At 41.5% G+C, this 72,089-nt stretch overlaps 1 protein-coding gene across 3 annotated transcripts; it reads left to right on the top strand.

The window, feature by feature from the left end:
• The first annotated feature begins 12,334 nt into the window (after positions 1 to 12,334).
• On the top strand, positions 12,335 to 53,811 carry TBCEL (tubulin folding cofactor E like). 3 transcript variants are annotated; one of them, XM_053452345.1, is made up of 8 exons: positions 12,335 to 12,452; positions 42,108 to 42,249; positions 43,298 to 43,437; positions 44,369 to 44,550; positions 45,045 to 45,301; positions 45,520 to 45,646; positions 47,177 to 47,293; positions 53,393 to 53,811. In XM_053452345.1, the coding sequence occupies exons 2-8, from the start codon at positions 42,117 to 42,119 to the stop codon at positions 53,709 to 53,711; spliced, it is 1,275 nt and encodes a 424-aa protein (XP_053308320.1). In that variant the 5' UTR covers positions 12,335 to 12,452; positions 42,108 to 42,116; the 3' UTR covers positions 53,712 to 53,811. The 3 variants fall into 3 exon arrangements, with proteins under 3 accessions (XP_053308320.1, XP_053308318.1, XP_053308319.1); XM_053452343.1 differs by lacking the exon at positions 12,335 to 12,452 and adding an exon at positions 17,848 to 18,005; XM_053452344.1 differs by lacking the exon at positions 12,335 to 12,452 and adding an exon at positions 39,832 to 39,852.
• The last annotated feature ends 18,278 nt before the right edge of the window (positions 53,812 to 72,089 follow it).

Raw genomic sequence — 72,089 nt, 5'->3', positions numbered from 1 at the left:
ATTACCTTCACTGACAAAGGAACTGTCACTCTCAACACTGCTCTTGCCCCTGAAGAAACCTGTATGCTTATGGCAGTAGTACATGATCCTGGTGCCGAAACCTGGGATAATCTATTTAATTCTTTGAATACCATGCTAGACCATCTTCCAGCTACCCTATGGGCCTCTGGACCTATGGACATTGGACGTCTCAATGTCCCACCGGTACAAGTTGTGCTTAAGGATCCTAATGTTCTTCCATACAAGGCCCAATATCCTTTATCAGTGGCCCAACTAGATGCAATATCTATTCAAGTAGCTGCACTCCTAGAATCCGGTGCAATAATACCTACTACTTCTCCTTGCAATACTCCGCTGTATCCAGTCAAAAAGAAGCAGATCAAAGGCCAACCTCCAGTGTACAGGATGGTACAAGATTTACGCGCTGTCAACGAAGCCACGGTTCTGGATACCCCTATTGTGCCAAATCCACATACTCTTCTATCCAGTATTCCACCTACGGCATCCTGGTTCACTGTAATTGATCTTGCTAATGCCTTTTTCTCCAAACCATTTCTCCATTCCATTACACCCTTCGTGTCAATATCTTTTTGCATTCACACATGCTGGTCGGCAATACACCTGGACGGTGATGCCACAAGGAGCTCAAAACAGCCCGTCCAGTTTCAGCAAAGCTATGTCTTCTGTGCTTTCTTCATGGCAAGACGCTCACCCGGAAGTTGAGCTCCTGCAATACGTGGATGACCTACTTCTTTGTGCTCCAGACCCATCCACGTGTCAAGAAACTACCCTGGACCTACTCTATTTTCTAGCTACAGCTGGCTGTAAGGTCTCCAAATCGAAACTACAGTTATGCCTTCAAAAAGTGATTTTTCTGGGACACTGTATTACCAAAGGCCGTAAACACCTTACAATGGCACGAAAAAAGGCCATCCTGGAGTTGGCTCCGCCAGAAACTCCACATCAGCTACAGACCTTTCTGGGTCTCATTTCATACTGTCGTCCCTGGATTCCCGACGTTTCTGTGCTAATGCAACCACTCTATGACTGTATACCTCGAGAACTACCAGCAATTTTTTATTTAACACCAGAGGCACTGGACTCATTCGACGCTCTACAACAAATGATTGCCTCATCTCCAGCTTTAGGAATTCCGAACTATTCTCTGCCGTTCCGTCTCTATGTTATGGAACGGCAAGGCCATGCCACAGGTGTTCTCACTCAGATGCACGGTGGTCGACATCGTCCCCTCGGATTCTACTCCAAACGATTGGACCCAGTTGCTCACGCGACACCTTCCTGTGTAAGGGCTATTCACGCTGCCAGCTGTCTTCTGGACATCACTTCAGATATTGTCCTCGGACATCCCTTGACAATTCTAGCTCCACATGACATCTCAGCTATTTTACAACAGACTCAACCCAGACATCTCACTGCTCAGCGTCATCTTCGTCTCCAAGGGAGTCTGTTGTTGCCCGACAATGTTACTATTCAACGATGCAATGTTCTCAATCCGGCTGCCCTCCTTCCACTTCCAAGGGGGGAGTATACTGATATTCCGTCTACGGATTTTATTGATCTAGCCACAGAAGAAGATCTTCAGGAACAGCTATTGTGGCATACACAGTCATCAAATGTCGATTTTCCAGATGTACCACCCGAGGACGATCCACATGATTGTCTGACCATGATGCAAGCGGAAGTCGGTTCGCCTCCGAATATACAGGATACCCCACTCTCAAACCCAGAATGGACCCTATTTGTGGACGGCTCCAGATATGCCGATGACAAGGGTCATTTCCATACGGGAATGGCGGTTACGACTGACACGACTGTACTCTGTGCAAAAGCTCTACGACCGGATCAGTCGGCTCAGGAGGCTGAACTAGCTGCCCTCACCGAGGCCTGCATTATGGCTAAAGATTCTACCGCGAATATCTATACGGATTCCAGGTACGCCTTTGGAGTTGTACATGATTTTGGAGTCATCTGGAAGGCAAGAGATTATATCACCGCAGCAGGGACTCCAATCAAGAACGGGAAAGCAGTTGAAGCTTTGATGACTGCGGCCCTACTCCCGAAACAAGTTGCAGTGATCAAAGTCAAGGCACACTCACGGGCTGACACTATGGAAGCAAAAGGAAATGCCTTAGCAGATAGTGCAGCCAAGCAAGCAGCTCTCGATGAAGACTCAGTGGTCCCTTTAATGACGGTGACCAAGAAAGCACCAATGGAATTAGACTGGGATATTTTAATTCAATTACAACAACAAGCTTCAACCAAGGAACAAAATCAATGGATACAAGAAGGAGCATCCGAGGATGAGCGGGGAGCCTGGGCCAGAGGCCAATATCTTTGTTTACCCCGGACTTTATATCCTTTAGTCGCATCACTAGCTCATGGACCGACGCATCAGTCTAAAACCATTATGAAGGAGATTATCGACAAAATCTGGATCGCACCAGGAATCACCCCAATGCTAGCACGAACCACCGAATCATGTTTAATCTGTGCTCAGTGCAATACCGGAAGGACAGAACCTACACCATCCAAATGTTTACCGAATGCTCAATACCCTTTCCAACGGATTCAAATTGACCATATTCAAATGCCGATGTGTCAGACATTTCAGTATGTACTGCATTTACGGCAAACGTCACTCAAGAAGTGTGGAAAATTATAGGTTCACATCTTGCTTTCCATACTCCCTACAGACCACAGAGTAGCGGGAAAGTGGAAAGATTAAATGGCATAATCAAATCAAAGATATTGAAAATGACACAAGAGACTGGTCTAAATTGGGTACAGTGCCTACCCATCGTACTTTTTGCTATCAGACATACGCCAAAGGCGTCACACAAACTGACCCCACACGAAATACTTTTTGGAAGTAGCCCTAGGTTAGGACAATACTTCCCACAACAGTTGCAAATGAATTATGAAACAATGGCAAAATATGTTATTGCTTTGACTACTCAATTATCTAATATATATACCCAAGTTTTCTCTTCTATTCCAGATCCCAATATCCTCGAAGGTACTCACTCTCTATTGCCTGGAGAGTGGGTGGTCGTGAAGAAACACGTCCGATCTACTTTGGAACCGAGATTCGAGGGCCCTTTTCAAGTGCTACTAACGACTCCTACCTCAATAAAAGTTGAAGGGAAACCCACGTGGATACACGCATCGCATTGCAAGAGAGTCAAAGGATACGATCCTCCAATCAATGACTCCTAGAATGCATATCCTTTGCAAAAGAGTGGGCATCCCACTATTATTATCATTCATTTTCCAACATACATGGGGAAAACCAGCCCAAGCTATCAGTCACCAGGGGGGTCGGGTAGCCATTACAAGAGATGCAAAACAAGCAGGTCCTCCCATTTTTTGGTACAACTCCAGTAGCACAACAGTAGCAACATACTCATTCCAATTTTGTCACATTATAGATTGTGTTTCTAAACGCTACACCAATGTATATACCGGGGTGATGACACAAGAAGGGGATACCACCGACAATTTTGACCCCGGGTATTGTGATGTTCAAATAGGAGAATGTGTTGGGTACATATGCTATGTTGGAGGGCAATGGGGGGACGACTGCAGGTATTGGGGCTCTGTTATAACTAATTCAGGAACCAAATGGGGATATAAGCCCCCTGAAGCCCTAGCCCTCAAAGATCAATATGGTAAATCATTGCTCTCACGAATGACTCTCATATCCACCGGAACTGGTGATAACCAACGATACACCCTTACTATAGAGAATCCCCGGCCAACTGATGCTCGAAAATATATTTTCGGGATTTACAAATATGGTTTCATGAGCGGCAAGGCCCCCTTCTATCTTAAAGATATGTACAATAGTTTAGAATGGGAAGAGCCACAAGGTAAACCATCAAACCAACCAGTTTCGAAACCACCGGAAATTCCATATGCTGTTCTGCGCGCCATTCAAAGTATGATAGCTATAGCGAATCCCACTTATGATGATACTTTAGCCATAGAAACTGGATATAATGATATTAATCTATGGCTCGAGTGGATGTAATATTCTGCTATTAAGCACAATAAGTCCAATTGCTATGTGTGTGGTAAAGCCCGTCCACATCTGGGTACAGTACCCCTACAGTTGCCCTATCAGTCACTACTATGTCTGTTGAGTCTTTATACCAATACCAGTAACAAATTCACCGAATGTGAGAAATGGAAAAGAGAATATCCTCTACTAATCGAGGCTCCCAAGCTCAACGGAGGAATTACTATATATTCTGGCACTTATATTTGTATTTCAAACACCAAAGGAACAGGCAAATTTCTTGGTAAATTCTCTAATGGTAATTGTGCTGAATACAGCAATTTGACCGGTCCCCCCACACAGAATCAAGTATATTCTCTGGGAGACATCTATTGGCTATGTGGAGATATGAAATTGCGCACCAGATTAGAAGGTAGTTGGACTGGTGAATGCGCACTGGCCAAAGTTATAATGCCGTTATTTATAATGTCGGAAGAGCCAGAAGCTGTTGAGGCCCAGTCTACCCTGTTCCGTAAAAAACGCAGTGTCTCAAAAGCCCCCGAAGGAAGCTTCGACCCCCATGTGTATATAGATGCAATAGGAGTTCCTAGGGGGGTCCCAGATGAGTATAAAGCCCGAGATCAAGTAGCCGCTGGTTTCGAATCCATTTTTCCCATTGTTACAATAAATAAAAATGTTGACTGGATTAACTATATCTATTATAATCAACAGAGATTTGTCAACTATACCCGAGAGGCACTCCAAGGACTTTCGGATCAATTGAAGGCTGCAACCCAGATAACTTTTCAGAATCGTATGGCATTAGATATAATCCTGGCAGAAAACGGCTTGCAGTAGGCGAGACTATCCCGTTAATGCTTATGTACGATGACACGATGCCAAGCTTAGCTTTGCATCTTCTTATGAAACACCATCTAGTTCGATAGTTCCCCCTGACAGTAATCCCCGCCCCGTGTAGGGACATATAGATCCGAGGGACATGTCCAAGACCTGAAACCGGGATTTTATCCAATAGGGATAATTTGTCGCCACTGCAGGTGAAGAGGATGCGGGATCATGTCCGGTAGGATCTGTCAGGATTAGGGACAGTCGGCCATCGTATATTCAAGGGGGGACTGTTATGGAACCACTATATATCAGCAAGAAACGCTTATTGCTTTAATGAATATAAGCTGGCCTCGACCAATAAAGGGTTACACCTCACGCAGATACGTGAGAGACACAAGTAGCAGTGTATTCAGTTATCTATATTTTACTAACCGCAAGCGCCATTCTGGCTATATCTAGTTGCAGGAAAGTATCTAATATTTGCTTCTAACGGTTTTCTGCCTTTCTGCCTATTTCCGCATAGTTTCAGGATTAACCAATTAATAAGCTTTACGTAACCTGACGTCCCTTTTTCTGGACACTATATAATCTATAATATAAACAAAATAAAGCAGAGTGATTTTGGACCTGACCCAGAGTGTGTCGTGTGTCTTATTTTTCTCTCCGTGCACGTACATTTATATTTATATAATTTGGAGCAGTTCAACAATTGAAGAAAGGCTTTATTGGAAAGCATCCAAAACACCACCAGCCTTTGTCAAACTTTATGGTAGTAATTTGTTTGCATTTGTTTTTTCACACACATTTTACTTCAGGTATGAATAAACAGGTTCTGGTATATGTCACTATCATAAAACACCCCAATATGTGTTCAGCAACATCTCCTGAGTACAGCGATACCTCACATGAATGATTTTGCCTGGCTGTTTGGGGGCAAAAGGGCCACATTTGGGGCATGCGCATTTTCAATGTTTAACTTTGGCGTTTGGCGATCCACTGCCCATGCCCTATTTGGTACATCTTTGAGCCGGGCCATTTCAGTATGCCCAATAAAGCCATATATTTTTGAAAACTAGACACCCCAGGGTATTTCAAATGCTAGTATTTTAACTCTTTCCATGCACCATATCTACCACCAGTATTTGTCAAACTTTGTGGTAGTCATTTTTTTGCATTTGTTTTGTCACACACATTTTACTTCAGGTATGAATAAACAGGTTCTGGTATATGTCACTATCATAAAACACCCCAATATGTGTTCAGCAACATCTCCTGAGTACAGCGATACCTCACATGATTGATTTTGCCTGGCTGTTTGGGGGCAAAAGGGCCACATTTGGGACATGCGCATTTTTCAATGTTGAACTTTGGCATTTGGGGATCCATTTGGTACATCTTTGAGCCGGGCCATTTCAGTGTGCCCAACAAAACCATATATTTTTGAAAACTAGACACACCAGGGTATTTTAAATGCTGGTATTTTAACTCTTTGCATGCACACATTTTACCACCAGAATTTTTTCAAAGTTTGCAGTAGTATTCTTTTGTGTGTATTTTTCCCCCACACACCTATGTTATGTATGAATTTACAGCTCCTGGTATGTGCCGCTGTCACACAACACCCCAAAATGTGTTCAGCAACATCTCCCGAGTACAGTGATACCCCATATGCATGGGTTTGTCATTTTTGGGGGGAACTAAAAGGCCACATTTGGTATGTGTGCATTTTTCTAATTGGAAATTAGATGTGTGGCCATCCTTCCCCCCGTGTTAATTGGGACCTTGTTGAACCCTGCCAATTCAATTTATCCCATCAAATCATACCTTTTTTAAAAGTAGACACCCCATGGGCATTTAATATGCCAGTATTTTAACTCTCTCCATGCGAGAATTGTTTTAAGCTAATGTGCTAATTTTAGGACTTGCTCACAAAAATATATTTTTTATATATATATTTTATTTTTTTTGCCTTTTTTAAAAAAAAATTTAAATTTTTTTCAACTTGAAGGGTCCCCCGTGACATCAGTGGGAAATTATTATTTATTTTTACATTTTACTGTTTTGTTTACTATTTTTTTCTAATTATTATTAATTTTATTTTTTAATTTATTTTTACTAATCACACTGTGATTAGAAAGCTGGGCTCCATTGACTTGTATGGTTGAATGCAGTACCTGTATTCAACCTGCAAGTGGAGCCAGAGTTCTCTAGAGGGTCTGGAGACCGTCTAGCCAACTTTTAGAACTTTATTATTCTTTTTCCCGGGCCGCCGCCATCTTGCGGATGGCGAAGACAGCGTGCAGCTGCGGCTGTGACCGCTCTCCGGAGCAGTCACAGTCCATCCAAAGGTAAGTGTTTGGTGTCGCTGGATGCCTCCTGATCGAGGCATTCCAGCGACACCATTTAAGTTTAGGAGGTGATCGTTGATCGCCTCCTAAACGCTTTTAAAACGGGCGTCCGCCGCCATACAATGTATGGCGGTTGTTGACGCTCCGGGGAGGGGCCAGACATGGCCCCTGGTGCCGATCGTGGCGTTGCTGAACGCCTCGAGGTCGAGGCATTACAGCAACGCCGTTTGGGTGCAGAAAGCGAACGTAGATCGCTTTCTGCACCCGTTTAAAGACGTGCCGGTTCTGGCACGTCATTTGTCATAATCGACTTTTTTTTCGTGCCGTGCCAGAACCGGCAATTGTCATTAAGGGGTTAAAGACCAATGATGTGCCTGACAATTACCATATTTGCTCGATTATAAGACGACCCTGCTTATAAGACGACCCCCCAAATCTGAATATTAATTTAGGAAAAAAAGAAAAAGCCTGAATATAAGACGACCCTATAGGAAAACATTTTTACCAGTAAATGTTAATTCATGTAAACTATTTATTTTAATAAAAGCTATGATTGAGAAAAATATTTTGGTTTTATTTCCTTCTATTTTCCAACCTGCCCCCCCAGTTATGCACATCTGCCCCAGAAATGCCTTATACCCCCTATATGCCACTGTGCCCCATGATATGCCTTTTAACCCTCTAAATGCCACTGTGCCCCATGATATGCCTTTTAACCCTATATGCCAATGTGCCCCATGATATGCCTTTTGACCCCCTATGTGCCACTCTGCCTCCAGAAATGCCTTATACCCCTATATGCCACTCTGGCATTAAGGGGGTTAAAAGGCATATTATGGGGCAGAGTGGCATATAGGGAGGTTTAAGGCATTTCAGGAGGCAGAGTGGCGTATAGAAAGTTAAAAAGGCATTTCTGGAGGCACAGTGGCATTAAGGGGGTTAAAAGGCATTTCATAGAACACTCTGTCTCCAGAAATGCCTTATGCCCCCCATTTAACACTCCCTCCCCCAAACTTACCGGTGCTTCTGACTCCCCTGTCATGTAGCCGGGGCAGCGTGTAGATGTCTAAGCGATTCGCGTACACAACTTACGCTGAAGCCGGAAGGAGGTGTGGCTAGCAGTGGGGGTTGTCTGCGTCCATTACGCAGACATTCCCCGACTGTCAGAGTGAATTCCCCGCACCGGTGCGGGAACTCTGATCTCTGACAGCCGGGGAAGGTCTGCGCGATGGACACAGACAACCCCCACTGCTAGCCACACCTCCTCCCGGCTGCAGCGTTAGTTGTTAACGCGAATCGCGTAGACATCTACACACTGCCCCGGCTTCACACCGGGGACTCAGAAGCACCGGTAAGTGGGGCGAGGGGGGGGGGAGACAGGAGGATCCAGTTCCTCTGCAGTTGCGGGGGATCTGGATCTTAGTCGTCTCATAGTCATTTGAGGTCTGATTATAAGACAACCCCGATTATAAGACGAGGGGTATTTTTCAAAGCATTTGCTCTGAAAAAAAACTTGTCTTATAATCGAGCAAATACGGTAATTAAATTTAATGAGCTTAATCAAAGAATGCTTTCTTTGCTCAGTGTTGCTGCAATTCATTCAGCCTCGTGCAATCACTCTCTGGAGAGCTCACAGATGCCATAATTAATATGGCCGCTGTCTGATTTAAAAGAGCTTAGCACATAGGGACAGGATAACCAGATGTAAAAAGTCCAATTTGAAAAATGTAATTGCGCATGTCCCAAATGTGGCCCTTTAGCCCCCAAACAACCCGACAAGGATGCATGGGTAGTATCCAGGGGAGGGCTGGCAGCCTAAGGCCTGGGGGGCAAGTCAAGTGAAGTGGCTCCGCCCCCTCGCACTCACCTTTCACCCCTCACGCTGCTCCCATCGCTATGCGGCCATCAGATTGTTGGAAATCGAATCGGTGCCACCGGCCAGAGCTACTTTAATCCTTTTTTTTATTTATTTAATATGCCGGATCCGCTTGCCATTTAAAAATAAATAAATAAAGTATTAAAGTTGCGCCGGCCGGCAGCATCAGCACCCAGCGGCCGTTTAGATTCGATTTCCAACAATCTGATGGCCGCATAGTGATGGGAACAGCGTGAGGGGTGAAAGGTGAGTGCGAGGGGGCGGAGCTTTCACCCCTCACGCTGCTCCCATCACTTGGCGGCCATCGCGTACGGCTGTTGATGCCGCCGGCCGGCGCTGCTTTAATACTATTTTTTTTTTTCATTTAATAACCGATCCGGCTTGCCATATTAAATTTAAAAAAAAAGTATTAAAGTAGCGCCGGCCGGCGGCATCAGCACCCAGCGGCCGTTTAGATTAGCCCCTGGTAGTATCACTGTATTAAGATGTTGCTGAACATATATTGGGGTGTTTTAGCCAGTGACACATGGGAACAGATTTAAATTCATACCTCAACTACAATGAGTGTGAAACAAGCATAAACAAATACTACTTCAAATGTTAAAAAAGGCTGGAGGTAGAATTAGTGCCTGGAAAGTGTTAATATACCAGTGTTTGAAATTTCCTGGGGTGTCTACTTTTGAAAAATATATGGTTTGATGGGAGTAATTTAACTGACCTGTGTGAAACATGTCCCAAATAGGACATGGGGACTGGATTACCAGATTTGATTTATAACAGGGGTTTCCAAACTTTTTTCGAAGAGTGCCAGATTTGATGAAGTGAACATGTGCAAGGGCCGACCATTTTGCCTGACATTCTTTGAACCATTAAAATTAAATGCAAATTAAACTATTTTATGTTTGATTGAAAACGGCATACTTTTCATTTTGTGACTTGGATGACAAATCTAAACAGGTGTTAAATCACTCTGCCTTTATTATAAAAAACCCAGGAAGCTGAAATATGTCAGGAACATTGTAAAGTACATTACACAAAGTTATAAAGGTTGTCTGTCAACTTTTAAGTTAAAGAAATGTGAACAGGAACATAACAAGTATACATGTGTTCAAATATATTTATAACTGATTTAGACCAACTGACATTAACAGAGATTTTACAATGTATTCATCTCAATTGAAAAAAAACTTGCCTGCACTAATGTGAAGGGTGAAACTGAGATCTGAACTGCAGCACATAGACTAGGTCATCAAATAATGGAATTGTAGCACAGTCACGGACAGTCAGTGGTTAACAAAGGGTATGACAGCTTGCTACCGCAGATTCCTATATGCTCCCTTGTCTGCTTTATACATGTATCCTGAGTGCACAGCCCTGTCTGTCTGTCAGTGTGTTGTCTGTGCAGTTACTGCTACTTGTCAAGGTGTTTGGTAGGCAGAAGTTTTTTTTCTTCTTCAGTAGCCCTTGATGGTCGCCCTTGTGGCTGTGTGTGGAGGCGCAGGGAGAAGGAAAGCCCAAATCTCGCGACGTCCGAGATCTCACAAGATTTGGGCTTTCCTTCTCCCTGCACCGGCTGATGACGTCAAGTCCCGCGGCGAGAGATCCCAGGAGTCCTGAGCGGCGCTCTGGGACTCACTGTGGGGGCCGTAAGATCTATATTTGGACAACTTATCGGTAGGGCCTTATCAGTCCAGAACACGGGCCGCAATTGGCCCGCGGGACGGACTTTGGACATGCCTGCCTTATAACTTGCCAAAAAAACATACAAACATTGGATATTTCTAAACTCACGACAAAAAAAGTGGAATCTTTTTTTCCAATTAGCTTTTGTAAATAAGCATTTTTTCAAATAAAAGGTGTTTTTTCCCAAGGTTTCGTTATTTTTTTGTTTTATAGGAACTCAGATATGATTACGAAATGGCATCTGAAGAAAGCCCTTCTTGTTCTTAAACAGTCCCGGTTGCGAAGGGTACAAAAAGAAAGGCAAAAAGGAGGCATTGAAAGTCATGTTTCTGTGTTTGCTGATGACACAAAACTAGGTAAAGTTATACAGGGCGAGCAGGATATTACTGTGCTGCAGAGGGATCTAGATAGACTGGGGGACTGCGCACTCAAATGGCAGATGAAATTCAATGTAGATAAATGTAAAGTTATGCACTTCGGGGTAGCAAATGCACAAGCAACCCACACCCTAAACGGTAGTGAATTAGGGGTAATGACAAATGAGAAGGATTTGGGAATTGTTATAGACGACAAACTAGGCAACAATGTGCAGTGTCAGTCTGCGGTTGCTAAGGCCAGTAAGGTATTGTCGTGTATTAAAAGGGGCATCAAGTCGCGGAATAAAGATATAATTTTGCCTCTGTATAAATCAATGGTAAGGCCGCACCTTGAGTATGCTGTGCAATTTTGGACACATTTTCTAAAGAAGGATATCATAGCACTAGAAAGGGTGCAGAGGCGGGCTACAAAATTAATAAAAGGAATGGAGCACTATAGTTATGAAGAAAGGTTAACTAATTTAAATCTGTTAGTTTAGAAAAACGTCGCCTCAGAGGGGATATGATAACGTTATATAAATATATTCGGGGCCAATACAAACCATTGTGTGGAAATCTGTTCATAAACAGGACTATGCATAGGACACGTGGTCATGCATTTAGACTGGAAGAAAGGAGATTTAGACTAAAGCAGAGGAAAGGGTTTTTTACAGTAAGGACAATAAGGATGTGGATTTCTCTGCCTGCAGATGTAGTTTTATCAGAGTCTGTACAGACGTTTAAACTGCAACTGGATGGATACCTGGAAAAACATAATATTCGGGGATATAATCTTTAATTATGGGGAAACAGCTTATTGATCCAAGGAGAAATCTGACTGCCATTTTGGGGTCAAGAAGGAATTTTTTTCCCTGGTTAGTGCAAAATTGGAAAGAGCGAAGCCGGGGTTTTTTGCCTTCTTTTGGATCAAACAGCAATAAATTAACAGATATAGGAAAGGCTGAACTTGATGGACGCATGTCTTTTTTCAGCCTATGTAACTAAAAAACACAGCCCAGTTCTTAAGCGGTTAAGGATCTTTAAGTGTAGCCCTTGCTTCGCAATTAAAGAGATATAGAGCGTTACGTTTATTAACTGCCCTAAATTCCATCTGTTACCTATATAAAGTTATTCAACGTATCCTGTAATGTCGAAGGAACAAACGGCACGACACCTCCGTTTCCGTGAAGGCAGTGATACGAAACAGGAAGTGACGGTATGGCCGTTACAGTATAGTGGCCGTTATGGCGGATAACGGTCTCTCTTCCTCGCGTTGGCGGTAACCTTTGCAGATTCCAGTGCAGAGGAAGCACTGAAGTGAGGTACGGCCGTTAGAAAGGCGGGCATAGCCTTAGTTAATGGGTAAAATCTGCTGCTAATGCCGTCTATTCATCTTATTCTTCTCATCTTAATATTTCGTCTGCGCCCAGTGCAACTTTTGCCCTTTCGCTTTGTTTCCACTGGCCCGGAATCCTGCCACCTACGTCCCTCTCTGCCCGAATCCATGCGCTTTATCCTGACCCGTCCTGGTTGTCGCCACTAAGACATTTACGGTTTCTTGCTAGCTGTTGTCGCTTTCAAGATGACGTGCACCTGCTGCACAAATGGCGCCTCGCATCCTCCTTATTTTCATAATGTCCTGTCCTCTTCTGCAAGATTCTACAAGTATATTTCCCTTTTTTATTATATCAAGATTTAGGTAAATCGTATTGATACCTGTAATAGTTAACTAGGCTTTAAAATGTACTTTCACTTTATCTGTAGCTTATTGAGTGAACTACATTATCTGGAATGATGACGTATAGAGTAAGATCTTTAGTATCTGTAGCTGATTTAGACCCCTCAAATTGCAACACAATCGTGAACTTGTCTTCTTATTCACTAAATTTGTTTAAAATGCTCCTGTAGTGTATTAATATGTTGTGTATGCTACAATCACGCCCTGGCCAGGTGCGTCCTAGTAGGGTCATAAATTTCCATTGGCTGAATTACTGACTGGAAAGAGAGGTATTGGTAAAACCTCATCTCAAAATATTATATTTGTAAATAAAACAACTTTATTTTATCAGAAATAAATATGCTTGCCAGAAAAAATACTGGGGGTGGGGGATAAGGGTGATATACCGTATTTGCTCGTTTTTAAGACGAGGTTTTTTTCAGAGCAAATGCACTGAAAAATACCCCTCGTCTTCTAATCGGGGTCGTCTTCTAATCAGACCTCAAATAGAGGTCTGATTAGGAGACTAAGATCCAGATCCCCTGCACCGCTGCAGGGGACCTGGATCCTCCTGTCTCACCCCCCCCCCATCATCATACACACACTTACCGGTGCTTCCTGCTGTATTGCCGGGGCAGCGGGTTGACGTCTACGCGATCTGCGTAGACAACGTCCGCTGCAGCGGGGGTTGTCTGCGTCCGTCGCGTAGATCTTCCCCGACTGTCAGAGATCAGAGTTCCCCGCACCGGTGCGGGGAACTCTGATCTCTGACAGCCGGGGAAAGTATACGCGACGGACGCATACAAACCCCCGCTGCCAACTCCACCTCCTTCCGGCTGCAGCGACGTCAACCCGCTGCCCCGGCTGGAAGCACCGGTGAGAGAGGGGGAAGGGGGGGAGAGAGAGAGTGTGTGTGTGTTAGTTAAATGGGGGTATAGGGTGTGTGTGTGTGTTAAATGGGGGCATAGGGCATTTCTGGAGTGGCGTTAAGGGGGCATTTAATAGAGCACTCTGCCTCCTGAAATGCCTTATACCTCCCTATATGCCACTCTGCCCCATAATATGCCTTTTAACCACCTAAATGCCAGAGTGGCATATAGGGGTATAAGGCATTTCTGGAGGCAGAGTGCTCTATACAATGCCTTTTAACTCCCTTAATGCCACTCTGCCTCCTGAAATGCCTTATACCTCCCTATATGCCACTCTGCCCCATAATATTCATTTTAACCCCCTAAATGCCAGAATGGGATATAGGGGTATAAGGCATTTCTGGAGGCAGAGTGGCACATAGGGGGTCAAAAGGCATACCATGGGGCACAGTGGCATATAGAGGGTTAAAAGGCATATCATGGGCCACAGTGCCATATTGGAGTGGCAAGCCTGGGGGCAGATGTGCGTAACTGGGGACAGGTTGGAAAATACAAGAAATAAAAACAAAAAAAATATTTTTCTCAATCATAGCTTTTATTAAAAAAAATAGTTTACATGAATTAACATTTACTGGTAAAACTTTTTTCCTTTGGGGTCGTCTTATATTCAGGCTTTTTCTTTTTTTCCTAAGTTAATATTCAGATTTTGGGGGGTCGTCTTATAATCAGGGTCGTCTTATAATCGAGCAAATACGGTATGTAAGGTGTTTGGCTTTTCTTCCTGGACCTGAAGTTCTGCAGGTGTTCTGTAAGAGCTCAGATATAATATGCACTAGTCACCCCTTTTCAAGATTCCTGAAATGGGGGTGAGGGGGATGATACAAGAATGCAAATGTTTATGATGCATTACAGCATTATCCCTTGTGAACCACTGTGCAGCTGCTAACCCCTTCAGTGACATAATCACAGCGTTGATTGGGGACAAAGTCGCAATCTGTGCTATGCTCCTATTGAATGAGTTCGAAAATAATGAAAATACAAATATTCAATAGCACTGACCTGAAAATAAAAAGTGCTTTGCAGCAGATGACCCTTCCTCCCATCAGTGTGAGCGGAGAGAGAGGTGTAAACTAGGTCATTGGGTAAAAAAAATAACAAAACATACACACGATAAATACCGTATTTGCTCGATTATAAGACGAGGTTTTTTCCAGAGCAAATGCTCTGAAAAATACCCCTCGTCTTATAATCAGGGTCGTCTTATAATCAGACCTCAAATAGGTCTGATTATGAGACTGAGATCCAGATCCCCCGCAGCGATGCAGAGGACCTGGATCCTCCTGTGTTAACCCCCCCCCCAACTTACCGGTGCTTCTGAGTCCCCGGTGCTTAGTCCGGGCTGCGTGTAGAGCTCTACGCGATACAATCGCGTAGAGCTCTACACGCTTCCCGGACTAAGCACTGGGGACCCAGATGCAGGGGACCTGGATCCTCCTGTGTTAACCCCCGACCCAACTTACCGGTGCATCTGAGTCCCCGGTGCTTAGTCCGGGCTGCGTGTAGAGCTCTACGCTATATAATCGCGTAGAGCTCTACACGATACAATCGCGTAGAGCTCTACACGCTGCCCGGACTAAGCACTGGGGACTCAGAAGCACCGGTAAGCTGGAGGGGGGGGGGATAACACAGGAGGATGCAGGGGACCTGCATCCTCTTGTGTTATGCCCCCTCCAACTTACCGGTGCTTCTGAGTCCCGGTGCTTAGTCCGGGCAGCGTGTAGAGCTCTATGCGATTGTATCGTGTAGAGCTCTACGCGATTGTATCGTGTAGAGCTCTACGCGATTGTATCGCGTAGAGCTCTACACGCAGCCCGGACTAAGCACCGGGGACTCAGATGCAGGAGACCTGGACCCTCCTGTGTTATGCGCCCCCCCCAACTCAGAAGCACCGGTAAGTTTGGAGGAGGGAGGGGGAGTGTTAAATGGGGGGTATAAGGCATTTCTGGAGGCAGAGTGCTCTGTGAAATGCCTTTTAACCCCACTGTGGCATTTAGAGGGTTAAAAGGCATATCATGGGGCACAGTGGCATATAGGGGGTATAAGGCACTTCTGGGGCAGATGTGCATAACTGGGGGGCAGGTTGGAAAATAGAAGGAAATAGAACCAAAATATTTTTCTCAAGCATACCTTTTATTAAAAAAAGTGTTTAAATGAATTAGCATTTACTGGTAAAACTTTTTTCCTATAGGGTCGTCTTATATTCAGGCTTTTTCTTTTTTTCCTAAATTAATATTAAGATTTGGGGGGTCGTCTTATAATCAGGGTCGTCTTATAATCGAGCAAATGCGGTAATTATTTTTAGTACATAACTGATTACTACCTGATCTCTGATTATTGATATTAGTCAGTGACTAATGTAAGTGACACGTTTAGGCCACTGAAAAGTGATCGGGTAGTGGTTAGATTTATTTTGCGATATTTTTAACAGCTATTAACCTATTAGGTTATTGGATCAATGACTGTTTAGGTCACTGCTCATTGATAAGTGTTACCCATCAGCCAGTGGTATGCTGGTAAAAAAATAAATACCGTATTGGCTCGAATATAGGCCGCACTTTTTCCCCCCCACTTTAAGTCTTTAAAGTGGGGGTGCGGCCTATATTCGGGGTCTAGCGCCCGACGCCCGGGACATGCAGTCCCGGGCGCCGGGCAGGCAGCGGGGTTAGGATACAGATCCCCCGCAGCGGTGCAGGGGACCTGCATCCTACTCCCCGATACGCTCAGACAGCCTCCCCTGCCAACACTTCCCACGGGGGGGGGGGTGCCGTTACGGGAGGTTGTCTAAGCGCATCGTGCGGACCGTCCGCACGATGCGTTTTACCTCTGCCCACCCCCGACTTACCGGAGCAGAATCCTGGGTGTCTTGCGGGGCCGGCGGGGGACATCTACGCAATACGCGTATACAACTTCCGGTGCCGGCACATCCAGTTCCCTCTCCAGAAATACTTCCAGCAAAATACCATAGGCTGCCTGCTTTTAAGTATATGCTTGTGGGGGTTTTTTTTGCTCATGGTTAGTTACAAACCCTGTATACCAGGGGTTCTCAAACTGCGGCCCTCCAGCTGCTGCAGGACTACATCTCCCATAATGCTCTTTCAGCTAAGGGGCTGGCTGAGGAGTATGGGAGATGTAGTCCTGCAGCAGCTGGAGGGCCGCAGTTTGAGAACCCCTGCTGTATACTATAGAAAACAATTCCTATCGAAAGGACAACGTCTATCTTCTAATATCTGCCAGCAATATATGGACATTCAATAATGAATTTGGGGTAATCCCAAAACCAGAACATTTTTTGTTTAATTTTTTTTATATTTAAACTAAATGTTGGACTGTTTATCAAAAGAAACCCTTGTTTAACCTTAGAATAAAAAATACTCTGCCCCCCCCCAGATATGCTTTATACCCCCAGATATGCCACTCTGACCTCCCAGATATGCTTTATGCCCACCTACTCCCCCAGATATGCTTTATGCCCTCTAGAAGTGCCAATCTGCTTACTAGAAGTGCCCCCCAACTTACCAATGCACCACAGACAACTTCTGCTGCCGGCACTTCTATGATGGAGACGAACCGGCTGAAGTGCCGACAGCAGAGGTTGTCTAAGTGTATCGCCGCAGCCGGTGAACATCTGCACGATATGCGTAGGCCACCTTCGCTGCCGCAACTTCTGTGGTGGAACACCGGAAGGTTATGTCACGCTGGTGCTCCACCATAGAAGTTCCGGCAGCAGAGGTTGTCCACGGCTGCCAGAGAAGAGGATCCAGGGACCCTGCTGCGCTGCGTGTATCTGGATCCTAATCCTGCTGCTTACCCGTAGCAGGGCTAAATGAAAAAAATACGAACTGCGCATCCCTGCGCTAAACCCCTAATATAGGCTGCACCCCCCCTTTAAAGACCTAAAGTGGGCGGGAAAGTGGGGCCTATATTCGGGCCAATACGGTATATAATTTTATGCAGGCAGCGGTACCCACTAGTTATTGGTGCTATTTAACAGGTTTCTGTGTCTCATCTCATAAACCCAAAAGAACATTGGGAACTTGACTATAAGTCAGCAGTGAGTTAATTCTGTGCTGATTGCACAAACAGAATGGACAAATCGGAGCAACACTTAATAGCAGCAACGGTCAACCACTGCTGTGTTTACACCCAGTACAAAGGTCAACATGGGACTGCTAGAGGCAAACGCCAGAGCTTTTACCTTGGAGAGGGCTTTTCAGGAGTTCAAGGCAACAGTAAGTATATAATGGCTACTTGCAGTGCATGTCAACTATTTGCAAGTTTGTTTCTAACTGTCTGAGTTTGACCCAAGGTCAACAGTCTGTGTCTATTTTTAGGTTGATGACAGTTTAAGTGCTTGTGTGAATCAGTGGCATTAAAATGGATTTCTGATTCCACTGGTGGTCACCTGTTGAGCTTGTCATTTCGCTGTCCTCTTGGTGTACGTCTAGTGTGAGATGTTCTGTTTCCCACGTACTAAGCACGGTTTGTCATTGACCTTGAACTGACCTTATCATTTCATAGAATTCACATTATTTTTTCTGACCTCAGCAGTGTTCCTCCTCTTACAATAGACAGTTACTTTAGGGCTTAACCTTAGAGGGAAAATGGACTGTATTGAGTTGTATTGTTAATGTACAGGGTTACCAATTTCTGTTTTATAAATCTTTACATTCTAGCACTCTTTCAGTGGCTGTGATTATCTCAAAATCTTTGATGGTACTATTGAGTTCTGAGTTTTGTTGCTTTGGAGACTTTAAGTACTTAACTAATGCAACTCAAGTTGTTTCTGTGAATAGACATTCATTGCTTTACTTTTCATAGCAATTGCCATAGGTTTTTTTAAGCCAATTTGAACTCTGGAGTTCACAGTTCAAGTCATTTGCTTTTGTAAGGCATCTGCTATGGCCTGAGATGCCAGGTCAACCTCAGGTGCAGAACAATCCTTGCAATATGCTTAGAGCCTTGATGGCAGGGACAAGTACTATGTTACTAGATCAACAGAGAGTGTCTAGGTCACAAGCCAGATGTTTAGTAACTTTTAATCAGTCACACAGGAAGAATAATATAATGCAAAACCCAGCCTGGAAGAAGAAATGTAATCGAGAAAATTGCTTGGTGATCAAAAATGCAAACTGCATTAATCTTGATTAATCTGATAATCTTGAGTGTTAAGAGTCATGTGGGACCTAAAGGGTAAACCCAGGGAACATTTTTGATTTTTGACTGGCCATGTATATGTGTAGTTAGTCTCCTCACCCATTGAACATCTCAGTCACCTCTCCTTCTCCCTGTAGAAACTTGCCCGTATTGGGCCTTCCTAACAAGTGAGGTGAATCCACAACTATGCTTCAAACTCTTCTGACATGTCTCCCTTGGCTAGAAACCTTATTGTCTTCATATTTATATGTACGTATGGAATTTCACTTATAGACCCAAGCATTGCAGTAGAGCCCTGTGCGGGACTTTTTTATTTTATTTTTTTTATCCCGCCTGCTCCCACTGAATTTCTGACCACTCCCGTCTGCTCCCGCAACATATGTGTCCAATCCCGCCTACCCCCTTACCTGAACTGCAGATTTCCCACGCACTCCCGCAAGGCTGCCTTTGCGTTGCTCGCACACAGCGTCTCTTCTCTTGTCCCGCCTAGGAACCCAGTGGAGTTACGTGAAGTGATGTAAATTCACGTGACTCTGCTGGGTTCCTGCGCAGAACAAGAGAAAAGACGCTGTGTGCGAGCAACGCAAAGGCAGCCTTTTGGGATTACTGGGACCCGCAGGTACGTTGTCTGACCCCCCCCCCGCCACACCTGAAAAAGTGCCTGCAAGGTTTTTGACGGGACCCACATCCCGATGCAGTACTCTACATTGCAGTTCTGGAACATCCCTAGAGAAGTGCTTTCTCATGTAAAGCGGAGAATGAAAAACATCTATTTGCTTTTCTCATTGATGCTCCTGATCATGCAACAAACTGCATTTAACTTTTTAACACCTTGCTGCTTGAGAACAGAGACCTATCATGTAAACTGACCTCCTATGACCCCTCCCACCAGATTAATTCATGTGAAGATGAATAAATAAAGCTGTATGATGCTATACATTTTCATAGTACAACTGATATTATGAAAATATGCTTGCAAAACCTTCTGTACATAATAAATCATATCAACCTTTGGCTCCTTTTCTTTTTTATTTTTTTATTTTATTGCTTTGTATTTAATAAATTACAAAAATGAAAGAAGCTGCTGATGGGACAATCTGCTATTACCTAATATCTCTTTATTTTTCTGGCAAGTGGCTGGCTGCAGATTTCTCTGCAAGGGCAGTAGCAGCAGGAGGTGCAAGTCCTCAGAGACTCTATTAGCTTAAGTATTATGTTAAAATTAAGCTGTTAAATGGGAACACCTGCAATGTGCCAGCAAGGAGGACATGGGTAAGGAAATATATTAAAGTCTGTGTGTATATATTCATTTATTTCACTTGTTCTGATTTTTCAGTAAAGGAGTGCCATTTGGCCAGAAGGCTCATGCTGCTCATAGCCCTGCACTGATCACACAATTAGGCATGAGTTCATGACAGTTTTGCATTCCCAAGAGAAAATATTGCAACAAAGATTTTGGATCCACTGTATAACCTTTTTTAAGTGTGGGGTATAACATGGCACAAAGGTATCATTCCAGGAACAGGGCATGGTGCTGACTCATTATGGAAAGTACCGTATTTGCTCGATTATAAGACGACCCCGATTATAAGACGACCCCCCAAAATCAAAATATTAATTTAGGAAAAAAACAAAAAGCCTGAATATAAGACTACCCTATAGGGAAAAAGTTTTACCAGTAAATATTAATTAATGTAAATTATTTTCATGTTTAATAAAAGCTATGATTGAGAAAAATATATTTTTTAAATTTCCTTTTATTTGCCAACCTGCCCCCCCCAGTTATGCCACTCTGCCCCCAGAAATGCTTTATACCCCCCTATTTGCCACTCTGCCCCATGATATGCCTTATACCCCTGTATGCCACTCTGGCATATAGGGGGTTAAAAGGCATATCATGCGGCTGAGTGGCATATAGGGGGGTATAAAGCATTTCTGGAGGTATATAGGCATATCTGGAGGTCCAGAAATGCATTTTAACCCCCTATATGCCACTCAGCCCCATGATATGCCTTTTAACCCAGCATGTACTGGCTGCCTTGGCTTGATAGGAGTGTGATTGCTGTTAGCAGTTTGATATATATATATATATATATATATATATATCAAACTGCTAACAGCAATCACACTCCTATCAAGCCAAGGCAGCCAGTACATGCTGGAACCTGGGGATGATAGCAGTGGGATTACAGCCTCCATATGCCATGCTACAACCCCCACCCCCCTTACACATCCATGCTATCACACACACACTCACACTCATTCACAAACATTTAAATACTCATTCATTCCCTTAATCACACACACTTCACACATACTCAAAAACCCTCCCCCACCCCCTCACCTGAACTGCAGATCTCCCACTCGCAGACTTCTGCAGGGGACCGGCTGTAGCAACTTCTCTGGCCCCGCCCTCAGAGGAGGGAGGGGGGAGATAGAGTTCTGTGAGGACGCTGCAAGCTTCCTGACCTGCTTCTAACAGAAGAGACGCTGCTCGCGACCGGTAAGCAGCATGGCGCCAGCATTTTTTTGGGGTCTGATTAGAAGACGACCCCGATTATAAGACGAGGGGTATTTTTCAGAGCATTTGCTCTGGAAAAAACCTCGTCTTATAATCGAGCAAATACGGTAGAATGCTGTTTTCATCTGAGTGAAACAAAGTGAAAGAACAGACCCTTGATGGTCACATCTTATGCGCTTGTCATTAACCAGGAACAGTAGCCTGACCTCTGGAGAAATACTGGGACATAACAAGAGCCCCAACTCAATAGTAAATCATTTTCAGATTAAAATAAAAGCACACACATATCTTTGTGTATTTGTTTAATTTAAAATAAATTGAGTTTTTTTTGTGGGTCGTAACCAGAACGAGGAGAGTCTTTAAAGGTGTAGTTCACAAAAGTAGATGGGGGGGGAAAAAAAGGTGGTATGTATTCCTAGATTTTGTTTCTTAGGAGTTGGGTATTAAACTTCCAATGCGGAGTGTCTAATGTATACAAATTTGAAGGCAAAACAGGAGTCTTCCTATTTTGCATATCTTCCTTTACTCTTACCGACAGCAGCAAAGAAAGAGTTAACATAACACTGGTAACAACCAATAAAAAAACAAGGTATAGCAGCATATAAACCCTAAGACACCCCTAATCTTCCTCTTTCTTTGCTGCTCACCGTAGCTACAGGTCAGATCATTTGTTTATGATTCTTTCTGCTTGGTATTTATTGTCTAATTATATACATGGTATATATGTGTGTGTGTGTGTATATAGATATATGTATATGTATACACAGATATATTTTTATACTTTTGCTTGTTATGCCTATTTTAGTGCTTATTTTCTTTCTATTTTATTTATAGTTTTTTATTGTTATACTTATATTCATTTATAATTCTTTGGTCTTTGGCCCGTTTTGGTTCTTGGACCCTTGGTCCGTTCCTCCCAGTGTCTTTTCTGTTTTCCGCTTTTCTGAGTGTGGTAGTTCTGTTACCTCTGCCACATGTGCTCTTTTTCCTGCAGCCATCTTGGTTTCTATATTTCATTAGTTTTTTACAGACTGCAATGTATACACTGAGAATTGTGTGTTACAGGTTTAATCCTGTCTTGATTGAGGCGAGTCCTCTATATTCCCTGTGCCCAGGGTGTCTGTCTATTGGGAGATTAGCCCCTCCGTATTGTAAAACATTCGCTGTTTCAGAGCAGCTTATTTATAAACTGTCATGGGCCAGCATGCATTGCATCCTTCATCAGTAATAATGGATGCCTATATCCAGGGTAAGCCCCTGTGTGTTATGGGGGTCTTTTAGGGTGAGCCCCTATTATATATAATTCTCCCAGCCTCCTTTTGTGTACTGTGTCTCAGGATGATACTCCCAACCAGGATACCTTTATGGCGTGGCTGGAGTCTAAGTTCTCCAGTTCTGTGGATACTTTTCTTTCTAAGATGTCTGCCTCTATACCGTAGTCTGTCCAGACTCTCCCTCCTGCACCTCTGGCCCCTGCCAGTATGGATTCTGACCCCGAGAAATCTGAGGAGGCAGGCCACACTAAGCGCCCTTGGAAGGGTAATAGTGCCTCTGCTGGTAAAGGCAAGGCCCCAGCAAAGCACCCGAAAACCTCTGCCACCTCCCTGCCCTCTGCATAGGAGGGTCCTTTTCAACTCCCACTGTCTATAGTGGATGAGTGGCAGGCAGACTCTGCGGACGAGTCAGAGGTTTCTGTTAACCTGGCTTCGTCCAGGACCATGGACTCACGCTTTGTCCGTGAGTGTCTGGTGGATGAGCCCCACCATGCCGAACCCCATTACTCTATGAGAGCATCCATCACCCCCCATTTGGCTTCTACCTCGACGGACCGTCCCGGTCCTTGACCCAACTGGCTCCTCTTTATGTGACCCCACCACGATTTGCCAACCCAGGGCCGCTGAGTGGGCTCCACCAGAGTATATTGCACTATACTTACACAAGTGGTTGCGCAGACCCTTTATTAAGGAGGCGCGCAACAAGCTTCGGGCTGAGTGTCCCCGCCCCTCACTTCCGGACAAGGTGGCTGTTGCCTCAGAGTTCGATCCTAATGTGGTTGCTCTCCTTTCTTTGATTAAGAGAGATCTTAGGAAGGGTCTGGAACAGGGTCTCAAGTCCGCTCAGGATAAGATCCTGGATTTAGTGGGTCTGGCCGCTCAAATCCTCTCCCTGGCTGACCGAGCGTTCCTGCAGGCCACTCCCTTGGATCCAAAATTTATCTGGGAGTGGGCCTTGCGTGTGATCTGCCTAATAGGCACCGCCAATGTAGCTGTGGCCACGGAACGGCATAAGACGGCCCTCCTACGGATGACCCCCGTCTGGCAAAGCTGGGTTCAATGGGTCTCGTTGCGGCAGCTAACGGTCTGCGGTTTGGGGGCGCTTTTGTGAAGAAGCTTAACAGGCATGTGTCCCTGATGACCTCATGGAACAAGGTGAGGTTCTCCATGAGAAAGGTGTTCCAGACTGGCCCTCATTTTTCCGGTGGGGCCGGGTTGCTAGCCGCTCATCCTATCAAAGCTCAAGGGCTTTCCAGCAGGCACAGCCAGCCTATCGTGGTTCCTTCCAGCACCACTCTTTCACACCTAAAGGAGGAAGTAGAGGCAGGGGTTCCACCGTTTTCCCTAGGGTCGCTCTGGATTCGGTAAGTCCAGATGTTTCTTGTCTTTTGTCCCCTCCACAGGTTGAGGGCAGGATCTCGCATTTTTTTTCCACAACTGTGATTGGATTACTTCAGACTCCTGGGTCCTCCAGACGGTGCGCGGGTATTGGATTGATTTAGTCTCCCTGCCGCTCCAGGTCCGGAAATGTTCCGGCGAGTTTTGCCCGGTCATCAACCTGCCGGCCATTCCGCTGGGGCAGACAAGTATGGCAACTCAACTTGCTCCCATTCGGTCTCAGTTCTGCCCCCTGGTGCTTCACAAAGCTCCTACAGGTGGTGATGGCTTTCTTCTGATCTCAAGGTATCTGATGTATTGTTTATCTCGACGATATCCTTTTTTCCAGCTGTCGGGACACCCTTAGGGGTCAGATGGTTTTCATGGTTCAGACGCTTCATCAATTGGGTTTTCATTGTCGACGCACTGCAATCTGAGCTAAACCCCAGCCGGTGCATCCTGTTGGGTTTCGAAATAGACTCCAGGGCAGCGATGTTGCAGCTTCCAAGGACAAAGATTGTTGCCATCCAGAAGGAGATCTGCGCCCTGCTCAAGGAGGACACCTACTCCCTCTGCTTACTCGCGCGTGTGGTGGTCTACTCGTGTCTTCCGTTTAGGCGATCTTCCCGGGTCCTCTACACTACCATGTACTTCACCGCCTTAAGGCTCGACATCTGCGCAGGTTGCCATTGTATGATCAGCCGGTCCACCTCACCCCAGAAGTACACTTGGAATGAGCGTGCAGTTTTCGGTTCCCATCCAGATTTCGTCCTGGAGTCCGGCGCCAGCATGTTCCCTTGACATAAATTGCTTGGAACTGATTGCAGGATCCTTCACAATCAGGAGCCTGGATAAGGACTGGTCCTATTGCTGTGTTCTCCTCCGGATGGACAAGGTCTCGCGGTTCGGTACATCAATCGCTTGGGGGGCACCCGCTCTCAGCGCCTCACAGAACTGACAAAGGACATTTTCAAGTTCTGTCTGGATCTCAACATCGCCCTGCAGGTGGACTATCTCCCGGGGGTGGAGAACCTCATGGTGCCCTAGTTTTCAAGGCACTGGAGGGAAATAAGTTACTGGAGGCTTCACAGACAGCCAAGGGTAATTCACTGCCTTCGGCGAGTTGGAGGGTCCCTGGTTCTAGTAACTTCACTGTGGCACGCACAGCCATGGTTCCTGGCGCTGCTTGGAATGTTGAACCAGGATCCCCAGGCTTTTCCTTTTTTCCCCGTCTATCCTTTCAGACCCAGACGGGCAGGCTCATCCCTGCATATTGGGGGGGGTTGATCGTTGCTGGTGGCTTGGATGATTTCGGGGGCCCCCGAGTGGACTCTGGTTTATCAGGAGACTCATTCCTTGCTCAGGGAGTCCTAGGCTCCAGGCACCAGGAAGTCTTACCAGTCAGCTTGGAGAAGCTGGTCTGCTTGGTGTGTGGCACAACAAGTGGATCACCATTTGGCCCCAGTAGCGCTCATCCTCCAATTTTTTGGGCGATCTTTTTAGAAAAGTCGTATCGAACCATTAACGTTTTCCGTTGGGCGATCTCTTTGGCCATTAAGGTTGCGCAGGTGAGTCGGTGCGGAAAGAGCTCCCTTGCTTTGTCAGTTGTTAAAGGACATCTGCCTGTCTCATCCTCTGGCTGCTCGCTATGATTCCTTGTGGGATGTCGCAGTGGTTCTGGACTTCTTCCAGTCTTGACCGGACGACGAGTCTTTGTCTTTCAAACAGCTGTCAACTAAACTTTCACTGCTGTTATGCCTTTTATCGTTTCACAGAGTCTCTGCTATGAGGACATTCGATGCTCCTGCTATCTTTTTCCCCGGAGGGGATTCTTTTCAGAGTCCATAGGAGGACTACGTCCCTTTCCAATTCTGCGTCCTATCCGTATTGTTTTGAGGATCTTAACCTATGTGTCGCCAGTTGTGTTCGCACTTTTGATCTCGTATGTCAAGCCTTTGCGGCAGTTTTCTGTTCCTACGTTAGCCAGGTGGATCCATTGGCTTCTTTCCTTGGCGAGCTCTTTTCGGGCTCATTCAGGGTGATATTTTGCTGGCGGCAGCTTCCACCTCTTGTACCCTCTATTTTCGCCTGTTGTCTTTGGCGTTAAAACTGCAAAATAGGAAGCCTCCTGTCTTGCCTTAAAATTCTAAATTATTCTAGCCTTGGAGCCTAAATAATTGTAATTTTAATAAAGACAGGAGACGAGTATTCCCCACCCCCTCCCTTCCCTTTTTGACTCTGGGCTTGGGGTGAGTATGGTTTTGGTATTATGTTCATCTATTTGTTGCCTGTTTGCTTTATGGCTATGGGATTGTTTCGGTTAATGTTTTTCCCTTAACATCTGTCTAGGGATACGGTCCTGTTATGTTATCTCTCTACTTTTCCAGCTTAATCACCAATCGTCTGGCTGCTGGTTTCCTGTTGGAGTGTTCTCTGGTTGCCACTCTTCGATGGTTGATGTTCCGGTCTAGTTCCCATTGGCTGGGCTGTTTCTCTGCGTTCCAGGAGCATGTTGGAAGTGTTCGGGTCCCGTTCTCAGCTACCGAAAGAGGAAGATTAGGGGTGTCTTAGGGTTTATATGCTGCTATACATTGTTTTTTATTGGTTGTTACCAGTGTTATGTTAACTCTTTCTTTGCTGCTATGGGTGAGAGTAAAGGAAGATATGCAAAATACTTGCCTCCTCCTGTCTTTATTAAAATTACAATTATTTAGGGACCAAGGCTAGAATAATTTAGAATTAGTCAACTACCTATATCTAAGGTGGACATAAACTTGTACATGCATACAGTGCTGTTTCAATGCCTTGCATTATTTCTACAGTTGTTATACTGGTTTGTAATGGTAGCCATAAACATGCAAAAAAAAGGATAACCCCCAAATTATATAGTTATGGAAAGAAAACAACGCAAGGCTTTTGGTAGGAACATTAAGGCTCTTGCTGTGGAGTAATTTGACCAATTGCTGTCAGTTAGCCATTATTAATGCTCTATTTTTCCAAAAAGAAACTTTTAGTTTGGGTAATATTTTTTTCGCAGGTTATGTACAAGTGCAACAAAACTGCAGTTGCACATGTACAGGTTATTGTATAGTTTTTTTGGGAGCATAGCAAACTGCATAACATTTGCGTCTCGCTACGTGATAGCACACAGCATAGAACAGGGTAAAACCATATAAAATAAAGCGTTAAAAGAGCCAATATACTGAATAAATACCATCTAGGTAAAAAAGGCACAGGAATGATTAGGGTCTGAGCCTTTACATCCTGAAAAATAGGCAGACTAGAAGGGCCGAACGGTTCTCATTTGTCAAATTTTCATACCTTTTTGCTCTTCTGCTGCACCTCTATGGCTGATGGCAATGGAGTTGCAGGCCACAAAATGTCATCTGTGAAATTGAATTCTGCCAGAAAATTTTGCCAATGTATTAGCCCACTGATCCAGCTATAGATGAGCTGGCAACCTGCTGACACACTTGTCAATAAGAAAAGTTGAGGGGAGCTTGGTGAAGTAAAGACCTCTGATAGAACTGTTTGTAGACTGTTCAGGAATGCGAAGCAAAATACCAGTATTACTGCTAATATCCTTCAGGATAGTTTAGGTGGCGCAACATTATTGATACATCAACAACTACTATGTAGTGTTGCCTGCATTAACGTGATCTGCAAGGAAGAAGTCAACATGTGATTGCAAAGTCCAGTAAAGTTAAGTTTGAACTCCAGCTACAATCACCAAACATTTGGATAAAAAAACAATTTGAAGAAAAAAGCAACCTTTTGTTATACGTAGTTATGATTTGGGGCAGCCCACTGCAAGCTTAAACATCAACAAATGTCATGCTGGATAGAAAAAGAACTGACACTGAAAAGAGGTTCCAAACATGAGATTTTGGAATGGTTTTCACAGTCCCCAGACTTAATATCATTCGTTTGTAGGTAGATCTAAAAGTTAATTTTAACAACGTATTTTTTGAACTAAAAGTTAATTAGAATAATTATTTGGATGCTGTAATTTCTAACAAATAAGGTTTTACAAAGAATTAAATGATAGGGTGCCCAATATTTGTATGAGCTATATTTTCTGTTTTTAGTCGCCAAATAAAAAATTAAAATATGGAATTTAAACCCTATTTTATAAATCTATTTTGTGTGATATGTTGTGAACTGTCTCTAATATCTCTTTGTCTTGTATTGGTTATCTGCAACTGTACTTCCTATAATATCAAGGGCTTTTAGGAAACATTTAATATCCATTAGTTTTTATTATTAGTCATGTGGGAAATAGTGGGGTTAACGGTACAACTCTTTTTTACTTATTCAATCCTCAAACAATTTGATGCCAATGATATACGGTATTTGCTCGATTATAAGACGACCCCCCAAAATCTGAATATTAACTTAGGGAAAAAAAGAAAAAGCCTGAATATAAGACGACCCCAAAGGAAAAAAGTTTTACCAGTAAATGTTAATTCATGTAAACTATTTTTTTTAATAAAAGCTATGATTGAGAAAAATATTTTTTTTTGTTTTTATTTCTTGTATTTTCCAACCTGTCCCCCAATTACGCACATCTGCCCCCAGGCTTGCCACACCAATATGGCACTGTGGCCCATGATATGCCTTTTAACCCTCTATATGCCACTGTGCCCCATGGTATGCCTTTTGACCCCCTATGTGCCACTCTGCCTCCAGAAATGCCTTATACCCCTATATCCCATTCTGGCATTTAGGGGGTTAAAATGCATATTATGGGGCAGAGTGGCATATAGGGAGGTATAAGGCATTTCAGGAGGCAGAGTGGCATTAAGGGAGTTAAAAGGCATTGTATAGAACACTCTGCCTCCAGAAATGCCTTATACCCCTATATGCCACTCTGGCATTTAGGGGGTTAAAAGGCATATTATGGGGCAGAGTGGCATATAGGGAGGTATAAGGCATTTCAGGAGGCAGAGTGCTCTATTAAATGCCCCCTTAACGCCACTCCAGAAATGCCCTATGCCCCCATTTAACACACACACACACCCTATACCCCCATTTAACTAACACACACACTCACTCTCTCTCTCTCTCCCCTCTCAGCCCTCTCTTACTGGTGCTTCCAGCCGGGGCAGCGGGTTGACGTCGCCTTCCGCTGCAGCCAGAAGCAGGTGGAGTTGGCAGCGGGGGTTTGTATGTGTCCGTCGCGTATACTTTCCCCGGCTGTCAGAGATCAGATCTCTGACAGTCGGGGAAGGTCTACGCGACAGACGCAGACAACCCCCGCTGCTAGCCACACCTCCTTCCGGCTGCAGCGGACGTTGTCTACGCGGATCGCGTAGACGTCAACCCGCTGCCCCGGCAATACAGCAGGAAGCCCCGGTAAGTGTGTGTATGACGGGGAGGGGGTGAGACAGGAGGATCCAGGTCCCCTGCAGCGGTGCGGGGGATCTGGATCTTAGTCTCCTAATCAGACCTTTAAAGACTAAAGTAAAGTACCCACTTGTTTAAACTACCCAACAAATTCAGATTGAAAGAAAGTGTTTTATGATGCGTTTTTTTTTTTTTTTTTTTTTTTATTGGGTTGGAATACATGAGCAAAGGTATAGAGGGAGCTCATAATATAGCCCTTAACAATCAGTCTGTGAGGGTGTCTGTCAGGGCTTATAGGGTATTTTAGAGGGGTAGGTGTTGTTACTGTAGAAGTGTGAAAGGAAAAAAAAATCCTGTAGAAGCGAATACAAAGCATTAAACTATGCTGAGATGCTTTAGTTCAACCCAGGTCAAACTTGTAAGGTTCCAACCACTTAAATGCAGGGGTCCCACTCCAGGGCAGAGGACAATCAGGACTAGATTAAGCACATGTATACGAAAGGGCAAAACCCCCTTCCTAAAGGAAACTCATCTCGCCATCAAGAAAAACTCATTTACATATAGTGCCAAACTCTGCTGCCTTTTCAGCCAGAGGGCCGCCAGAAAGATTAGGTAAACACCAAGAAACAAATAATCAGGTTTGCTACTAAGCCTGAAGTATTTCAGTCCCCAATATCAATCAGTTGGGCCTACATGCTTATAAGGGAGAGTTGTTAGCTGATTGTGTGCCCTGGGTAAGAATTTTCATGGCACATTTTATTTGGCTGTGTTTGTATGGGCCTTTTGTATGGGTTCTGAATCTACCTGTGAACCTCACCAAGGGCCAGCATCACTTGAAACATAGCAAATAAATTGTCCTAATTTAAGTAATTAAATCCCTCTACCCAAGCCCCATTCCCAGCTTGCACATCTTAAAGGGGAAGTCCCATGGCAATTTTGTTTTTCTTTTGACTATTAAATGTAGTGCTGTATACATTAATGTGATTTTATTTCATTCTGTTCCACTTAACTTACTTTACCTGCAGACCAGGAGTCTGCCATTGTAGGTAGGAATGTGATATTTTAAATTAATTTTTGATGACACAATGAAGTCTGTTCCTCCGTTGACTTTCATTAGCCAAAGTGCCCATCTTAGTGATTAACAATAAGCCATTCTGTTGTTTGAAATAGAATCTTATAACAAGTCAGGGTGTTTGTCTAGTAGATTGGGTTAATATAACTTAAGTTCATTTACAAATGACTATGTCAGGGTCCACGGCGAAAGAATCCTCGCCGCAGCAACTCACCTGAGTACCCGCCGATAGCAGGTACTGTCTCCCACGCCGCATCCTCCATCTTCACAATCAGCTCCTTCTGATTGTGTTAGGCGCGCGCGCCCCATCCTGCCTCTTCTAGTTTCCTGCACGACGTAGCCTGGGGAAGGCAGGTCAACGGCATCACGCAAGGAGGAGGGGCGACATCTAGTGGAGGATTTCAAAACTGGCACTGAGTTTCATTCAGTGCTCAGTTATTTTCCCTGACAGCTATTTAGTTTGCGCTCCCGATTTTGTGATTTCTGGTTTGACCCTTGGCTTGTACTTCGTTTGTCCCGATTTCTCCAACCCTGAATTTTGGCTCGTCTTTCGGACTTCGCTGATCTCTCCAACCCTGAATTTTGGTTCGTCTTTCGGACTTCGCTGATCTCTCCAACCCTGACCTTTGGACCGTCTCTGATTTGCCTTATCATCTAAACCTTCCCTCATCTCCTGGAAGGTAGCCTGCGTACTGGGTTCCTCTCCTCGCTTCCACCAGCCTGACATAATAACTGAGCCTAAATATGGAACCCGCAGGTTCAACCGACATGACTGCTGCCCTTACCCAGCAGTTGTCTTAATGTCCAGCACACGCTGCAAGAGATCCAGGCTGAACAACATCATCTGAGGCAACAGGTACACCACCTGCAAATGCAACTTAATGCTTCTACTGACCAAGCTCCTGCTGTTACACCTGCTGCCGTCCCACCTGTTATGGAAGGCGCTCCAGCTTTTGAACCTCAAGTTCCTTTACCTGAAAGTTTCGCTGGGGATCGGAGTCCGTATCGTACGTTTGTAACCTCCTGCGAGATCCTGTTTCGCCTGCGACCTCGTACCTATTCTACGGACTATGTGAAAGTGCACACAGTTATCTCCTTGCTCTCGGGAGAACCCCAACTCTGGGCACACCATTTATTGCATAGCAATAACAGCGTATTAGACTCTTGGAGATCCTTTCGGGAGGCATTAGACTCTCTCTACGAAGATCCCTACAGGGTCTCCTCTGCAGCAACCACCCTACGTACTCTAAAACAAGGTCGGCGTCCCGTGGAGGAATATGTCACGGAGTTGAGACGCCTGGCTCTGGAGTCTAATTGGAACGAGCCAGCCCTTCATGATCAATTTCGCTGGGGTCTGTCCGAAGCCGTCAAAGATGAACTATCGCGAACTTCTATTCCTTCATCTCTAGAGGAATTCATACGCCTAGTAACACAAATTGACCGGAGACTACGTGAAAGACGGTGTGAACGCCAGACTTCCAGTCCCAGCTGGACTCCAGCAAGTGAACCTCAAAGATCACCAGCTCCATCTCCCAATGAAGAACCTATGCAAATAGGTATTGTACGAGGCCCTCTCTCAACTGAAGAGAGACAGCGTCGTAGAACTTTAAATCTATGCATGTACTGTGGCAAGGCAGGCCACCGCTACCAGGACTGTAGAGCCCGTGCCCATTATAAACAGGGTAAGGATCCTACTCCTCTACTATATACACGTCCTGGAAGACGCCCCTGCTTATCTCCTCACCTATCTGTTTCTGTCTCATTACAGTGGACTAAAGATTCCACACACCTTTCAGCCATGGTAGACTCCGGAGCAAGCGGGAATTTCATTGATTTTGACACTCTGCACGCCCTGAGGATCCCCTCATGTCTTAAAAAGAACCCGTTGGCTATTCAACTGGTGGACGGAAGCCCCCTTAAGACAGGTCCTATTACAAGGGAGACCATTCCACTAACTCTCAAAAAAGGAGAGGGCCATATTGAAACCATCCGGTTTGATGTTGTTCCTTCTCCGGTATCACCTCTCATCCTAGGCCTACCATGGCTCAGAAAACATAATCCTTTCATCAACTGGGAGACAGGAGTGCTTCAATTTTCGTCTTCTTTCTGTACTATAAACTGCCTCAAGCTTGAATCCCTCTGTCTCGCTCAGACTGTCTCGCCGCAGGAGATTCCTCCTCCTTACCGTCAATTCAGAGACGTTTTAAAAAAAAAAAGAGTGCCGGCAAATTACCCCCTTCCAGACCTTATGATTGTCCTATTATCCGCTCTCCGAACCCGAACTTGCCACCCTCAAAGATTATATCGAAGAGAATCTGACGAAAGGATTCATTCGGCCTTCAACTTCTCCTGCTGGGGCCGGTATTTTCTTTGTGCATAAAAAAGATGGGGGGCTAAGGCCTTGTATTGATTACCGTGAACTGAATACTATTACAATAAAGAACCGTTACCACTTATCCCTGAGTTACTTGAACATGCTCGATCCGCCAAGATATTTACCAAACTTGACCTACGTGGCGCTTATAATCTGGTTCGGATCCGTAGTGGCCATGAGTGGAAAACAGCTTTTCGATGTCGGTATGGACACTTTGAATACCTCGTCATGCCATTTGGCTTATGTAATGCTCCAGCCACTTTTCAGCATTTTGTTAATGAGGTGTTTCATGATATCTTAGACCACTTCGTCATCGTATACCTGGATGATATTCTATTTTTTTCCTCAACCCTGGAAGATCATCGTGTGAATGTATGTCAAGTGCTAGAACGTCTAAGAAACAATAATCTGTACGTCAAGCTTGAAAAATGTTTATTTGAAGTACAAAGAGTAGAATTTCTAGGATATATCCTATCCCCAACCAGCATTGAAATGGATCCTAGGAAAGTGACAGCTATCCTCAACTGGCCCACACCTGTAGATCGTAAAGCAGTACAGCGATTCGTCGGTTTTGCTAATTTTTACCGTAAATTCATACGTGATTTCTCCAAAATAATTCAACCCATTACTAACCTCACCTCCAAGAAACAAAGATTCATGTGGACTGAGGCAGCCCAGAAGGCATTTAATTATCTCAAAAACAAATTTGCTTCCGCTCCCATCCTCCAACTTCCGGTTCCCCAAAAACCATATACTCTCGAGGTTGACGCATCGGATACGGCGGTAGGCGCGATCCTCTCACAGAGACAGGATTCTGATAATCAACGCCACCCTGTGGCCTTCTTCTCCAGAACCCTTACTGCTGCGGAGAGAAACTACTGCATAGGTGAACGAGAGCTATTGGCCATAAAATTAGCCCTTGAAGAATGGCGACACCTCCTGGAGGGCACCTTACATCCTACCACCGTTCTGACCGACCATAAAAACCTGGAATATTTACGTACTGCCAGACGACTACAACCCCGCTTGGAACGTTGGTCGCTATTTTTTTACCAGATTCCCGTTACACATCACTTACCGTCCTGGCTCCCGTAACTCCAAAGCTGATGCTCTGTCCCGTATGTACGAAGCAACCTCGTCGAACTCATCTGACCAGGATACGATCCTCTTACCTTCTCACTTCCTGGCGGGGACCATCTCGGTATGGGACTCAGTGCAGAGACATTCTAAAGAGACTTGCCCTCCTGACATCCCCGGGTTATGCTATCATAGCGGTTATTGTCACGGAGCTGGCTAGTCCGACCGACTACCTCCGCTGTCTTGTGCTCCCTTAGCCTGTTACACCACTCTCCCCGGTTCCCCAGTCACTAGCCGAGACTCAGTGTAGGGTAAAACCAAACGAAGACTGATTTATTTTGGACACGCAGAGCTGGATATATCCAGCACAACACACATTTACATAAAACAAGATATTGGGACACAAACCGCCCCCTTAATCTGCCTCCCAGAGACAACAGGGGCAGTAATGAGATTAACAATTCAATAGGTGGGGGGGGACTGATTTATACAACATTAAACTGAAACAATGGAGGCCTCTCCCTGGTGGCAGATTCTGGCTGTCTGCCGGAGATAATCCCCTCAGCCGGTGATGGGATGATACTGCTGGGGGTAGCCACAGAAACCTTTACAAACCCAGGGCCCATAGTCAATAGGGAGGAGGCTGGCAGTCAGGCTTTTCCAGTGGCCCCAGTGATGGAGGCTTCCGTCACAGTTATTATTACCATAACGACTTGATTTTTGTTCCACCAGAGGATCGCCTTCAGACTCTCCAATCCTTTCATGATACACCAGCTGCGGGTCATGGAGGGGTCAAACAAACACTTGAACTTATTCAACGTTCTTTCTGGTGGCCGGAGATGAAGAATGATGTGACAACTTTTGTGTCTTCATGTGTCACCTGTGCTCGCTCCAAGACTACTCACAGCAGACCAGCTGGGCTACTGCAACCCCTTCCGGTACGTGCTAAACCCTGGACTGACATTACGATGGATTTTATTACAGATTTACCTCCATCTCATAATCAATCTACTATAATGGTAGTGGTTGACCGCTTTACTAAGATGGCGCATTTTATTCCTATCAACCACCTTCCTTCCGCTCCCGAAACTGCTTCCCTGTTTATACGAGAGATATTTCGCCTACACGGACTCCAAGTTAACATAATCTCGGACCGCGGCTCTCAATTCACCTCCCGGTTTTGGAGGGCTTTCTGTACACAATTGCATGTTCAACGATCACTCTCCACGGCCTTTCACTCACAGAGTAATGGGCAGACAGGACGAATCAGACACCTACACTGCTTCACTAGATATCTACAGGATGACTGGGATAGCTACTTACCTTTGGCGGAATTCGCCTACAACGATCACCTCCATCAGTCCATTAATACGTCTCCTTTCTACGCCAACTATGGCTATCACCCCATTATGCTCCCAGGCTCCCCGGTTTCATGTGAAGTGCCATCAGTTTCTGAACACATCAGAGAACTGACTTCTACCTACAATATGTTACGAGAGACCCTCAGAAAGACCCAATTAAGACACAAGTTTTTTGCTGATAGACACCGTTCTGAAGCTCCCACGTTTAGACCCGGCAACAAGGTTTGGTTATCAACTAAACATCTTCGGTTGGATTGCCCCACCAAGAAATTGGGCCCAAAATTCTTAGGACCCTTTCCTATCTCCCGTCTCATTTCTCCCGTGGCAGTTGAGCTCCACCTACTTAACACCATGAAGATTCATCCAGTATTCCACATTTCCCTCCTTAAACCATGGTTTGCCAAACCTTATCCGGGTCGATCCCTTAATCCTCCAGCGCCCGTCCTAGTTAATGATGTCGAAGAATATGAAGTTGAGGACGTACTGGATTCCCGGCGTCACAGGGGCCGCTTACAATACCTCATTCGCTGGAAAGGTTACGGGCCGGAGGAGGATTCATGGGAACCTGCCACTGGCATTCATGCCCCTGGGTTAATATCAGACTTTCACCAACGCCATCCTGGTCGTCCCGATCTCGCTAGAGTCGGAAGGCCTCCCCTCAGGAGGGGGTACTGTCAGGGTCCACGGCGAAAGAATCCTCGCCGCAGCAAGTCACCTGAGTACCCGCCGATAGCAGGTACTGTCTCCCACGCCACATCCTCCATCTTCCCGGAACCAGCTCCTTCTGATTGTGTTAGGCGCGCGCGCCCTCCTGCCTCTTCTAGTTTCCTGCACGACGTAGCCTGGGGAAGGCACGTCAACGGCATCACGCAAGGAGGAGGGGCGACATCTAGTGGAGGATTTAAAAACTGGCACTGAGTTTCATTCAGTGCTCAGTTATTTTCCCTGACAGAGCTATATAGTTTGCGCTCCCGATTTTGTGATCTCTGGTTTGACCCTTGGCTTGTACTTCGTTTGTCCCGATCTCTCCAACCCTGAATTTTGGTTCGTCTTTCGGACTTCGCTGATCTCTCCAACCCTGACCTTTGGACCGTCTCTGATTTGCCTTATCACCTAAACCTTCCCTCATCTCCTGGAAGGTAGCCTGCGTACTGGGTTCCTCTCCTCGCTTCCACCAGCCTGACAGACTAATATGCAGTAGTCCGATGGTAAACAGAATAACCTCCAAATGTCTTCTAGCTACCATCGTAGGACAGCCATATTGCAGGAGATCTTACATTGCTTCAACATAGATGTGAGTGGGTACAAGCCCCTTTATGTTTGTAGGGCAAAATCAACTACATCCTGGCAGAAGACCACCAATAGCCTCTCAAAGTTCTAGCTCCTAGAGGCCCTTGCCCTCACCATAACCATCTTATTAAGCAAAAAGTTGTAGAAGTAGCAAATTACATCAGTTTTACAAAAGAAAACACCAGTTTACCTGCAGAGATTATGATATGGCCCAATCAGTCAAATCATTAAATAATGAATTAACAAAACACACATAGTAATTGTAATAAATATGTATTTTCTTTTAATCAAAAAAGTCATCAATTCACTACAACTCCAATGAAACTTAAACAAAATAAACATAATGAGGGACCTTAGAGATCAGTAACTAGCAAATCCCTCGATTGGAGTATCAGGCAGAGGACATGTCAGGGTTCTGTCTATTACCCTCATGCCTACCTGCAGCCACTCGTGACCACCCTTCCTCCTAATTATTCTAGGGAGCTGAGCCACTTTACCTGGATTTTGAGCTCTGGCCTGAAATACCTGCTCTGCCCTCCAGTCTGGGACTGCATTACAGTATTAGCAGCCTACTGCTGTGTTCTGAGAAAAAAAAAGAACTTTTAATGCATACGAAAAAGACTTATAATCATAGTCCCTCCGCCAGATATAAAGGACCTAACACACAAGAGCAAAGTGAATATTGCAAGATGAACTGATGACCATTAAGGCAATTAAAAAGCACCAACAAAAATCCTCTTTCCCTTACATAATAAAGCACATTCCAGTGCTGCAGGAGCATATAAGGGTAATCCTTGCTGCCCAGAAGCATATATCAAAAATATTTCTTAGACTAGCCATGCAGAAAAAGAGTATATCCGATAAGAGGCTAATATCTACCACCGGACATCTGCGATCTGCGCAAATGCTCTTGGTTGTGAAAGACCTTAAGAATGGTCAGTGAAAATTAGCCGCCAGCAAGACTAACGGTTTTGAGATGTAATCGTTTGCACAGTTAAAAAAGGGACTCTTATACTCAATATGTTTAATTGTCGATGTGTTCTATAGATTATTTTTTTTGGTATGGACAGGTTCTTTTATGAGTTTACCAAAGCTCTGAACAATAACAACATTGGGCTCAAATGATTTAATGTTTTTCAACCTATGTATCTTTGTTGAAACAGAAAGTAAAATACAAACCAATTTATATCAGAAGCTAACAAGCTGTCTTCTATCATGGTCAAGTAACCATCCGCCACAATTTAAATATAGCATTCCTTTTGGCCAATACTTAAGGGCCAGACTTTGGAATCCATTCAAAAAGAAGCTGATACTCTATGCTACATGTTTAAATTCACAGGCTAAAAAATGACCAAATGCCTTAAAGCGTAGTGCAGAGCATTGGATTAAAATCGGACTGAAAAAATCCTGACTCAAAAGCTGAGGATACCAAATGCAACTCAGTTCATCCATTTAAACATTTCATTGTGGCTGGGAGGTAGTAAAATCTATTTTGCAATGCTACTGGCCCATTCCACAGTCAGAACCACTGTTGGAAGGTCGCTTATGCCAGCTTACACTATATTGACAAAAGTATCTTGTGTATTTTTCTTGACATGTCTGTTCCTTTACAGCCAATCAGCTCAGTAACAGCTCAACTATTCAAGAAAACACAGGAACTAGGGTGCATAAAAAAATGGCAGCGGTGCTCTGGATTGATAAATCAAAATGTAAAACATTTGGATTTAGCAAAAGGCAGTTTGCCAGATGACAGGAGAGTAGTACAAGAATGAGTGTTTACATGGAACAGTGAAACATGGTGCAGGTTTCTTGCAAGTTTGGGGCTGCATTTCTGCAATTGGATTTGTAGATTTGTCTCCTCAATGCTGAGACATACAGACAGATACTTATCCATCAGGCATCTGATTGGCCCCAATCTTATTCTGCAGCATTAAAATGCCACCAAGCATACAGCCAAAAAACTAGCTTCAGTGTAAATAAGAACTTGGAGCCCTGGAAGTGATGGTATGACCGCCGCAGAGCTCATTGAGTCTGTCTGGGATTACATGAAGAGAGAGAAAAGCAACTGAGGCTGCCTAAATTCACAAAATAACTGATTAGTTCTCCAAGATGTTTGGAGCAACCTACCTGCGAAGTTCCCTAAAAAGCTGTGTAAAAGTATACCTAGAACACACAATGCTGTTTTGAAGGCAAAGGGTGGTTACACAACATTGATTTTATTTCTATTTTTCTTCTGTTCACTTACTTAGAATTTTGTTAAATGATAAAAAATATTAACGTCAATTTTTGGAAGCATTCTTTATAGCTTTTTTTTCCTACCTACCTACAACTTGTGCACAGTATTGTAGGGTGCAATCCTGAAATCTGTAAGAGTGCATTGGTAGTGTGTATCCATGCCTCCAAGGGACATGGACCTGATGGTTCTTTCTTCTGTTTTCTATCCTCTTCTTACTTTATAGCTCCCTGCAGAAATTGTAATACGTTATGCGAACAATCAGACCTCGATGCTGTTTCAGTACCATGAAATATCACAATATGAACAGTATAGTATTAAATATTGCCCTTTTTTTTCCAACAGCCCTTTTTATTGTCTCATTGTTTTAAAGTATGTGGCGTTAGGTTTCAAAGATATTGTCATGTTTCATCATTTATAGATGAAAAAATCTGTTGAAAGTAATTTGCTAACACAATGTTTTCATCAAATAGCCTATTCTTTGCAACTTGCAATTTATGTTTACTTGGCTTTTGTGTAACATATATATATATATATGTAACTTATCGTGTCCAAGGAAAGGTAAAATAGAATAGTTTGCTTATTAAGATGAAATTCATTTTATTTACTAAGCACTAAGCTGTGATGAGATGAAACATTTGCAACTCTGGTAAACATCTTCTTTGAGAAGAATCAACTTGACCCTTCTTAATGTATAGGAGAAAATATATTCTTTTTAATCTCACTTCAACTCAGTATTTAGTAAATAAAAACCTTTATTCAATTCACCTTACTAACTGAAGTTGATTAGTATGGGTAATTGTTCTTGAGATCACCATAGCAACGCCACTATTGTATCCCATTTTCCTGTTTTCTCCTAACGGTCAGTTTACAAATTTCCATGGAAACCTGGAAGCTGACATTTGTTTGTCCGTTAGATTAAATAAATGTCAACACCCAGAATGAAATAGAGTTGCTTACTATGTGGTCCTGGGATGAGGTTTTGTCTTGGAAGGAGGTGAGTTAAGTTTTTTAAATAAGTTTTTTTCCTTTTGATTTTCTTGAGTTTAAATTAATTTCAATTATTTTAGTGTTTTGTTTGGTAAAAACAAATGCTGCTAAAAATCTAGCAATTTCACTGTCCTCCCATGTATATAATCATAAAAATGGCTGTTCTCAGATTTTGTTTTAACTTAATTTTTTATTTTTTATTGAATAAAATAATCTGGAATGTTGCATAAAATAACCTGGAATGTGAAATATTATCAGCAGGAGTGAAAGAAAACATCATGTCGCAAATATATTGTTTTTTTATAGCCCAAAATCCATAAACCATATTCCATATCATAAGAACATGCAGTTTACTTATATTGTGAAATGCATAGTTCTATTTAACAACTGTGATTGTAAATGTAACGTTTTTATGTTTTGCCTACTTGATATTTTTTAAAATCGTTGGATGTCACAAAAAAACTGCGTTTATGTATCTCCAAAATGGTTTTCTAATGATGAATTAGCCTTTCTAAATTTAAACTTGAAAGATAAACTTGAAAGTTATTCCATTAAAATCAGCTGCTTCCAGCTACATTATTTATTTACAACAGTGTCTACACTCGATTTCTGATCCATTTGGAGAAAATGTGTTTTTCTTTTAAAAACAAGGACATGTCTAAGTGATTCAATGTATATTAGAACAGACTTTTAAGTTTTAAATAGGTATCACATGTTGATTGGCATTTTTAAGTAGATTTTAGGAAGCGTTTCAACAAGTTATGCACCTTAACCTCACCTACAAGAATCTTTCAATTTATATATATGTGTTTACACAGTGTATTCTAATGGTTATATTTTAAAATCTCCACTTAATTTTTTAGTTACTTTACTACTTAGATGTGCTTATTGGGGTGTTTTGGGGTGTTCTGTTGAATCATTTTATTTTCATTAATTTCTTTATTGTCCATTGCTAAATTTAACAATGATTGCTGCATCAACATCTTGCATTGTCATTAATTACGCTAGTTAATAATGCCAGCTCTCTGCCTGTTTAAAATTGGTTCTCAATTCACTCTTAATCCACCAGAGAGCACTATTGGTGTTAAATAAGGTAGTTACGGTTGTATGGTAACATTCGACTTGTGTCAAAGTTACACTGGTAGTTATGCTTTTGGTATATGTATATATTTACTAGGTGTTCAGCACCATACCCAGCTATATATTTCCATAACATTAATATGATTGTATGTAATATACATATTTATTTGATGCATAAGAGTCTGGTATGTACAACCAGGCAATTCATCTCATACTCATGGCACTTCCTACCTTGCTCCCTGAGTAAAAACATTAAGGAAAAAATGTTTTGTTTTTTTTTCTTTTCTTTTCTTATATTGTCTTAGGCGGTCATCTCATATGTGAGGAAGCATTATAAATTTCATATTTTTTTTTACAATTATTATTATTTTTCCCACGCACCATACTGTAACCAACTAAACTTGTTTACTAGCTCCACAGTTTGACTCTTTCACAACCATACATGTTTGTCAGTAACTATAGTTTTCCATTTGTATTTTGTATTGAGCAGATTTAAACAAAGGTCAGGCAAAAGACTAGCTACTGACAAGATTTAGCTTTTCAGTGTTAATAACACTGTTGTTTCCACAATATTACAAAAAAACGAGGTGAAAACAAAATGTAAAAAAAACAGACAGGAAAATAAAATATTTTTTAGTCATACATATGAACTGATTAAAAAAGTGCTAATATAAATGTAAGTGCTCTATACCAGAACTTTACTCTGTAATTCTCTTTAAAATATCATGTATTCCAGAAAATACATTCACTTCAAGCTAAGTACTAAACTCACACTTATTTGCACACAAGATGAAGATTTGGTATTATTTTGAAATATTTTAACCGAAACTCCTCTGATGATTCCTATTTTAATCTGTTCTTCTACTTTATCTTAGTTTATTAAATTTTTATATTTGTGTACAATTTAATGTTCCTTTCCCCCTAGTGCTATAAAAAACTCCTATAGCCACCCCACTCTCGTAGTTACTGAGACCATGTTATATTCCAATTCACCCATTTTCTACCTGGGATTGTGAGTAAAGAAAAATGTCATGTTAGCTATCATGTGTATTATTTATACACTTTAATAAGGACAAACCGTCTGTTTTTCCAACTAACATGACAAAGTGAATTTTAAAAGTCAACAAATATGAGATTAAAAACTCATTATAATATTACAATGTCTCTTGTTCCCTCTCCCAGGAAACGGCAATGGATTTACCATGTGGACGGAGCTTCATGCAGGTTCTTTGTGAAAAATACAGCCCAGAGAATTTTCCATACCGAAGAGGCCCGGGGGCTGGAGTACATGTTCCCCCAGGACCACATGTGTCTCCAATGAAAGGTATAAATAAATAAAATAAAGGCAGAAAATATTTATATACACAGTTTTCCAGGTATAGCCTTCATATTTGTTGAGTATGTCCAATGTCTAAGTTACATTGGTTAATAATTAATAGATATTATATCTAGTGGTGATATAAAAGAAACAATCGTCCATATTTGTTACCTAGTAATTCATAAACCAATCTTTATTAACATCTCAAGCTTTCTTCAATTGAAGAAGTTTGTTTACCATACCCTACTTCCTCTGGAAGTGTTCCAGCTAAAATTATGCTTTATGCATTTCTATGAGTTTAAAAAAGGGGCCTGCTTCTCCTAAACAAAATGACTTATAAGTTGTGAGGGTTTAACAAATATGGAAAAGTAGAATTATGGTTTAACAAAGATGGTAAAATGGAAAAAAATAAATTTGACCCTTAGGTTTTCAAAACCTGAAGAGGTTACCCAAACTTTACATCATGAGAAATTGAGATGGACAAAAGACAAAGATTCAAGTATATTTAGGATTCTCTGTTACATTTCTCCGGAAGTAAACTGCAGAAAGCCTGATGAAGTTGAAAATAATCCGTACCAGAAAATAAAAGATAAGAAACCATAACTTTTGACTGAAAGTTGGCTACAATATCAACGTAGCTAAATTATTATATAATTGCAGTATTGCAAGGGTTAACAGCAGTTACCTGGAAGTAAAAGATGCTTCCAGGTCAGTTGCTCAATGATGGGAAGAGGAGGGGTCATCTGCTGCAGAATATAACATATAACTCAGAGAGAGGGGTCATCCAGGGCATAATGTAAAAAAAAAATCCAAACACTGCTATGATTTATTATTATTATTATTACATTTTTATTACATAACATCACATTGTTTGATTTTTAGATATTTTTGTGACCCCCAGTTAAGGATGACTTGCTGCATTAACTAATATATTTAACTTCATCCAGTTTTTCCTACTTGAAACTAACACTTTTTTAATTTGCATAGGATGACAGTGTAGCTTCCTTTTCACAGCAAAGCAGTGAATATTTACCTCTATTTTCTGATCTTTCAGACCGACTTAATCTTCCCAGTGTCCTGGTCCTCAACAGCTGTGGTATTAGCTATGCTGGAGAAGAGAGTGAGATTGCTGCATTCTGCTCTCATGTATCAGAGCTGGATCTTTCTGATAATAAACTTGATGACTGGCAGGAGGTGAGAATGCCTAAAGGATTATTATTTACACCTTATATGTGTACAGTGGAAGCAATCATCTAAGATTATAGTTCTCAGGATCTGCATGAATATTGTGGTCTTTGTAAAGGTGTGGAGTAACAGGAAATTGATTTACATATGCTAGTTTTGCCTCTTTTGGGCACAAATCTAACCTTACATTGCAAGTAGTGAAATAGTTCCTTACTTTTAAACTAAATATCTTCAAAAAGGTAAAACAGAATGCTTAAAAACAAAATGTACACGCTAAATGCTGTTTTAATAAATTACATCATATGTGTTAACAGCTGTGAGGCTGGCAACCAAAATATTGTTATTTCACGCAAAAGTTAAAAAACAGACATAATGGCAAGTACATACATAAGTTTTGAGGAGTGGCTGTGGCTCTGTGTTGGGTCAGATGTAGGCTAGTGCCCATCCTAAATACATCACAGGCTTAATGCACATAGGGAAAACATTTGAAGAATTACATTTATTTGAAGTTATATGGGGTGGATCTTAGGTGTCCATGTCACGTTCTAGGTTTCTATGAATAAGGGAGTTTTTAGTAATAATCCAAATCATCTATTCTTGTGTTATCTTCTAATCTTCTATATTTTTTTAAAATCTTCTTGGCAATTAGGAGCAATTATTGCCCACTCTAGACCAGAATACAAAAATAGTTTAGTTCTAAGAAGATTTTTTACATTTAGTCATCGGCAATCAAATATGTAATCACTATTTAATGTATGTAAACAGTGGTTTGAGTTTGTGGAACACCTTTCATCTTTATTCCATTTAATATATTGATCATTGGAAGAGGTACTATTCATGCTATAAGCGGAAGTATGTTTTCATTTAGTATTACATTGAGCATGATAAGGTGGACCACACTTTTAACTAAGTCCCTTTTTATTTTGCTTATCAAAACCAGGTAAGCAAGATTGTGTCCAATGTTCCCCAGTTGCAGTTCCTGAATTTGAGCTCAAATCCTCTGCATCTGTCAGTTCTCGGCCGGGATAGTGCTGTAACATTCTCTGGTATCCGTAAGCTGGTCCTCAATAATTGCAAAGCATCATGGGAAACCGTACACACACTGCTGATGGAGATCCCAGAGTAAGCATACAATTATTGTGGGTAAGATGGGAATTTTAGTGTACCATGGGATGGCATATTCAATCACGCTGACAGACACAAACAAATCCATTGCAGGCATATTTTGGGAAAAGTAGGCAGAACACATATTCATATTTGCAGAACTTCTGTACGTGTTGTAAGTTAATTTTGCACAATTTTTAGTTTATTTATTGCACACCAACATGTTGATTACTGCATACAATCACTCATTTCATTATAAGCAGGAGAGAGTCTTGGCTGTTAAATGTGTACATCCAAAACAATAAAAAATGATTTACCTAAATGTCTACATGCACCATTTATTAAGCTTTGACTTATGGGGAAACTTGTCCGGGGTCTGTATCAGGGTATCCTACTTAAGAATGTTATCGTGATTGTACACTGTTAGGATTAGTAACCTAGTCAAGTCTTGTAATAAATTGTATATGTAAATAGACTGAGTAGACGAGTGAGACTTGTATTCTCTCTTTCAGATTGGAAGAACTGTTCTTGTGCCTTAATGATTATAAAACAGTGTTATGTTCGTCTGTTTGCTTCCGATCCCTAAAGCTGCTCCATATAACTGACAATAACCTCCAAGATTGGTCAGAGGTCCGCAAGTTGGGAATAATGTTTCCATGTCTGGATACCCTTGTTCTTGCAAATAACAACATCTCAGCCATCGATGATTCCGAAGACTCTCTACCACGACTCTTTCCAAACCTCCGATCAATAAGTCTCCATAAATCTGGTGAGCTATAGGTAGTGATAACTTGACACTAATATCTATAGCTGTTGCAACAGTAATGTTTCAGTCCCAGTCAGTATACAACTATTTATAAAGGGAATGTTTTTGTTTTGGTGCACATACTGCACCTAAAAATTTTTTGACTTTTGAATCTTTCGCTAGTCTTCTTCAAAATGTTGTTTATCTACATTACTGTGTTTTCTTTTTTTGCCTTTTCTTAGGTTTGCATTGTTGGGAAGACATTGAAAAATTAAACTTTCTACCAAAACTTGAAGAAATAAGGTTATTAGGTATTCCTTTGGTTGAGCCATATAGTACAGAGGAGCGCAGGAAATTAGTAATAGCAAGGTATGTTGTGCAAAACACACACATCAAAAATTAGATGTTTTTATCTGGTCCCTTCTACACTACACACCTTTTCACAAACAACAATAGGAACAAGACAAACTTTTTTCATTGACTTTAATATTAAGTTAAAAATAATATTTAAAATATTTAAAAATATTAAGGCTAATAAAGTGGTGGCATTGAAATGTCCCCAACTCTCCTTTTAATTATTCTTTTGAACAAGGTAAAACTAATAAATATGCCACTGGTTAACATTTCCATACTGTTTAAAATCAATTCCTATGAGATACATCTAGTGTTTCATCTTGCATCATGGAACCTCTTCTTTTTTCTGTAGTTATATCAAGCCAACCGCTGCAAAATATTTGAATATTTAACTAATACATATTTAGCAACCAAAGACCATGTGAAGTGCTTAAGATCACAATAGCATGCTGTACCTGGTGCCATGCTTCTTTCAGAGGTGGAACGCCGGGAGATAACATCTTAAATACATTTTTTGCACTATACACAGGTTTATGTGCATATTCTAACAGCTGGTTTCACTTTGATTTTAAATAAAATAAGGACTGTTGATCCTGCTGTGTCAGCATGATCTTGACTAAACCAATATTTTTTTTTATTATTTGTGAGTGTCCATAATGGCCAAGATTAGTTGCCTTAGAATAGTGCAGTATTTCCCCATTTTAGAAAAATTTGGGTGCGTCCTATACAGTGGTGGTAGATTTTTAATTTTTTGTTTTTACTAGAAAGGGGACCTGCTGCTTACCTGTTTTGCTCAGCAGCGTCTCTTGATCCGTCACGGCGAAACAGGAACCCAGTGGAGTCACGTGAATGCGCATCACATGACTCCGCTCAGTTCCTGTTCCTGCTTGAGCAACGCAGAGGGAAACAGCGGGCCCCCACGGAAGTCTGCTTTAAAATTAAGGTGCGTCTTATACTTGAGGAAATACGGTAATCATGGCTAAATATAGGTTTCTTAGCAGGTTAGTGTGACTGTACCTCGAACAAGACAATGGCTAATAGTCTTACTTGAGCATATTTGTCAAGTTAGTTAATCTTGGCCTGTGGTCAATATTCTGAGATACATTTATCCCCCAGTAATAATCTACATATTTCAATACAGGACTCAATTTGGTTACATGGAATAAAATTATCTCTGGAAATTAAATACCATTTCTCCCATGCAGCACAACAGAAAAATCTGAGCCAAAATACATTGATATAAGCCTATCAAATATTTATTGTGCATATTATTGTCAAACCTGTCTCTGCTAAGCAAAATTGATCATGTACAAATCATGAAAGTAAAGGCCGATTGATATACATTCTTCTTTAGCTCTTTCTAATTAGTGCCTGCCTTGGATAATATCAAAACATTTAAGCATTTTGGCAAAGAGAGGCAAAGAGATCTGAGAAAGAAAGCATATTGGTTTCATTAAAGACAGATAAGCACATTCTCTTCTCCTTCAGTTTTGTTGCAGTTTAACGATGGCCCAGCTAATCTTTTCCTCTCATGTGAACTCCTAGATTGCGGTCTGTTTCTAAACTGAATGGCAGTGTTGTCACAGAGGGTGAAAGAGAAGACTCAGAGAGATTCTTCCTGCGTTACTATATGAATCTCCCAAAGGAAGACGTTCCATTAAGGTGAGACCTTGAACAAAAGGCTAATGAAAGCGAGAGCGAATGATATCAGTAGAGACTGATGCCTAGACACAATTTACTTTCTTGGGTTGAGGGAATGCTCCATAGTGTATGGAAAAAAGATCTCATATTGGTCAGGTGGTATAATAGTGACTATTGTAGTCATTTCATATCTTCTCCTTCAGTCAGAGTGATCAAATCCAGGAAGCCTGTTAACTTATACCATTTAATTAGATGCATATTGATGAAAGATGTCAGTCTTGTTATGTATAGGTCTGGTTACTTAGTTGCTTCCTCTATATGGGATTGACAGCCATTGAACTGCTTAAAATTTTAATTTAGATAAAATAATACAATGTTTTTTCAGAATTAATCATAAGCACAATTTTAAGTGAAGGCAAAAGCTAGGTAATGCTTTCAATCAATAAAGATGAGCATAAGACAGAAATCATAGATGTTTTATAGTTGTAGCTTAATCACAGGTAAGACACATTTGTCACTAAGTAGAACTTACCTTTAAATGTCACAAAAAATGGATGTTGTCACTTGGTCCCAAAGACGATACATTGTGTTGCATTTTTGTGATACAGTTTAGTAGACAATGTTCAGAGCAAGATGAAAAGTTACACAATAATCAATTAACTGTTTTAAAGCATTTAAATCATCTGTATTCCAGTGAAAAATAAACGAGCTGGAATATGGTCTCTGTAAAATAGCCAAAAGCCAAGAAACGAGATATTTTTCGGATGTATGTAAAAGTAATTTTAATTGAAAAGCTCTAGTTTTTTGCATGTTGTATCCAGTGTGTTTCCCCTTTATAATCCTGAGGTTGTGAAGTTTAGCAAAACTTGTTTGGTATGCAACACGACAGCCATAGGGTATCCCTTCCAAATCCTGCATTTTACAGTTACAATAGGTAACCTAGGCATTGTTGTTTGCAAATTAAAATAAGAAATATACTTGTATTAGAACCCCGACATAAATGTATGCAATGGAAGCAGGTGGTTGGCTTTGACAAGAGGGTTTCAAAATACAAAACCAATTACTATGCACATTGTGTCATTTATATCTTAGTGTTTAAAGTAAAATAATCTTATTGTAAATCAAATATCTTCACAGGAATTAAAAGCTGGTACTTAACCCCTTCATTCCCCTATAGACGTACCGGGACGTCCAAAAAACGCCCACAAAGAAACCCCTATGGACGTCCCGGTACGTCCAGCCCTTCGTGCAGCGTCAGGGACACATCCCTGCCGCTGCACGGGAGACCAGGCTGTCGTTTGACAGCGTGGACTCCCCCCTGGCAGCAGAAGCCGGCATCGCCGGCTTTCTGCTGCCCGATCTCCCGTAACAGCTTCCGGCATGAAAGCCGGTAAGCTGTTACCGTTGAAAGTGCCTGATCGCGCAGTTGCAAACGCGCGATCGGGCATTCCCTTCTGGGTTGTGTCACTGCTGACGTAACCCGGCAGGTCATCAGAGGACAGGATATCCCCTGCGGGGATATCCTGCCCTCCGATGAGGCACAGAGACGCTGCGATCTCTATGCAGGTCTGTGAGGACCTGCATAGAGATCACAGTGTGATCGGTGCAGGGGGATCGCGGGGAGGGGAGTGAGAAACCATCTCTCTCACTCCCCCTCCCGTCCTGAAACAGAAAAGCAGAAAAAAAGAAAAGTTAATTCATTTAAAAAATAATATTAAATAAATCATTAAAATAATAATATAAATAATTATAATGTGAGCTGTGATGTCATTGTGACATCACTGGCTTGTTCAGGAGGTCCCTAGGAGGACCTCTAACCATTTCTGTGTAAAAATAATATATAACAAATAAAAAAAAAAGTAAAAAAATTAAAATTAAAAAAAAATTAAATATATATAAAAAAAGATAATAAAAAAATTATTAAAAAACCTTAATTACTCCTGAATTACCTGAATTAATAAACTTGGAGGGGATTTTCCATCACTTTACCTAATTTTGTGAGGATTCAGAGGGAAATGTAAAAAAAAAAATAGTTTATTTTTCTAATCTTCGCTAGTTTTTGCTAAATTTCTCATTCTAAATTTTCAGCTAATCATCCAACTATGGTATCAAACGAAAGCTCTATCTCTCCTTGAAAAAACAACATATAGTTTATATGGGTACACTATTCACAGGAAAAGAGAATCATCGCTAAACCGACATACCCCAAAAATGGCAAAATTGCACTGGGCTTTGAGGTACCAAAAACCCCTGGGATTGAAGGGGTTAATGTCTGTGCACAAAATAAATATTTGAAAAAAATAATTTGTTTATATATACACAGTACTGTTCAAAAGGTTTAGGCAGGTGTGAGAAATTCTGTTGAGCAAGAATACTTTCAAAAAAGACATGTAAATAGTTTGTTTTCATTATTAAACAAAAGTCAAAGGAAGTGAACAGAGGAAAAATCTAAATCCAATCAATATTTGGTGTGACCATCCTTTGTCTTGAAAACAGTATTCCCAGGAATCCTAATTAGGGGACAGGGAGGGAAGCACGGAACATGGGGACTATCATGCAAAGCAAGAACACACTCACTCCACCCCCCACATCTACATTTAGGACCCCCTCCCAGCTTGCCTGCCTTTGTTGGCTAAGGAGGAGGCTCATCCCTGTTGGTCTAGAGGCTGGTGACAGGTCTGTTCTGTTGCTCCCTCCCAGTCATAACATTCGGCCTGCATCTGAGCACCAGGAAATGATGTCATATCGCACTCTCAGGCTCAGCATATGCTGATGGCCACACTTACTTCTATCAGTCCCTGCATGTACAGTTGATTGAGGGACTGATCAGTGGGGTGAGTGAGGGCCTGCCGGCTCAACAGTATACCTGGCCCAGGGGACAAATGCCGCTTCAGGCATGTAGTGAAAGAAATGCCTAGTCCATGGGAATAGGTATTATTGGCACTTTCAATTACAGGGTCTATCCATTATTCCATTTTAGATGACAACACTCAGCCAAGCACAGTGCTCAATGACAATTGTAGTGGTCTAAATATGTTGAAGAAATGCAATGAGTGTGTAGAGAAAAATAGTATTTGATAAAATGAAGTGGCATATAAATGGGAAAACATGCAGATGAGGGCATTTTACAGATAGTCATGGGAGTGGAAAAGGGCACCCAAAAGTCACTTTTCATCAGCGATGTTACTATTTCATGGGTGTGGTTTTGAAGGGAGGAATATATAATAGGTAGTAGACCTAAATATGCTTGACTCATGAATTAGCCAGAGGGTAGCTTCTTGCTTGATGCAACTGCATAACAAGTGCGGCCAGCAAAGATTTCTGTGGCGCTGTAATGATTGTAAACAAATGTTTGCTTTCATTGTATTAGCTTCATAGTTTGTGTCTATACGCTATGTGAACAGCATATTTGTGGACAATTTTGATGTCTTGTCTCCAATCTGGTTTTGTTTAGAGGCAAAAAATGGTGCTTTTCGCATAACAACTAGCACTTACATAGATCTGTACTTCACAAGGCTCTTGTTGTCCTTCTATTTATAGTATGTGGAGAAAGTGCACTTTGCAAATGACATGAGCTCTTATAAGATGCAAATCCCTGCATACAACTGATACAATAAGTAATATTTGTCTACTTCTACTAAATGCCCCTTTTTAATATGACAAATACATTTACTTTAAATGAAGCCACTTTGTCAACTTTTTTGATCCTAATGACACTCATAGTTCGGTATGATGCACAGAACGATTAGCTAAAAATGGCAATAATAATAATGCAGAGGTAGTCTGAGTATACCTTAAGTGTTAATGTAGTTTTTTTTATTTTAGAGATTACCAGGGTGCATGTTAACAAAGACCTAAATACAGTCTTTGCTCACATCGTTTATTCAATAGGATGGGAATCTGCTTCCAAATAATATGCAGCTTTGGTTCTGAACCTCTACACAGAGACCAACCTCTCAGCCATCAATGAATCCTTTGTTTGGAGCTTTCCATCTGTACAATGTGAAAAGGAGACACCGAGAAGACTTGTGCAGCCATTAATGGTTGAGTCTTTCCAGTTCACAGAACCAGTGTGCTTTCCCTGGCTGCCTTTTTCTCAGGTTACAGGTTACTGGGCTGTTCTCCCCTGTGCATCGTCAAATTACTGTGCTGAACATTTCAAGGTCTGCCACATACCACACATTTACCAATTTCTAACAATTTCAGCTTAAACAAGTTTATTATATATTATGAATAATAGAGATGTCAAGGGTAGGTTTATCAATATAAGTATGTAATAGTACATACAAGCTTTTCTGTGATCATTTTCAGTATGATTTATCTTTTATATATCCCATATGTTGTGTGACATTATCAATGGAAAAAAGGTTTAAAGATAGCACCCTTATTATTTTCACAGCACTATTTAATGCCTTTTTATGAAATAGACTCTCTTCTATTTTTTGTATTGCTTCCAGTAAGTTCCAACTTTTGTTTCATAATCTTCTTCTACTTTGACATTTTACTTCAATGTACTAGCTTTAAAGGGACATTCCAACAATATACATTTTATGATATGATAGCCAAGTGGTTCCATTACATTTTTGTGTTGCCCGTTGCAAATGCATGGGGGAATTTTGCAGAATCCACTCATATGCATTTGCCTTTCCGCCACCTCCGGCTATTTGCCATGCTGGACATGAGGCTAGGTTTGTCATGTAGGATCTCTTGACAGGTGACACACTTGCCGCCAGTCACTTGGCTCAGCATGTGTTGCAGGGGACTCTGACAAGACTCCCATGCACATATGTACAAACCACTCACATGATGTTAGAGCTGTAAGCAGTCAGTGGCGTGAATCTTTAGACCAAGAGGGCACATTCTGCTTCGTTCTGGAGCTGCCTCATCTCTCCAAGATAAGTAACCCCTTTTTTTGCGGGCAAAATAAATAAGTCTGGGCCTGCTTCAATACATAACATTTAAAAATGTTTATTTGTTAACAAGCTGTTAATTATGGAAGGAGGCATTGGGAGTTTTATTCAAAATTGATGTTTTAAAATAGGGCATTGCATGACAATGAATGACTTGTCATTCTTCTATACTAAGGAGATTCAAGTAGCTTATAAAGGTGACATCATACTTTTACACAAGGAGCTGCTCTGTTGTTAACATTCCTACATTTAAGATAAATCATCAGGGAAATACTAAGCAGATAGTCCTCTGCCAAATAAATGTCCTAACAGTTTAACCTCCAGAACTTAAAAAGGCTAATATAAGGTTTCCCTATGTTTCCTATTGTTCTGGATTCTGCAGTATAAATTGTATCTTATAAATTAGTAGCACTGAAACATACTTAGTATTTGCCAAGTGGTAGTAAATATTATAATTGTAAATAAAGGTGATATCAGCAGCAGAAAAATGTGAACATTAAGAATTCTTACCACTGTCTTTGGTTGCACTGTTGTTTCATGCAATAGTTTGCATGAAACAATTTTACTAGACTTTATGTATCGCAATGCTTCAGTAAAGCTTTTCTTATCCAGATGCATGTTTCTAAAAATATTTTAGTATTTTATATAATATGTATATCTGCGTGATTCACAAAAAAAAATGCAATGAAAGATGATATGCAAGACATTATACAACTCTGCAGGGTTTATTTATTGAAGGTGAGTTGTAATTTCAGTTAAAAAACTTTACCAAGAGCGGCCTCAGGCAAATTTTTCTTTAAAAAAGCCTGAGCTGGCCCTGCATAATGCATTGTTCGGTGAGTTGCATTTTAGAACTCTTTGAATGTTTGGACATTTAAAATTTCTTGTAACCAGTTCTGGACCAGTTCTCTGTGTTTTTCAATTTTTAGCAAGTTTGTAATATTTAGGATTTCAACATTATATACAGCTTACACTTTACAAAAAGAAACTGATACATGATTTTTTTTTTCCAGTTCAAAGTCAGATTTTCATAATTGTTTAGTTTTAAGGTTAAAAAAAAAGCTAAAACAGTTGCTCATTATTCTCCAGCATTCAGCAAATTAAATCATCAAAGTAACAGATTTGTTTTCTGATAAATCATAGCCAGCCTTTAGTACATTTGTCAAATATATGACTTTTTTTTCTCCTTTTAATGTTTTCATTCTTCTAGATATCAGGAGCTGGTTGCAAAGTATGGAAAACTGGAACCTTTGGCAGAAGTTGACCTTAGGCCACAATATAAAGCAAATGTTGATATTCACTTTGCCGAAAAGGTGGAAAGAATGAGCATTCGAGTAGACCAAACTGTTGCCGAGTTCAAGAAGCAGCTTAAGACTTTGGTGCCGCTATCTACAAACAACATGCGGGTCTATTATTTAGACCATGAAGCTCCTTTTGGGCCAGAGGAGATGAAATTAAGTACACGGGCCTTACATTCATACAACGTTCGTGATGGAGATAAATTTTACATAGAACCCAAAATTAAATGATCATGCCTGCTTACCCTTATATGAACATAACAATATGTATATTATACCTGTAATTTGTTTCAATTGCTTTTATATATAAACCTGCACCTTGTCCCCAGTAGTACACATTTAATTTATTTTAACTAATTTCTTTATACAAACTAGCACCTTGGGCTCACTACTGAGCAGTATACCACTAGGACTGCATTTGGCGTTTAATGGGATAACAAAATGTATACAGACCATTCTCCTTACTTGACGAATGAAAGGGTACATTCATCCATACTACAGAATGTCTCTCTATACGTGAAAACAAAGTTGGATGACTCAGGCCATATGCAGCAGTGGTTAGCAAATGTTTTGCTATTCAGTACTGTAACCACTGGACTAGCAAATGCAGAATGCTAGAATAATGTGAATTTTGACCTTCAGTCAAAAATTCAGATTTTATTGTAAGGGATTATTTCCTCTTAAATTGATGGATAAACAAGTCTTATTAAGTATTTTTATTTTAGCATTTATAATGCTACTTTAGGACTATATATGCATATTGATTTTATTTAACATACACTCTTACCATTTCTCTCAGTGTTTAAATGAAAGTTATATTTTCACATACATATCTGAAGTACCTTAAGATATTGTAAACCATGAAAAGGGAGGTGTTGTCACAGTTTAATAAAATACAGCGCCAGACATGTCAATCACAACTTAACAGTGCAACTTGTAATGCTTTAAAATGAGTGCAAAAAAGACTAATAATAATCAGTAAAAATTAACTCTACAAAATTAGCTTGATATATTAAAATACTTTTTTTGTTAATACCATTTTTGTCTTTTGATTATATACGTAAGTTAGCTTTAAAGTGGCTTTCTTTGGAAGGATCTCAAGGTTTATCTGTTGAGGCACTGGCAAAGTTCCCTTTTACTTATCCTCCTAATGTCCCTTTATCCCATTCTGAACTCTTACATTCCTTTTTTTTATTTTGTTATATTTTTTGTATTCATGGTGAAAAGGGGTTCACTAGTGAAAATTAATCATTTAATCTTTTTTGTCAGGTTCTGTTTTTTTTTTCCAGCTTAACAAAAACTAAAAACAGCAACACTTGGAATTAAGCATTTTCTGCTGAGGCATCACGTCAACTCTCATTTCACTCTAAGAGGTCAAAGAAATAAGTTCCTAACCTGTTGAAGACAAATAGTGTGATTGAAAAACACAACAACAACAAAAAAATAACAGATTTACTTGAAAACCAGTGAGCCTTTGACCTTAGCATGCTGCAAATATTCCATAACATGAATTAAAGATGGGTGTAAGAGTCCTCGCTCTGGCACTCAACATAAACAGAAGCCCGATTCATCTTGCTATTTTAATGTCTAAATATATATATCATTAAATATAGAAGGAGCCTAGAGTTCTGCCTGCTTTAATTGGCCACTATAACATATCTCCAAAAGTAAATAAAACTAAGTGTGCCATAATTTTGAACTACACTATGTCCAAAGCAGCCGTTTTCAGTCCTATTTGGCCTTCTGATACACTGAAAAAATGTCTGGTGTGGCCGTACTCTGCGAGAGTATAAAAATGTAATGTGTGGCTGTGCATGTCCAGCTACCAACAGCACGTATATAATTTGTTGGCTTTAAAGTACTAGGGCAACTTTATCATCCCCAGTCTGGCCCTAGCCATGTTGCATATGTAAAATGTAAAATCTATGTAGTTAAGGTAATGTTTCTCCAAACAAATGCATTTAACATGAAGCAGTAAGAAAATGTTTTTTTATGCAAAATCAAAATAAAAAAAAATTAGAAGGCATTTTGTATTCTGTGATTGCCATGCCGCTACAGATCAATAATATTCACACAAAGAAAAAGGCCACAATTAGCTCATAAATATTTTGATAAATAATGTTTTAATAACATATAGAGTGGACTTGGTGTATATAGCTGGAAATAAAATCTCCAGAATTTGTTTACTTTGTTCAGGTAACATCCTTTGGATATGTAACTTTGAGTAGTTATTAATAGCATTATTCAAGGTAAGTAATTTTGGAGGGTAAAATTGGAACCTACATTCATATTAAGATCAATTTATAATTATTGGAAAACCTGGTAGATTTCTTTAAAATATTAGCTCATTATTCACCAACGTAAGCTGACTAGCAATTCAATTTCATAACACTAAGGGGTTGTAATGCTACATTTCCACAAAACAAGCACCTAACACAAAGGAAGTAATATTATGTCCTCAAGTATCTTTAATTGGTAAGGAAAACCCCCAGGCCACATTGCTAGGTCCTCACAGATAGTAACAAAGCAAAACCCTATATATATATATATATATATATATATATATATATATATTTCTATATATATATATATATATTTCTATATATATATATATATATTTCTATATATATATATATATATTTCTATATATATATATATATATATATTTCTATATATATATATATATATTTCTATATATATATATATATATATTTCTATATATATATATATATATATATTTCTATATATATATATATATATATATATATATATTTCTATATATATACATATACATATATATACAGCTTTGTATGTTTCTGATTACAGGGCAAACATTAGAATGGGAAACTCCGGCCATCATATGCACTTTAATGCATGTGATAACTGTGTGGACCCTTTACATTTTCTTGCAAAAGCATGTTGGTATTCTACAAAATCCCTTGATCTGCATTTTCCCCTTTCCCCACTTCTCAGCTAAATACTGTGCAAGAGATTTATTTGGCCAAACACATCTCCCTGCACTTGATTTACTTACCTCTAGTCAGCTTCAGCGATCTCTTTGTGCTGAGGGCATGGTCTGTTTAGACCTCCTTGCCTTTGTGCAGCCATGGAGAATGAGGGTGGCTAAAGAATTGCCACTTTTGTGACATGTCAGTGGCTTTTTTATCCGACAGTGCCTTTTTTATTTTATTTTTTAAAGAACATAAAAAACATTTTAGCAGGATTGCCAGCTACACCCTTCTCAAAAGAAGGGTAATTTCTTAGTGAGGGCCATTTTGGCAAGCGGAGCGGAACATGGTATGGAGTTGGAACCCGGCAAACCCTTTTCAAAGTATTCAAGATTACGACGGTCTGTGAATATGGTGGCTGGGTGATGAGCCCCCTCTAGAAGATGCCCCCCACTCATGCAGGTCCAAAAAGATCCAGTAAGATGAGCACAGATACACTAGTAAATCTTTGTTTCAGATCCTCAAATGCTTGTGGAGCATGAGTTGTCTATGAGAAGGGAGTATTCTTTTTTGTATCCTGGACAGGGCCGGCCCTACAATGGAGCCGAGTGGGGCAATTGCCCCAGGTAGCACTTTGCCGCCCCAAGCGTTTTTTGTGGGGTTTTTTTGGAGCGGAGGAGAGAGAGGGGCGCTGAGTGGTTTTCGCTTACCCGGTCGGCGCCCCCCTCTCTCCTCTGTGAGCCCTCCAGCTTGGTCTCGGTGCCGGCTTGTAATGCTGAACGCCGGAAGTGACGTCAATTTCCGGCGCTCAGCATTACAAGCCGGCACCGTGGCAGAGCAGGGAGACTCACCGCAGGACTGTTTAACGGTAAGTACAAAGGGTGAGGGTAGATAATGGCGTCGGCCAAGTTTAAAATGCCTTGGGCCAGCCCTGATCCTGGAGAAGCCATAGTTTAAGGATGAAATATATGCTGAGTCCGGTTTGCAGGAAGACGCAATGAAGATTTTTCATCAGCACCGTTTATGCAATCGTGCCCAGAAACAAGCCGAGATCGGGGGTATCAGAGAGGTAGCAGTCCGTTGAGCGAGCCGAGGTCAGGGTATCCAGAAAATAAGCAGAGTTGTTTAGCAATCCGGGGTCAATAACGATAAGCAGAATACAAATGCAGGGACTAACAGAGGAAATATACGAAGTGACCAGCAGCAGGTTTTAAATGTTCCTGGGCTGGATGACATCACTGGGAGCGCTCCACAGACAGCCTCTCGATAGCAGAAAAAGGGGCGCCGGCCAGATGAGTGAGGACGCGGCGGAGGACCGACCCGCCGGTATTCCGGTGAGTGGCTGCGGGTCGGATGCTGACAGATCCCCCTCCTAAGGCGAGACCTCCAGATATGCAAAGGGCCAGGATGATCAGGATGTCTTGAATGGAAAGCATGAACCAATGCAGGAGCATGCACATCTTTCGAAAGTTCTCATGATCTATCCACTGCCTCATAGCCCTTCCAGTGAATGAGATACTGTAACTTTTTTTGTGTATTCTAGAATCCAGTGCCTCCTCCACCTCATATTCTTCTGCGCCGTCCAAAACAATATGTTCCGGTGGGGAGATCTATCTTCCCGGAAACCGATTTTCAACCTGTGGTTTTAATAAAGAGACGTGGAACACTGGGCGAATTTTCATGGTGCATGGGAGACATAGCATGATGGCTAACGGGGAAATTATCTCGCAGATGGAATAAGGAACGACAAATCTCGGTCCCAACTTCCTTGTGGGACCGGATACTTTAAGATGTCTAGTGGATAGCCATACTTTGTCCCCAACTTGATACATAGGTGCTGGAGATCGGTGCGAATCCGCAAACCATTTGTAGTATTTTAATGTGTTACGAATCTTTGTGTAAGTATGCGTGAGATTGCGTACATGTTCTGTGACAGAGGGAATGGTACTGAGGATAGGGGATCCCGGAAGCATGGAGGGGTGGTATCCGTAGCAGGCAAAAAATGGAGACATCTTAATAGAACTATGAATATGGGTATTATAGGCAAATTCAGCAAGAGGAAGAAACAGCCCAATCATCCTGCAAGTATTGTTCCAAGGTTTGGTTTATATGCTCGGTTTGACCATTCTTTTGTGGATGAAAGGCAGTAGAGAGGCAACGTGGAACATGAAGTTCCTGACAAAAAGCCTTCCAGAAATTAGAGGTTAATTGCCCCCCAGAGCCAAAATTTTGTGCGCACAATATGCTTCTACAGTCCATATAAAGTGAAGTTGGTGGAGCTGCAAAAAATCACATTGCAAGGGGGTGGAGCTATATATTTCTAACCCTTTTGACTCCATGGTCTATTTTAAAGGTGAAATTCTCATTGCAAAAGTTAATTATGAGCGAATCACGGGCGGGGGCTCCAGGCTGCATAAAGGATCAATATATATATATATTTTTTTATTTTTTTTATTGGGAAAAACTGTTGTGCGCAGGGGGGGAACCTAGAGTGGCACCCCCCACACACACTTTAAAACTGCATAGTTCTGTCATTAGGCAACCATTGACAGGGGTACAGCATAACTGTCATAATTATATGCTAAGGCAGACATTGACAGTGGTGTAGCATAACACCTATCACTATATACTGAGGCACACATTGACAGTGGGGCAGCATAACACCTATCACTATATACTGAGGCACGCACTGACGGTGGTACAGCATACCACCTATCACTATATACTGAGGCACAACGCGTATCACTATACATTGAGCCAGACATTGCCAATAATGCAGCATAACCCCTATCACTATATACTAAGCCAAACATTGAAACTAAGCTTAAACATCCATGCTATCACACACAGACTCACTCACAAACATTCAGCATAAACTACAGCATAACATCCCTCACTCTCACACACTTATTAATCCACTCTCACTAATGTTTTCCTACCTTTCCTCTGTTAGTTACTTTTCCTCCTCCGCTTCATTCTTCCTCTTGACTCTTCTTGTTCTGTGTCCTGTCTTTCTGGTGCATTGAAGGTGGTGGGCGTGGCTTCAGTGCTGTGCACCGGGATATGACATCAAATCCTCTCTAAAAGTTATGTGCATGCGTACAAGCGCGTCGGCTTTACCATTGCGGGATCCTGGGCGATATGTGATGTGCAACTGAAATGATGAGAAGAAGAGTGCCCATCTGGCCTGCCTGGGCTGCAGATGTTTGGCTGTACGCAGATATTCCAGATTTTTATGGTCAATAAAGACAGTGACAGGGTGAATTGCTCCTTCTAAAAGATGTCTCCACTCCTCCAAAGCCTACTTAATTGCCAATAATTCTCGTTCTCCTACATCATAGTTATGTTCAGGTGGAGTTAGAGTCCGGGAGAAAGCCACTGGATGTAGTTGATCATCATTCTCTTGGCGCTGAGATAAAATAGCTTTGACAGCCGAGTGAGAGGCATCAACCTCCAAAATGTATGGTTTAAAAGGTTCCGGAAGAGATAGAATAGGGGCGGTAGTAAATTTTCTCTTTAATGTTTCGAATGCTACCTGAGTGGCCGGAGTCCAGTGGAAGGCAGAGTGTTTGGACACAAGCACAGTGATTGGTTGGACAACATTAGAAAAGTCTCTTATGAATCTCCGATAAAAGTTAGCAAATCCCACGAAGCCTTGGACCCCCTTACGGTCAGTGGGCAGAGGCCATTGTAAAATAGCTGACGCCTTTTTAGGATCCATCTTGACACATTTGGGGGATTGAATAAATCCCAAAAACTCCACAGTAGAGGCCTCAAATACACATGTCTCAGCTTTGGCATATAACTGATGTTGTCTCAGACGGTTAAGTACTATTTGTACATGCTCTCGGTGAGTGATCAAGGAGGAGAAATAAATGAGAATATCGTCCAGGTAAATAATAACAAATTTATTCAGAATATCCCGAAATATATCATTTATGAAATGCTGAAATGTGGCAGGTGCATTGCACGAATGGCATGACCAAATATTGCAAATGACCATATCGAGATCTGAAGGCCGTCTTTCATTCGTCCCCACTACTTATTCTCATGAGATTATAGGCGCCTCGTAAATCAATTTTTGTGAATACTTGAGCTGTGCGGCATGATTCATCAGTTCAGAGATCAACGGAAGAGGATAACGATTCTTAATCGTTATGTTGTTTAATTCTCTGTAGTCTTTAACTCCCCACCCTTCTTTTTGACAAAGAAGATGCCGGCCCCCGCAGGGGAAGTAGAGGGCCGTATAAAACCCTTGGCCAGATTCTCATCAATATAGTCTTCGAGGGTGGAAAGTTCAGGTTCAGAGAGAGGATAAATCCTCCTGAAATGAATGGACTCTCCAGGAAGAAGATCAATCGGGCAATCATACGGGCGATGAGGAGGCAACATATCGGCTTTTTTCTTTTCGAATACATCCAGAAATTGATGATCCCGCGAGGAATGATGATGGATAAGGTATAATGAGCAGTTAGACACAACATTGGAGAGGATAGACATTTATTGGTACAAAATGTTGAAGGAAAGGCTAAAGTCCTTGATGACAGGGTTATGTTTACGACGCCATGGGAGACCCATGATGACAGGAAACGTGGGTGCTGGGACTATGTCAAATTGAAGAAATTCTTGATGTCTGTCACCGATGAAAACTATTAATGGAATGGTCTCGTGGGTGAGGGGGCTGCCATCGACCAATTGGATATGGATAGGGTTTGTTTTCACTTGCGGGAATCGCCCAGGTTTTGGCTAGATCCACATACAAAAATCACCCACTGCCTCCAGAATCATTAATAGCAGACAGGCAGATAGGCCCGTTATTTCAGTGCAAGGAAATAGAGATGGATAAGTGGGGTGTACAAACTTGGGGTGATATAAGTCTTTTTTGGCTATGGATGGGAGATATCTTACCATCATAATGACGGTGACAGTTGCGGCAGTCCTTAAATGCATATCCTGGTTTACCACAATAGAGGTACAAGTTCAGTGATCTGCGTTGTGTCTTCTCCTCAGGTGTCAAGTGACCTCTTACAAGGCCAATTTGCATAGGTTCCTCGGTAGAAGCAGGTGGCGGCTGAAATGATGCCAAGAAGCGGGCGAAAAATGGAGTGGAAGACGTGGACCCCGGTCGGCCTTTCTTTCTCTCAGGCGGCGGTCAATCTGGGTAGCCAGGTGGGTAAGTTCATCTAAGGAGTTGGGAATACCGACGCGTGCCAACTCATCTTTCAGGGCATCAGATAACCCTAGACGGAATTGATCCAGTAATGCAGATTCATTCCACGTGGTCTCAAGAGATATGCGGCGGATTCTGTGATGTATTGCTCTACAGGACGGCGTCCTTGTATAAGGGCCCGTCAGTTAGAAGTAGAGGTGGACACTCTGAATGGATCCTCGTACATGGAGTCCAGAGCTTGCAAAAATTATGCCCAAGACTCCAGGACTGGACTCTGGGTATGCAGCAAATGATGAGCCCATAGCTGGGTTCCTCCTTGAGCAGAGATATCACTGTATGGATCCTGACGTAGTCAGTGGCATACGTTTGTGGCAGGCTGTGGCAGAAAATTTGTCAGGGAGAACCACTTGAGGTTCTAGAGCCGCGGCCCCCTCCTGGTATGTTAACAGGTGGATTACCCGAAGCCGAAGGAGCCGACTGGAGGAGTTGAATTAAGCAACCTGCAGAGTAAGAGCGGATATAGCATCATATAAGCCTGCATCATATAAGCCTTTAGCAATCCGGGGTCAATAACGATAAGCAGAATACAAATGCAGGAACTAACAGAGGAAAGATGCCAAGTGACCAGCAGCAGGAGCTGCTGGGTTTTAAATGTTCCCGGGCTGGATGACGTCATCGGGAGCGTGTGCCACAGACCACCTTGCGAGGACCGACCCACGGGTATTCCACATAGATGCCACCACACAGGAATCCAACATGTCACATAACATGGAATTGAGGAAATGTTGGAACATGGCTGGGGCATTGCAAAGACCAGGTATTCAAAGTGGCCATATCTGTTTTGGAAGGCACGCTCATCCTTTTTTTGTGTTCTGACAAGGGTGGAAGCCACAAGAGGTCAGTTTTCGTATATATGTTTGAAAAACACAAAGACGGTCCATCGGGTCAGGTATCAGAGGGAATGGGTATTTATTATTATTTTGTTCCCTGACATCCACACGGTGATGGAGGCCTTCATCCTTTTTTCAAAACAAAAAGATGCCTGCTCCTAGAGGCAATGTAGAAGGCCAAAAAAGCCTATACAGAGGCTGTCATTGAGGTATTCCTTTAGAGTGGCTAGTTCAGTCTCGGAGAGTGAGAATTTTTGTCAAATATGTATTTAAAGTGCTAATAGTTTGTAGGTATCAGTTGTGATCGAATTTTTTTTATGTGTACTTGCAGGAATGAACAAGACAATGTTGATGACAGTAATGGAAGGGAAAAAAGTAACTCCTACCACGGACAATTTAATTACTGGATCGTGATTGTTGAAGCCAAAGTACTCGCAGGGTAAAGGTAAAGAGATATGATTAGACCAAATTGAAGCGTATAATTTCATGATGTTATGTTAAAGTAAGAGTTTCTGAAGGGACTGGTACAAACTGTATGGGATCCCCATCTACCAAGTGTGCCTCCAAAGAATGAGTCTTAAATTGAGTAAGAATTTAAAGAGAATTAAGCAGAGAGATGTCCTCACGCCATGAATGGTTTCTTCTGTAGCGGCTAATGGTGCGGCCTGGACAGTTGAGTGAATAGACAGGGCTGGATGAACAGACGGTCTGGTTGCTATGGCTTATGCCAACCGATATTCCTGAAGTCTCTGGTCCATCTGAGTTTTTTGAACCAGGTACTTCCACATGAGTCAGTTCATATTTTTAAAGTCTTGGACAGACACAAGTAGAATTGATGGAGTAAAACTGGTTCATCTCGTCTGGTCTTCGTATTCCGCGAATATTCGCCCGTTCCTGTCTTCTCTTCGGGCGAAAATATTCGTGGACATTCTTTGTGTTCGGTTTTTTCTTCGTTTTTTTCCGGTTTTGTAGAAGGGATTTATATGGGGTTAACGCGGTATGGACTACGCAGCAGCTCGTATGAGCAACTCTATTGGTCGCCAGCAGGGGTACCCTTCGTGTACGTTTTCATGTTCGCCCGAATACGAATGCACAAGTCTAGTAATCATGGATGTCAAGAGGCCACCCCTTAAGCATGCTGTATGGAAAATATTGTTTCATATTCAAGACAATGTACAAATTGACTTCTGAAATGTGTTAAAATACCTTATATCACTATTGCCAGTATTTTTCAACAATAATGTCGGTACTAGCAATAATTTAAAATCCTGCTTTAGGAATTCTGATGTGTTTTATATATATGTGTAAAACAATTCTGCAACTTTGGGTCTAAACTGCACAAATACAGAATTTGACTATGTTATTACATTATTTTTTATAAAATACAAGTACTTCCACAGTGTTAAGTAGCTGCGCGTTAAATAAAATGGATTACCAAAGACAGAATAAGGTGTATTTAATCATCTTGTATTCTTAGAGCTAGCAAAAATAGTGCAAATGCCTGTTTGGGGGGGGGGGACTATTTCAAAGTTCTATACTTCCTTTCTTATAAAATGAGATGAAAAAAGATAGAAATCAATTTGCTAGATTGTTTTTGCACAAAAAGACATCTATGCAAAATTGACTTGCTCATTTAAATGCAAAGTCAACGTCCTTTGTTTACTGTTTTAAACTGATGCTAATTTAGTAATTTAATAGGACCCGTTTTTTTATTGGATAAAGGTGAAAGAGTTTTCTCTTTTGTGTCCTGTAGTTGAAAGTAGTTCTGGTCAGAAAGAGTAAAAGACCAGTCCAAGGAGTTGACATTTTCATCGGAATTCTTTTTTTTAAAGAGGTAAGATTTCAGGGAAACAATCTCACTCCAATTTCACAGCCCAAAAAACCAAACTATTGTTAGTTTAACTTAATCAATAGGAATAAACTAGATGCCTGCTCCTCTCTCAGATACCTCTTCTTATACCATCAATCTGAACATTTCATTTTGGGGCAAGGGCCACTGGAATTGATTTTATTTCCAAAAACTTCATGCTGAAGAACAGAAGACTGGAACTGAAAACTTTATATAGTTAAAGGTTATGTTTTCGGCAATCAAGTCTATTCACAGTCAGGTTTGTAATTTTCAAATTATGTGAAGGATTAATTAAAAAATATATACCTAAATAAATGTGTTTATTTAAATATATATATATTTATATAGATATCTGTGTTATTTATTTGTTGTCTCTGTAAGATTGTAAGTGATTTAAACAAATTTTGAGTTTTTAAAGAAAAATGTATCAGGAATTTAATATTGTTTCACAAAAATGTCACACACCAACTTTATTTGAGTACAGATTGTCATCGCACCTCAACCATGTTATGGCTGCACAGAACAGTTTGTAACAAGACCAGAGTTAAATGTAGGCATGATTTAAATTACTATAAATTAAGTGAATATGAAGAAGGAGCTGCTTGTATGTTGATGATTCCCCTTAAGAATATGTTATAAGGAATGGTTCTGATTAATATTGAACAGGTACAGTAAAATCATTGTGACAAGACTGTTGGGTGAGGATGCAGAAAGAATAAACAACTTTGTATAATCAGGTATGGTTTGAAATTCTTATGTTTGAAATTCTTTATCTTTGTATATTATAAAGTAAATTTTATAGTTTATGCTGAACTACTATGTATATATCATAAGTAGTACAAATGTCAAATTACTGCTCTATATTTTGACTGCAATTGTATAGTTCTAGCTTACAAAGCTGTTTAGTCAGATATTGATTGATTATGTGTGCAACCTGAATGTCTTTTATTCCAGTTTGGTTTATATGAACTATTTGGTTTATATGTACTTCTAGGCTTTATTAAGCTTTTTTTATCTTGACACTTGACACTTGGAACTACAGTGTTCCCCAGACTTTTTTTCTAGCACCACTAAAATTAGTAGCATATTTGACAACCAGGTGTTTCTAATATAGGTATATTGTTGTACTGTATTAGCTGTAGAAAGAAAAAGAGCATGTTTCGTAACCTTTATTGACTAACTGAAGTATAATAGATTGCAAGACTACCTAGGTCTCTTCTCTTTATGCATATTCTTGAAAGTTTGCAATTTATTATATTTCAGTTAGCCAATACAAGTATCACGTTATTAAAGGTACTTCTAAAATACATTTTATTTCCAAATATACAGCAAATAGTAAATGTGTCCTAGCAAAACATCACTTATCACCCTATTGCTGACAGAATTACTCAAATGAATATACAGGTGACAGTATTAGACACTATTAGAATAACAGAGCAGATTGGATCCAAGGCATGTGTGTGTATTTATATATATATTTTTAAATAGGGAATGTATTCAGTATTTATTGCTGTAAACAAACAAATGTATGAATACACAAAGTAGTGACTTATTAAGTAATTAAGTAATTGTTTAGCTGGAGACACCAAAAGCTTATTTTGTTGCTCATAGGCCCAGACAGTTAAAAAAGTATCTATTGTCTGGCTCTCAAAGAATGGTTCAAAAGCAGAGCCAGACAAAGTCTTCTAGTCTTATGGTCACATGACAACTTAACCAATTATAGTTTGTTAATATCTTTTTTCACACATAATATTATTTTTTATGATGTAATATACAACATATAAAAAACAAAGCAATGCTGCATGGTAGGGATGAATGTAAACACTAGGGATGTACCCTGAAGGTTTTAAGCAGGGCTGGACTGGGGATGACAAGGGGCCGATGCAACACCTGATTTTTCATTTCTGTTATTCAGTCAAATACCGTATTTGCTCGATTGTAAGATGAGTTTTTTCCAGAGCAAATCAGGGGTCGCCTTATAATCAGACCTCAACTATGTCTGACTATGAGACTAAGATCCAGATCCCCTGAAGTGATGCAGGGGACCTCGATCTTCCTATCTGGCCCCCCCCATCCACACACACTTACCGGTACTTCTGAGTCCCCGGTACTTAGTCCGGGCAGCGTGTAGAGCTCTACGCGATTCGCGTACACAACTTCCGCTGCAGCCGGGAGGAGGTGCGGTTTGCAGCGGGGGTTGTCTGCGTCTATCGCGCAGACCTTCCCCGGGTGTCAGAGATCAGAGTTCCCCGTGATCTCTGACAGCCGGGAAAGGTCTGCGCGATGGACGCAGACAACCCCCGCTGCTAACCGCACCTCCTCCCGGCTGCAGTGGAAGTTGTCTACGGGAATCACGTAGAGCTCTACACGCTGCCCGGACTACGCACCGGGCACTCAGAAGCTCCGGTAAGTTTGGAGGAGGGAGGGAGTGTTAAATGGGAGGCATAAGACATTTCTGGAGGCAGAGTGCTCTGTGAAATGCCTTTTTCAGGAGGCAGAGTGGCGTATAGAGGGTTAAAAGGCATTTCTGGAGGCAGAGTGGCATTAAGGGGGCTCCCTTAATGCCACTCTGCCTCCAGAAATGCCTTTTAACCCTCTATACGCCACTCTGCCTCCTGAAATGCCTTATACCTCCCTATATCCCACTCTGCCATATAGGGGTATAAGGCAATTCTGGAGGCATAGTGGCACATAGGGGGTCAAAAAGCATATCATGGGGCAGAGTGGCATTTAGAGGATTAAAAGGCATATCATGGGGCATAGTGGCATATAGCGGGTATAAGGCATTAACTTCCTGGTATCAGGGTTGCTTTTAGTATTATAGTGGTGTTGGCACCAAGTCAAACGAGGTACCACTAAATGAAGAAGGACCAGTTAGAGAGATCTATAAACTCAGCATTTGTTGGAAAAATTCTGAGATATGAGGTCACATATTGGTGCTTAGCATCACCAGCATGCATATTGTGAGAGCAAGCTGTGGTGTTAGTGTCTGGTCTTGCACATACTATGTTTCTCTGCTCCGTGTTATTTTTGTTTCAGATGCTACAAGCCGATTGACAGGGAGACAATAGATCACAACTGGTCCTGATCCATGCATACACCTAGTAGTGGTGCCTATTACCCAATGTTTCTATGTATATGGGGGCAGCTTTGAGTTTCACATTCTCGTGATGGGCTGAACTAGCTTTGCATAATGCAATTGCAAATATTTCTTCATATTCACCCTCACTGTGGACTATGCATAAGTTATAAAAGCTGTAGTGAAATTCTATTGAATTTTCATGTCAAAGTAGTCATAAAATCTCTTGCTAGGACAGATTGAGTACAATTTCATAAAATTGAGAGATAAAGTTGGGAGCTTTCCTGAAGTGAACATCTCAGAATACTGTGATTTCCCCCTTAGTGAAGCAGATGGTTTTAGTTCCCATCAAAATCAATGGCAAATTCACTAAGTACTACAATTGGTGGTACCAATGAAAAACCACAGATTGTAAATTTACTAAACCTTTAGGCTTTATGAATTTCCTTTTCATTTATGGTAGAATACCAAAGAAACTGTCCACTTTTTAAAGCAAAACTAATTTAATTTATTAAAACTGTGTAGAGCTTGTTCTTTTTGTTTAGCAATTAAAGTAATTCTGTTGGACATATATGTTTTAAGAGACTATTGTACATGAAAGCTGAGATCTATAACCCAAAGGGGCACAACTAAACTAATTTCCTGTAATAAAGTTAACTCCCCTTCTATTAACTGCATCCAACAAAGTCTGCCGGAATCAATCAGCTGCCACCAAAGAGGACAATTACATTTAAAAAAGGTAAAAATGATCTAATGGGGAGCAATGCTGATGCAAATCCTAGGAACAGCAATTTAAATTTGCTGCTGTCCAGTATGCACATAAATTGTGTTTATAATACAAATATGTATTTTAAACTCTAGACCATATTGCAAAGGGTTATATAGTGTATCAATCACCAAAATGTAATATATGGGACATTTAATGGATCTACTTTAACATGAATTAATCTGAGATCAACTATTATACATGCAGTTTGCCAATTTTAAATTGTGTTTTTTAAAATCTCTTAATACATGCCAATTATAGTGTATAATGCTATGGAATCTGCTGGTACTTAATAAATTTAATATAATGTAAAGGGTGTTATATGTAGAAATATAGTGAAGTGAAAGGGACAGTTAAATGTCCTCAACAGCCCCTCTAAAGAAGAATGCATATTAAATTACTCTGTGTATACTTAATTTGACTGCACTGTATCCAATGTAAATTATCTGTTTGTACTAAAAAGGAAAGTAGTCTTGGATTCCTCTAGATATTTTCTTTGCTTCTCTAAGTGCCTTAATCTGATTTTATCAGTAGATGACTTGGCTCATGGTGAAATTATGTAAATGAACTGTGTGGCTAAAGTTAGACAACATGAGAATTGTTATCCAGGGTGCAGGTCACTGAGTTTCTTTCCTTTATACCCTCTAGTAGACTTCTTCATTAGGATTTGTCCAAATTTTAGTTTTAATAAAATTGACACAAATGTCCGAAAACAAGGAGGGACCCCCAACTAAACAAATGCAAAAGAAGCAGCAAACTCAGAATTTTAATTTACACTTTGTTAAAAATGCTCTCTCATGCTCGTTGTCTGTGTCTCCCTACCTTCTCGCTTGGCCACATGTGCTCGTCTCTTGTTTCCAAAGCTCTGCTCCTTCTTTTGCCTCTTCTTGTTCTCTTCTTTTTTGGTCAGCTTCTCCCTGATGTCAGCTCTGTTAACGAGACAAAAGGGCCCAGCCTCCGCGCACACCTTCTCCCCTGATTGGAGGAACAAGGGAGAGGCTGTTCCTGTGGTGCGCCCTTTGGCTCAGCTCTCTTGCGGTAGTACCTCCAATCGAGTCCCTTCCGCGGAAACACTCCGGGAGGCCCAGTTAATGGAGCTGATACTTGAGGGAAGCTGACCAAGAAAGAAGAAAAGAGAAGACGCAGAGCAGTGCTTAAGTAGACAGAGACACATAAGTGGTTAGTGGAGAAGGTAGGGAGACATTGAGAGAGAGAGCTTGACAGAAAATGAATGAGATTGTGAGATTGTGAATTAGAGTATAAGAAACTGAGAGGGAGCTTGAGAGAGTGTGAGAGAGTATGATTCACAAAATTTTTTGGTTCCGAATGGAAGAAGCCCTCCAAATTTCCCAAAAAATAAACAAAAAATGTGTCCAAATTGTTCTTGGCCCATTTGCACAAGTCTATTCTCTAGATTAAAGAATTTGCAGAATTTAGTTAATGTCATGCTAATGCTAGGATACATGATGACATCCTTGCAAGTTTCATATGTCTTTACTAGACTTGTGCTTAGGAAGCTATATTGATTAGGACACAATTTTTGTTTCAGTTTTGACACAATTCTTTTTTCGAACAAATGTATTTTTCTGACCAAATTAGGAGGCCTTTTTTATACAAAATTTGAGGAACATTTCCAGAGGAGAAAGTCCCTGACACCTTCTGGATTTGCCTTTCACTTACAGAAGCAGCATCTCATAGTTTAGGAAGAGATCTGCACTGCAGTACTGCCAGCAACAGCAGTGCTGCACCAGTGGGGACACATATCCAACTGCATGCTATGGGATTGAATTTCTCCATAAGTTAGACCATTTTCATAATGGTATCCCCCAAAGTAAGAAGGTGATAATCAGACAGCATCCAGTTCCACTGTACAGAATACTTAATACTTTAAGAACTGATTCCTCAGAGTAAGGAAAGACACCGAGCTGCAGCAGCAACAGAGGCAGAGCGGTTCCAGGGCAGGCACGGGCAGTCAGAAACACCCAGCCACCTGGTACAACACTACAATTTCCCCAATGTTGAAAAAACAAAACAAGAATTGATCATCCCTGAGTAATGAAGGAAGAAGAGGAAAGCAGTGGTAAGGCATGTGGCTTGGGCGGGCAATGGTACATTTAGCCCCTTGATGCAAAACTGACTTTCCCCAATAAACAACAAAATATTGGGAGAAGAAGGAGACAAAAGATAATTTGCAGTAGGACACTGGGCCTAGACAGGCAGACAGTCACACCCAGTTACCTAGTACATGACTGAATTTCCACAATATATGAAAACAATCAAACTGATCCCACAGAGTAAGAAACGAGATAGAGCAACAATACTAGAACCTCATTCACTTTGAATATTGAGTGTTGGGTAATCTAATTTGTGCAGGTGTGGGGAGAATTGTGTTTTCTGGGGTTGAGTAGTTTCCTGTCACAGAGAAAACATTTTGGTTTGGAGACTAGTGGGTTAGCATCAAAGCCGCTTCTTGGACCAATAAGGAGATGCCTGAATAGCTAATATCTTTCTGGTCTCAATAACTTCAAGGTAGGCTTTAACAATTTCAGAGATGTTAGTCTGACTTTGGGGAGCTTGGGTGATACCCACCAAAGTATCATTGGCCTCTGCCCAAGTGGCTGCTGCTCTGGTGGATCTAGTGCTGCTTCTCTGCATTTGTAAAAAAGATTGATAATTCAACATGTGGGTGGCTCTACTGCCATTACTGCTGGGAATTTCCATTTCTGACTCATGCATCTCTCCTTTTGTGCTGCATCTCGTGCACCCTATGTGACAACATATACCTTAAAATTTTAAAATGATTTTAAGGGCCAAATTGCCCTTAACCCTTGGGATACAGAGGGTGGCCGGAATGTACCCTGGGGTATCCTTGATGGCGGTCTGTCAGCATCTATATCAGCCTCCTGATCAGGATTCAATCTCCACATGTTATCTATTGCCTAGGAATATCTCATTTAGTTCCAGGAAGTGAAGTCCAATCAACTGCACCAGCATCTTCCTATGAGTTGCCAAAATGTGAGCTGTTGTGTGCTGCTCATCCATAACTTCAGCATTGAGTAGGCATGATCTTTAACCTAGGATTTATATTCCTGCTTCCCTTCCGACCCAGTTCCACCTCCCCTGTCACCCTGTGTGCCTTCATCAGTTACAGTGGCACTGTCCTCCAAATATTTTGGCAGCAACCAGTGTGCTATCAGTAAAAGAAAATCATGCTGTGCACCAGTGGCGCTCCATATGTCAGAGGTGAAGTAGATGTTTTCTCCTTCTGCCTTGGACAACTCGTCCTTCAACAATGACACTGAAAACAGGTAAAATAATTGCACTACAGTCTTGCTGAAGGTGGTGCAACTAGGGAGGTGGTAGTTGGAAGCAAGGTCCTCAAGCAGCCCCCTGAAGTTATCCCCTTAATCATGGAGGAGGAAGCAGTTATACCATCTTATTTGACATGACTCTTGAAGAGAAAGCCCCAAAGTGTCCTAAGGTAGATTGGTGGAGTGGATCTCTCTGCCCCATCTGTCTCTGGGAATTAGTCACAGTCAAGAAGTCAACCGCCTCATCACGTCCTTTGCTCTGGGAAAGTGGTAGTGGTGCCAGTGGACGTAGGGGGGTCTGTGGTATAGCTATGCTGTTGCTTCTGCAGAGTGGAAAAAGCAACACATTTAACAGAGAAACTGTTACCGGAAGACTTCCCCACATCTGGCTCATAATCTAAATCCAGGTAAAACAAGTAAAACACACTATGTGCAAGCAGTCTAATGCCTAATTTTGTCACAAATAGAAACTAAAAATGTTTCTAAAATGTAAGAAAAAAACCCCATGGAAACATCAATCACAGCCATAACCACTTATTTGGCTACTTCTACCTATCAGTCATTGATAGGTACCCTCCTACACAGTCCTTCTTTAT

Source organism: Spea bombifrons, chromosome 12 (genome assembly GCF_027358695.1).
Source record: "Spea bombifrons isolate aSpeBom1 chromosome 12, aSpeBom1.2.pri, whole genome shotgun sequence".
Classification (NCBI taxonomy): Eukaryota; Metazoa; Chordata; class Amphibia; order Anura; family Pelobatidae; genus Spea; species Spea bombifrons.
The sequence above is the reverse complement of the archived record's forward strand: the minus strand, read 5'-3'. Positions and strand labels throughout refer to the sequence as shown.

Bases quoted from the DNA above. Each gene is read 5' to 3' on its own strand.
- TBCEL (XM_053452343.1), top strand. From the start codon at position 17,937: ATGGGACTGCTAGAGGCAAACGCCAGAGCTTTTACCTTGGAGAGGGCT. The intron at 42,250-43,297 runs GTATAAATAAAT...CTGATCTTTCAG, and splicing joins ACATGTGTCTCCAATGAAAG to ACCGACTTAATCTTCCCAGT. The intron at 47,294-53,392 runs GTGAGACCTTGA...TCATTCTTCTAG, and splicing joins AAGGAAGACGTTCCATTAAG to ATATCAGGAGCTGGTTGCAA.